At 65.7% G+C, this 60,948-nt stretch overlaps 1 protein-coding gene across 2 annotated transcripts; it reads left to right on the forward strand.

The window, feature by feature from the left end:
* Positions 1 to 36,542: 36,542 nt before the first annotated feature.
* BRSK2 (BR serine/threonine kinase 2) lies at positions 36,543 to 59,804 on the forward strand. Of its 2 annotated transcripts, none has more exons than XM_089914300.1 (19): positions 36,543 to 36,563; positions 37,541 to 37,626; positions 40,126 to 40,266; positions 40,768 to 40,884; positions 41,555 to 41,588; positions 41,804 to 41,872; positions 41,957 to 42,103; positions 42,865 to 42,896; positions 43,203 to 43,367; positions 43,475 to 43,572; positions 43,648 to 43,798; positions 47,623 to 47,683; positions 48,397 to 48,604; positions 49,342 to 49,390; positions 52,807 to 52,930; positions 54,331 to 54,511; positions 54,606 to 54,695; positions 56,973 to 57,020; positions 58,274 to 59,804. In XM_089914300.1, the coding sequence occupies exons 1-19, from the start codon at positions 36,558 to 36,560 to the stop codon at positions 58,447 to 58,449; spliced, it is 1,983 nt and encodes a 660-aa protein (XP_089770426.1). In that variant the 5' UTR covers positions 36,543 to 36,557; the 3' UTR covers positions 58,450 to 59,804. The 2 variants fall into 2 exon arrangements, with proteins under 2 accessions (XP_089770426.1, XP_089770427.1); XM_089914301.1 differs by having other exon boundaries at positions 58,703 to 59,804.
* Positions 59,805 to 60,948: the final 1,144 nt, after the last annotated feature.

The following is a 60,948-nucleotide window of genomic DNA, read 5'->3' on the forward strand; positions in this document are numbered from 1 at the left end:
TAGAGCAAAGGCTCAGTAGTTGTGGTGCGCAGGCTTAGTTGCTCCATGGCATGTGGGATCTTCCCAGACCAGGGCTCGAACCCGTATCCCCTGCATTGGCAGGCGGATTCTTAACCACTGCGCCACCAGGGAAGTCCGGAGGCAGCTTTGAGCCAGCGAGAGGCTGCAGTGTGTTGGCTCTGGGGATGGGGCAGGCAGGGGCTAGCCCAGGATCCGGCCTGGGGTGCCATGGAGGGCTGAGGCTCGGAGAAGTAGTGGGCCTCCCCATGTGGGTGGAGGCGCTGGACTTGTGGTGCACAGTGAAGGTGGACAGAGCAGAGTGAGTGGGGTGGCCTCCAGTGGTCGCGTGTGGACCACCTTTTGTGCCTCATGGTCCGAATGGTCGCAGGCCACATTGCCCTTTGCTGAGTCCGGAGCCCACCCCCCCCCGTGCCTCAGGCTGGCCTCAGTCCATCTAACCTGTTTTATAAGTGAGGGAACGGGCTCAGAACCCGAACTGGGTCCAGGGCAGTGGCTCCCGGGGGACGGTAGGAAAGCCCACAGATGCTCACTGCACGAGCCTGGTTAAACGTTATGACCATGTTCCCAAATAGTTGTGGGCAGACCTTGGGGGGCAGTGGGGATTCCCCACCTGTCTCCCTGCCCCACTGGAGTGGTTAGAAAGGCTCAGCAACCCATCAGTGACTTTGGGTGGGACAGGCTGCTCAGCCATCCTCCCGAGGCACAGACCCTCCCCCAGGAAAACCCCTTCCCCGAGCTGAGAGCTGACCCTGGGTAGGCTGTCCTTGTTGATGGAGGGCAGCTCTGCACCGGGCTTCCTGGGGTGATGGGGGTCTCGCCTCAAAGGATAGGCATTTTCCTGAAGGTAGGGATGGGAGGGTCCTGGGGTGGACAGAGCCCTAGGACCCTGCTTCCAGAGTGTCCCCTACCCACCGTGGTCCCCTGTGGCTCTGAGCACCTCTGAGTTTTCACGTGTCCCGCCTGCCTCATCACTGGCTGTGGCTCTGCAGGGATGGGGGGAGGGGTGTTTGTACCAGGAAGGGCGTGCGGGGCAGAGGGCACGGCCCGGGCGAGGGGGCAGAGGTGAGACATGCTCTTTGCAGAGCCGGCTGCTGCCCAGTGCAGCTCTGGCCATGGGTTCCTCCGTGCTGGGGGTTTTCCACAGGGGGCATCAAGGCCTGCAGTCCCCTGCCCGCAGGGCCCGCAGCATGATGCGGAAAGAGTGCGTCACCTGTGGCCACAGCCTCTGTCCACCACGTGCCGGCTGTTGTCCCCAGAGCCGTCTGTCCGGAGCGGGTTTGGGGGGCAAGGCCAGGCCTGGCTCTTTCTGGAAGAAGCCAGGCTGGTGCTGGCCACGGCCCCGAGGTCCAAGCAGAGCCTGTCTCCAGCAGCTCCTCATGCGGGACTCACGGGGGGACCCTGCTGGATATACAGCCATCTGTGCTGTGCTCGGGGCAGAGGAGCAGAGGGGTCTCAGACTCCGGGGGCTCCAGGTGCCCCCAACCCTGGTCTGCTGGAGGGTGGCCAGGGGTACCTGAGCCTTGCTGGTGACCGGCAGGCTTGGCCGTGCGTGCCGGGGGCGCGTGTGGACTGGGGCCTCTGGGGCTTGCTCCCCCTGCCTCCTGGCCCGTCCCAACCAGCCTTGAGGGCGGTGTGGGGCCGCCGAGGGCTCTGCCGCAGGACGCAGGGTCCCCTGCTGCCCACGGCAGCGGCCGACCGGCACTGCCCTGGGCCTGCGCCTGGATGGGGGCCCGAGCGAGCGTGCGCTTCCCCTGCCCACACGCGCCTTTTTCTGGCTACTTCCTCCCCTGGTGTTCATCGCTGGGGCTTATCTGTGGGACAACCACTGGGCCTGAAAACATCAGGGGAGGGAGAGGAGGCCGGCATCTGAGAGGCAGGTGGGCTTGGCAGCAGCACTGACTGCATCCTCTCTGCCTGCGCATGAGTCCTGCTCGGTGCCCGGCACCTTCCGTGTGCCCGGAGCAGACAGGTCCTGCCAGGTCAGAGGCCCGCGCTGAGGATGGCCCGCGTCAGCCGTGCTCCCGAGTCAGCGGTGCAGTGGGAGGGTGCGTGGCTGGTGCTACGAGGAGCGTTAGGGCGACTTCCTGGTCACCTAGTGCTCTGGTTTGGAGAGCACCTGTGCCTTTGAGGCCAGTGGACACAGAACCGGTGTCTGTAGGGGCCTGGCCGGGTGGCGGTGCCCACAGAGGAGGCTGTGTCCTCCGTCTGCCCGCGCCCACAGGCTATGCCTGGAGCTCCCCGGGCCCGGGGCCCTTCCTGCCTGTGTCCCCCCGCACAGTCTGGGCTCCTTGGAGTGGGGCACGCTGGTGCTCCCCAGGGCCTGCTGCCACGCAGAGAGGGAGCACGGTGGCGGCCGCACACGTGGCAGGGCGTTTGAGTTGGTTGAGAGGCCTCGCTGCCTGCCTGTGGCCCTGTGTGCTGCCCACGTGGCCTGGCTTCCCCAGCGATACAGCCAGGGCCCCCAGGCCCCCGAGGCCACCTTGGACTCTCATGGGGTGGTTCTGTGCCTCTGGTCCCGGAGGTACAGCCAGGGACAGCCCCCGAGGCTCTGGTGCTCGGTAGCTGAGGGGCTTTGAGCCTCAGGCCCCCCGACGGCAGGGGTGCTTCTGTGAGGCCATGATGGACGGGAGCAACGTCGGGGGCACGTCTGCTGTGCTTGGTGTCCAGCAGGAGGCCAGCATCTGTCAGGGCCCATCTAGGGTCTCAGGGGAGGGGAAGGACCCCCTTCCCTGTGGGTGGTACCTTGCGTTGCCCTGGATTCTGCAGGAAGTCCTCTCGGACATGGGGCAAGCTGGTGCCTTCGGACAACTGCTCCAACGGAGCTCTCCCCGGTGCCAGGCCCGGCCAGCCCCACTGTCTCCTGTGGGCTGGCTGACGTGTCCACCACACACCACTGGGTGGTGGGCCCCAGGTGGGCCTCTATGAACCTGCCCAGAGCCCTGGGTCCTGGCCAGGGATGGCTGAGCTGCCCGCCCGCCTGCCCGAGGTTTCACCCCAGACAGGGGTGCCGGCTGCCAAGCGGGGCTGCCCCGAGCTAGCTGCCTCAGACTCTGGATGGGATGGAGGCTGGGTTGGGGCAGAGGCTGCAGGGACAAAGCAGGGATTGTGCGGGCTGGGCCCTGAGAGGCGGCCCAGGCCTTGTTCTGCAGCCTCTGAGGGCCCAGTGTTCTGGAGCTGGGCAGCTGGGAGCACCGCCCCCCAACCCCAGGATGAGAAAACGGCCCTTCTCTTCTGGTGGTTTTCTTCCTGTTCGTTCTGCTTTCTTCAGACCTCAGGACCCAGGGAGGCTGCTGCTGGGCCTTGGTTTCTTCCCTGTGCCCTGGGGTGACAGCGCCTCCGGGTGGATTTCAGGGGTCACCGAGGTCGATGCCTGTTGAGCGCTGACGCGGCATCCCGGGAACACACACCCTGGCTGGGGGCACTGACCTGTGAGGACAGAGGCGCTTCCGCAGGTGCTGTCACATCCTCGTCCACACAGGGCCCCAGGGCTGGCCGCCCCCACTTGGGCCTCCCGCAGACCGTGCCCACAGGCCTGGCCGAGGGTGGATGGAAGATTCTGGGGCCTTGTGGTTCTGGGCTGGGGGGTGGGGGAGCACCGCGGGGCATTTCGCCATTGCTGCCCACTCTGGGCTCAGACTGGGTCCCAGGGCTGGCCTTCCTGGCCCCAGGGCGGAGGTGGGAGGGCAGCCTGAGTGGCTGCCTGCATGGCCCAAGTGGCGTAGCTGAGGCTGGGGACGTGGCGGGCCCCTGCTCCGTCTCAGGGCCGTGGGTGCTTTTCGGGGGCGGTAGGAGGCTGCCTGGCCAGGAATGTGGCATCTGTGGGGGGCCTTGGCCGTGGTGCCCTGGGCGACTCTAGAGTTGCTGGCAGCCGCTGGCCTGGGTGGAGGAGCAGGGTAAGTGGGGGGCCTACGTGTTGGGGGGTGGCCGCCTGGGAACCTGACGGGTCCCTGCCCGTGGCCGACTTCGGCCTAGATCACAGGCCACGAGGCCAGAGCAGCCCCAGGGAAGGGCAGGGCGGGGGTCCCGAGGCCGGGTGCTTCCTGCGCCTTGTTCTGAGTCGGGTCCAGCGGTGTATGAGGTGCGCGGGTCCAGCTTCCTCAGGTGTTGACGCTGGGCCCGAGCTGGAGTCCGGGGCTCGGGCCGGCAGGGCGGTGGGGAGCCCGGGGCTGCAGAGGCTCGCTCGTCTGGCAGGGGCCTGCAGTGGAGCCCAGGCAGCCTCGTGGGGCCGGCTTCTTCTCTGAAGGGTGAGGGGCAGGTGCTCGGCGGGCAGCTGCGGGGACGTGGGGATCCCTGATGCCTGTGGAGAGGGGTGCGCCTGGAGCGTGTGTGAGGGGCTCAGGGTCCTCCGAGACCATTCAGAGAAAGTCCCTTGGCTGGCCCCATGGAGCCAGGAAGGAGCTGGATGGGACGCTCCGTCCCGGGCTCACTCTGGCCGCCCCCAGGAGTCAGCCAGGAGGCACAGAGCATTTGGGGTCATCCAGGGTCTCTGGGGTCAACCTGCATGCAGAGCCCCCGGGGCAGGGCCTCCAGCCCAGACTGGGTGGGAAAGTCAGTGTCTGCAGGCCTCCGTGTCCCTGTTGTGACTCAGGTGTGAGGGTGAGTGACACCGCGAGGAAATGTGTTTGCTTGGGACCAGGCAGGGGGCTGGCAGCCTGTCACCCTTGGGCCGTGGGCCTGAGAGTGGGCTCAGCCTTCACGTCCGGCCCAGGCCCAGGGGGCCAAGGAGGAAACAGGACGAGGGTGGACAGGTGGGCATCGTGTTCGCTTATCCCCGCGGATGTGGTGTTTTCGTGCATCACTTGTCTGTGGGCCGGTGAGTGGGGAGAGTGGATGCGGACTGTGGCAGAGCTGGGCCGCCGGCTCTGCGGGGCTGAGGGAGCCGGGGGTGGGGGCACAGTCTGGGCTGGGGAGGGGCTTGCCTCGTCCCTTCCCTCTGCCGCATGGTGCCCTGCGACGCGGCCTGCCCTGCCTGTGGCCCCGCCCCGCTGACCTCTTGTGCCTGACCTGCTGTGTTCTAGCTGGAAGATGCCTCTCTTCTGGGGGCCCACCCGGGGTGGAGGCCCCACGTTCCTGGGCCGCCGTGGGAGCCGGCTTCTCGTTTCCCTCTGCAAACGGGCATTTCCAGATGCAGAGGTAGAGAAAAGAGCACCCTGGACCCCGCGAGCCCACCCCAGCCCAGCTACACAGACACGGGGTCAGTTTGCTTCACCCCCCCCACCCCCAGACTTCCCTGAAATGTAAAGATTTCGGGCTGGGTCTAAAAGACAGAGACTCTTTAAAAGAAGCACCATTAGTACCCTGAGAAGTTAACCCTGATTTCCCAGCCTGGCAGAAATACAGTCAAACGCTGCATTTTTAGCGGGTAAGGGCTGTTTCCTGGAACCTGAGTCCCCGTGGCCCCCCGCGTGCGGCGTTTGGAGGCCTTGGCGCCTCGGTGCCGGGGCTGCTCCCAGGGGTCCTCAACCTCAGGATCTGCGCGTTTCTGACTTCCTGGGGGTGCTGATGCTGGCGGGGCCCCACTTGGACAGGAAACCGTGTGTGCTTGTGGCCTGTCCCACCCTCACTCCCGCCCCGACCCTGACGTGATGGTCATTGGTACCAGCGTGCAGTGAGCAGCGAAATACAGGCCTGGCCTTGCCTGGGAGCGGTGGGTCCACCCAGCCCAGAAGCTTCACTGCCGTCACGCACACAGAGGTGCAGGCCCAGTGGGGGTCACGGCATGAGTGCCCCGTTTGGGTTCTGTCCTGCGGGGGTGGACCTAAGGCAGGTGAAGATGGCTGGCCGGTCACTGTCTGGTCCCTCAGTCCCGAGCCGATGCAGCCCTGGGCGGGGTGTGTAGGTGAGGGAACAGGTTCAGTGGGGGAGGCCCTCCTGGGGAACTTGGACCAGCTTCCGCCAGGCGCCTGGTCTCCTTACGTCCCGCTGGGCCCGTCTCCGTGTGCAGCCTCACCCTCTTGGCTGCAGTGGCCCTGTCACGGAGGGCCACTTTGAGCACCCACTGCCTAGGGTGGACAGTCAGCCTGCCCACGCCCGGCCCACGCCTCCAGCTCTTCCCCCAGGCCCTCTGCCACCACACCTGGCCTGTGGCTCCGACACGTGACCTCACATGGGAGACGCTGAGCTCGAACCCCTTGTGTTCTCTGGGGTTTGGGGTTTCCCGCTTGGTGTCAAGGCTTCTTGAGGCTGGGGCACACGCTCCTCCTGCAGCGGGGCTCACGCTGGGGGCACCGCGCTTTCCCCAAACGCGCCTGCTTCTCTGCGAAGCCGTGGGCCCTGGTGACCTGGGAGAATTGCTCTTCAAGGCCAGCGTGTTCGTACACGGCGTGGGCTGCCAGGAGACCCTGCGTCCGGGGGCCAGCTACCCGTGAGCAGTGTGCAGGCAGCCTAGGACCCCTGCACTGTGCAGGGGATGGCCCCTGCCCTCCCCTCCCTAAGTCTCCAACGAGAGCAGCGGCAAGCCCTCAGGTGGTGCCCCATCTCTGCTGTGCTCTGCCAGGGCGGCTTGTGGGGATGAGGCTGGGGCAGCTCACTGGCTGCACCCTGTTCCTGAGGGGGCACCGAGGGGCCTGAGTTGGCCCTGCAGCCTGGGGCCAGGCCCTCTCCCTGGGCCCGTCTGTGGGAGCTGTCCAGCGCGGCAGTGCTGAAGTCTGCAGCTTCCGCGGCCCAGGAGGGAGGCTGCGGTTAGCAGTTTGTCCTCAACCCTCCTTTGCAGCTGAGCAGACCTGTGGGAGGGTGTGTGGGTCTTTGGTGAGCTCCTGCACCTGTCTCCCCGGTGTGGGACTTCGACTCTGTGCTGAGGAGGTGGGCAGGGGGAAGCTGCCTGTGCTCCCAGGGGAGACCCCGGCCTCCACTCCCCTCCTCGGTCAGGAGGAGCTGGTGGCCAGTTCTCCTGGGGCTGCTGCTGACCTGCCAGGGCAGGGGGCGGGCCAGGGCCCCACAGAGTGTGAACATGAGTACTGCTTGCCCTCCAAGGCTGCCGGCACCTTCTCTGGCTCTGGGGTTGACTCAAGGTGACTCTCCGGGGCAGTCCCTGGCGTCCCTGATGTCCGCTTGGTGTCTCCGAGGTGGCAGGAGCTGCTGCAGTGAACCCTCCCATCCAGAAGCCCTTGGAGACCCCCGTCGCCCGGGTGTGGGTGCCGTTGGGGGCACAGAGCAGCCAGGGAGGCCTCGGCCACCTGGCCCCGTGCTCTGTAGGCTGTGGGTGCCCCGCATCGCCTGGGCTCCCCAGGGAGGGGCAGGCACACCGTGAGAGGCTCTGGTGCACACCAGCCAGTTGTATCTCCTGGCTCCCTCCTGGGTCCCCTTATTTCAAGGGTCTTGTGGCCCAAGGGTGGATGAAATGCAGGAGTTTCTGCAGCATGCTGGGACATCAGTGATGGCCTTGGGGCAGCCGAGAGGGGAGACCAGCTGGGGCCCGGGCTGTGCACCGACCCTCTGAGTCAGGGGTCTGCCCACCTGAGCCCCTACCCATGGGGACAGAGATGTGGTGGGTGTGAAGGCACGGGTGTTGCCCTCCCGCTGGTTCTGCCATGCGCTGATCTGTGGAGCTCCCTGTGCACACAAGGAGGGTCCTCTGACCTCAAAGTCCATGCCTGCAGCCCCCTCCCCAGGCCTGGGCACTGGGGGGAATTGAGCCTGGACTCAGGAAGGCAGGCCTCCAGCTCCAACCCCCACTAAACCCCCGCATCCAAACCAGCCTCCTGGGCTAGCTCGGCGGGGAGACTGGAGACAGGAGACGTTTGGGAAGGACTGAGGCCTTGGAGGTGGAGGAACTGTTCCCTGTGTGTGAGGGGGTGGGGCTGGACTGGGCAGATGGGAAGGGTTAGATGCTGGCTTAGCTCTAGGGGCAAGAGCTCGTCTCTGATTGGAGGTTTGCTGACTCTAAACCCCAAATCCCAAGGGATTTATAACTAATCATAAAGTGGCACAGATAGGACACCCTCCAGCAGATGCCGCGGGGCGACTGAGGGCATCTGTGGGCGGTCGTGGGCTGCGTCGGCCTGGGCATCAGGGCAGCCGTGTCGGGGGCTTGGTGGGGGCTACAGGGGCCCCTCTGGGTGATGCCCAGTGGCCCAGGGTCTACGGGCCGGGTTCCCAGATTCACTTCCAGCTTCGCTGCTGGCCCTGGCAGGGCACACGGTGTCCTCGGCATCCTCAGAGAGCTGGCTGCTGCCCTCAGTGCCACCCACGTCCGTACCTCCCCCTCCTGGGTCCCTCTGCCTGAGGGGTGCTCAGACCCTTGTCCCACAGCCCGTCTTTGGCGTCAGCTGGCCGTAGGGCCTCTGACCTCGGGGGCCCTGCTTCCCGCCGCCCTGTGTGCAATGCACACCCTCCTGTGGGCATCTGTGCGCGGCCCTGGTGTCTGCAGAAGGGGACGTGGGGACCGGCTCTCTGTCGATGATGCTGGTGATGCCCCCGTCAGGATCCAGGCTGGTGGGGCAGGAGAGTTGGATCTGAGGGGGCCAGCCTGGGCTGGTCAGTGCCGTGGGCCTCCAGAGGTGCTCAGGGCCTGGCAGGGGCTGGGGGGCCAGCCAGGGCCTCTGACCTCACAGGCTTACTCTGCCCCTTCTGTCCAGGGGGCTGTGGCATCCCGAGTCACCCTGGGTGGGTGGCCTCTGGGTGCCAGTCCCACCGTGCTAGGTGGTGTGCATGGGGTCCTGCACTGACTAAAGCCTGGTTGGCAGCCCTCTTGGTGCTGCTGGGGGAGGTGCTGGTCTCTGGCCGGTGGACACCTGGGGGCACCTCTGGGAAGCTGGCCGGGCTCTGTGCTGGGGACAGTCCTGTCCTGGGCAGAGCGACCCACTGGGCAGCCAGGGTTCGGGGCCGAACCTGGGCCTGTCTGCTGAACCCGGGCCGGCTCCTGGGCCTGTCCATACCAGTCCAGGCTGGGTCTGGGGCCCAGGCTGCCCCCCCCCACGGCCTGCTGCAGTGTGCCTTGGGGAGGAAAGATGGCCCCTGGGGAGCCTCTCTGGCCCTGCGCAGGACCTCGGGCATGGTGGCCATGGGCATGTGCCCCAGGCAGCGTCTTGGGGGCTCTGCGGTCCCTTGCTGGGCCTCGGGAGCTCACCACTTGGGTGAGTCCTGCTGAGCCTGGGGGGCTGCAGGCCAGCACCCATCCCCATGGGGGTGCCTCTTCTCTTGGACACCAAGTGGCCTGTACCCTGGGGGAGCGGCCCCCAGAAACAGCGTGGGCGTGCGGGGGGCCGTCAGCTCCAGGAGGCTCACAGTGGGTGTTGATGGAGTGGTTGGCGGGGGGCGCCCGTGCTCCTCCGCTTCCCATTGCTCAAGGGGCTGGGGCAGGTGGGGACAGGTCAGTCAGCGGGGTCAGCAGAGTGAGAGCCTGGGGATCCCGTGCTGGCAGGACCATGTGGGGTTCTGTGGTGTGTGCACCTCAGGACAGGCGGTCTCCTGGAGGTGTTGGGTTGGGGACTTCATAAACCAGGCCTGCGCTCCGTGGCCAGCGCCAAGGCCAACCTCAAGTTTGCAGGTGCAAAGATGTACACGTAATGGAGCGCCTTGCCTGCCCGTCCCTGGGGGGATGTGCCGGGGGGAGGCGTGCGGGACAGTCTGCTGCCTGGGTCGGGGGGTCAGGGCAGAGGCCCAGGGGGCCCTGAGCAGGGGCCTGTGGGTGGCGCACCAAGGCAGGGCTGCTCTGCACGCCCTCCGGGCTGGGCTCCTATCCTGAGACCTCGTGCCCATTTGCGCCTTTGAGTGTCAGGTCCCACTGCCCGGCCCTTCCGGCTGCTCCGCAAGTGCCAGCCCCGGAGGGGGAGGAGGTGGCAGAGGTGGGCGTCCTGCCCGGGCTCTGTGACCGTGGACAGCTCCGGGCAGGTGGGCCTCCTGGAAACAGTCAGGGACCGGGCTGATGTTTGGGAGGATGAGGGGGCAGCTGCGGGCAGGCGGGTCTCTGCCTCTCTCCTCCTCTCTGTCCTTCGGAGAAGCTGCCCGCTGACCGCCAAGCAGCTTCTATTATTACCCGCGCTGGAGGTTACATCTGCCGGCGCCCTTCTGGGGATGGGCAGACTCTCCTGGCACCTGATCCCCCTGGGCGGGGGCGGAGCTCGGGCCACAGGCGTGTTTCCCACTTCCTGCTGGTACCGCAGGCAGGGTGTGCATCTGTCTGTCCATCCTTCCGTCCGTCCCAGGGACCTGGGCAGGGAACTTGTCTGGCTCAGGTGGGAGCAGTCTGCACACGGCCTGCCTGGCCCAGCGCCTTGGTGTCCATCTGGTGCCCAGCACTGGCCGGGCCCCTGGGCAGCCAGCAGCTGCCTCAGTCCCCGGCTCCCCCAGGTCAGGCGCCCGCCACGAGCGGTCTTGAAGCTCCATGGTCGGGGCAGGTGCCGCGGTGCCAGCGCCTTCCCCTCCTGCCCGGGCGCCCTGACCCAGGGGCATCGGACGGCTGGCTTCTGAGACGAGTCTAGGGCGGGGCCTGCAGCTCCGCGACCCGTGGGCAGGGTGGCGGACACAGGCTTCTTGGCCCGGGGGAGGGTGGGACACCAGACCCACCTCGTGGCTGGGGAACCAACTAGCTCAGTAGATAGTTTGTAAAACGTGGATCGGGTGTTTTTTAATGATAAATGCAGATTTGACACTGCAGAGGGGCCCTCGGGCCCCCATCCCCTCCCAGGTGGGGACAAGGGATCTCAGCCACAGACCAGAGAGGGTTTGTCTGCCCCGCCGCCGGCCCCCGCCCCACCCTCCTGTTCCTTCTTCCCCTGCCCGCTGCACCGCGGGTGCCCATGTGGCTTCCGAGGCCAACCCTGGCAGCCCTCCCAGGTGTGCCAGGCCAGGGGGCTGCCGGGGGTGCCTGGTGGCCACAGGCGGGCGGGCTCTGCCTTCCTCCGCTCGACCACAGGCCGGCCCGCCGATGAGGGGCACCTTCCCTGCACAGGGCTTCGCTGTGTCCTGTGTCGGGGCCTGGAGGCACGGCCAGGGGGCCGGTGGGAGCTGGGAAGCGGGCAGGGGCGGAGCGCGGCCAGCCTCTGGCGTCTGGTCACCTGCAGCTCCTGCCCCTCGGGGTGGGGGCTGAGGGGAGGCCCAGGGGCTTCTGGGAGGTATTTCCACACCTGGCTTAGCTGTGAGCGGCTCTGGGCCTGGCTCCACCCCGGAGGGCCCCCCGCGCCTGGCAGGTGTGAGTGGGGTTGTGTGGCGTTGCATCTGCTACCAGAGAGGCTGTTGGTGTGTGTGCCTGGGCCTCCCGGGGCAGGCATCCCAGCCTCGTCACCAAGGCAACCCCATCACCATCCCTGGGGCCTGGAGGGGGTGGAGCAGGAAGGAGGGAAGGCCTGGGGCGGGGGTGGTCTGTGTCTGCTGCTGGGGCCCCCTGGGGCCTGGCCTGTAGGCAGCCTTCCTGTCCTGGCGACCCCTTCTCTTCCCCCCCACCAGGCGCTGGGTCACTGACCTTGAAGCACTCCTGCCGGTCACCATGGCTCTGTCCCTCCACTGCCCCCCACCATGTCCCTGGAGGGCTGGACAGCTGCTGGTGGCGCGTGCTCACGTCACAGCATGGCGTCCACGCTGCACGTGTGACCTTGGTCCCCTGGAGTCCAGCCCCCTCGTACAGCTGGCTCCTCGCGTGCGGGACCCGGCACCCTTGTCTTCACAGCAGCTGCGCCCCCTGCCACCTGCTCCCCACAAGCCTCCGACCCCTCCCCTTCCTGGGTCCCTTGGGCCAGTCACCCTCCTTCCTGCAGGCCCTTGGCAGGCGACCCCAGCATCAGCCCCCAGTCCTAAGGCTTCTGAAACTAGGGCACCAGCTTAAAGCAGCAACAACAACTTACCAGATTGAATTACTGAATAGTTACTGAATTCAATCAAAATGTTTCATCGGGCTAATTTTACAGCGTTGAACGATAAAGCAGTTAATAAAAAGCTCACGTGGTCACCTGCCACCATGGGAAGCGGAGATGCGGGGCCTGCTCGCTGGCCCCTGGGAAGCCCTGCTCCTCCCAGAGGCTCTCAAAGCGAGAGCAGGCGGAAGTGTGGGCAGGCAGGGCAGGAAGGGGGCCCGGCTGGCTGTTGGCTGGCGCTTCCCCCAGCGCACCCCAGAACTGATGGTTTCCCAGCACTCGTGCCGCCCAGACAAGGCCGCCGGGTCCCCCTGGCCATCCCGCCCCGAGGCTGCAGTCAGAGGGCCGAGGGGCCCAGGTGCTGGCCTCTCCCTCCACCTCTCCCCGCAGAGGGGCTCGGGGCGCACAGGCCAGGCCCCGGGTGTCTGGGGCTCTCAGGACGCATTGCTGAGTACACGGTAGGTGGGCGCCCCTTGGGGACGTTGGCTGCGTGGCTGGACTTTCCGTGGTGTGGCTGAGGGATGTCTTCGGGGGCCCTGCTGCATCTGGGGGAGACCCGGCCTGGAGGTAGGGGCGATGATTTCCATGCTCTGGGTGTCGGCCAGGGTACCTCGGCTGAAGGAGAAGCGTCCACCCTTGTGCCCCGGCTTCTGCGGGTGGGACTATGGGGGGGGTCCTGGCGGGGGTGGGGAGTTGGCACTGGGGTCGGAGGAAGGGGGAGAGGGGAGCCCTGTTGTCACCATGGCAACCACCGGGCTGCTGAGGTTGGGGCAGTGACTCTGGGGAGAGGGTGCCCTGCTGGCTGGGCCCTCGGTCCAGGAAGGAAGCCATGGCCCCCCTGCCCTCTCCCACCAGCCCGGGGGTGTGGGGACCTGGGGTGGCCCTCAGCGCACGGCCGGGGCCTCCCCGGTTCTGTCCCTGCAGCCCTGTGTGCGGCCCACACCCCGCCCTCCTTGACCGCGTTCCTTCCACAGCCCCGAGCGAGTCCCTGCTGTGGTGGGAAGGAGCCCTGTCCTGGCCACACCACGGTGGGAGGGTGCCAGGGCAGCTGCCCTTGGAAGGAGCCGGGGTGTACGTGGTATCACGGGGCAGGGGGGCTTCACACTGCAGCCTCGGGCTGTCCCCGCTTCCTCCCGCCCCCGCCTCCCAGGCCCACGGGGGCCGCTGGGCAGAAAGAGCAGGATGGACTGGGGAGGGCCGGGGCCCTCCTGCTCCTGTGGCCCCCGTGACTCTGCCTCGAGCCCGGCCTGGCTGCCCCGTTGCCGGGGCCTGTGCCTGAGCCTGGGGGGCTGTGACTGCACTGGGAGCGTCTCAGCCCGCCCTGCGCCTGTTCAAGGGTGCGTCCGGCTCAGGCCTGGCCAGCCTGGCTGAAGCCCCTGTTCTGTTGTGTTGGGCGTTCGTGTTTCTCTTGGGAATCGCCGGTCTCATCCTTGGCCCTTTGAAGCAGCCGCGTTGGCGGGCTTCTAAAGGAGCTCTTCACGTCCGAGGGCCGGGTTCACTGGGCCTTCCCCTCCGTCTGGGGGTGGGATGCTCGAGTCACTTCTGGCTGTGGCTCTACCAGTGGTTCCGTTGACACGAAATCCCAGGGAAGGCGGGCTGTGGACAGTGACCAGGTGCTGCGGAGGGCGGGGTGATGGGGCGCTGGGACGCCCTTTCGCAGGGCCCAGGGAGAAACACTCCGGCACTTTAAGTGTGCGCGTCGATGACACCTCCATGGAGCTGCTGAGAAGGGGAGACTGCTAGGGAAGCAGGTTTTAAGAAGCAAACCAGGGCTCAACAAACACAGGGAAAAGGAAAACCCTGAACTCCGCCTGGTCTCGGGCTGGGTGCTTCCGGGAAAGTCACTGAACCTCTCTGAGCCTGGGGCCCTTGTGAGAGGGGCAGTCATGGTGTCCGCCTGGCAGAGGTGTGGTGTGACGTGGCTGCAGCCGTGTGCCTTCTTGTCACCACGATGGCCGTGCACCGGCCGCAGAACGAGCGCGGTGCTTTCCTTCTCGGTGGTCTCCTTGGTCTACCTGGAGTTTATCTGAGCAGCATGTGTAGGCGGGGCTGCCTGCTGTATCTCCCTGGCTTGGTCATCTGCTGGGCACCGCCCGCTGGGCAGCCAGGACTCCCGGAGCCCACGCCTGTCTCATGATGGGGTAGGGGGAAGGCTGGCCTCCTGGGGATGTTCCTTGGGTTGAGCCTGCAGCAGGCCAGGGCCCCGCTGGTGGGGGCACAGCATGGGAGATGGGTCAGGGACCAGACAGGGCACCAGCCATTCCCTAGTGCGAGACAGGTCCTGCCCTGGGCAGGGCTGGCACCATGGCGGGGCAGGGGGCGGGGGTGGGGGTGGGGGGAGCTGGAGTGGGGGCCCTTCGCCTGGCCTTTTGTGCAGGAGGCGGCTGAGGCCATGCCCAGTAGCTAGGGGCAGGGGTCTCTGAGGCCGGTGAGGGCTGCAGCCAGTGGCTTGCTCTGAGTCCAGGGCCCAGCTGAAGGGAGCAGGAAGGAAGGGGGTGGGGGAGAGCTCTCGGTGCCCCTGCCTTTCCTGCTCCCGTTGTCATGGCAACAGATGGTGGTTTGGCAGGAGAGAGGAGGGGGAGGGCTTTGTATGAGGAGGGCTCAGGGTTTGGAGACCAGCTGGGATCCTTCAGGGACGGGGTGGGGCTCTGGCGACGCGGCTGAGCAAGCTCCTCCCCTGGGCCCCCAGCGCAGCCCCCGTTCACAGGGCAGGTTTTAGACAGAAACCCAAGTCTGAGCTTCCTTTCTCTGGAGTGCCAGCCCTGCCCCGGCTCACAGTGGCCGCCTGGCCCCCCTTGCTCGCCCCTCCCTCTCTCCCCTGGCTCCTGGACCAGGGCTGCAAATCAGAAAGAGACCAGTGCCCCCACCTGGACACCCCGCGAGCCTGGGGATGGGGAGAAGACCCGGCTGGAGCACAGGAGCCTCAACCCTGTACTGCCACCGGCTGCAGGGGCGACCGCCACGGGGCGCCATCCCAGGATGACCGAGTCCCAGCCAGCCCTGTGCTGCGACCCCTCCGCTTGGCCAGCCTCCCTCTGCCTGTGGAGAGGGGGGAGGGAAGGGGCCCAGGCTTTCCGGGGTGATCACCTGAGCAGGGCCCTTACCACCACCCCTGCCTCCCTCCCTCCCACTGCACCTGCCGGCTTCTCCCCAAGGCCAGGCAGGCGTTTCCTGCAGACAGCCTCCCGACCTGCAGGCCCAGTCCGGGCTCGGCCCTGATTGTTCCCCAGGAGCGTGAGCGTGAGGCCGTGTGTGAGCGTGAGAGGGGGGAAGGACCCTGTGCACGTCCATCAGGCCCAGCTGAGCCCCAGCTGTGGGTTCCCAGGGCAGAGTGCACACCTGAGCTGAGTCTTTGGCCTGGTGCCGCCCACCCCGTGGGTGAGGAAGCTGCCGGTCACCTGCTGAGGTTTGGAGACCCCTGCCTGGGCCACTGCAGGGCGGGCTCCCCAACCCAGTCTGGCATCGGAGGCCCTGCATCGCCCGGAGCCCCAACAAGGCACAGCTCGGGTGGAATGGGGGGCGGGGACAGGGCCCCTCCTCCTACCCCGCCCACAGGGCTCCGGCTGCTTTTGCAGGCTTGTGGCCCCGCCCAGGACCAGCCGCCGCACCCAGCCTCCTCGCGAAGATTGGCCGGAGGGCCTCTGGGGCCCCTTTCTCTGAGACCTCTCGTGGCTCCCAGGGCTCAGGCCTAGGCCAGGGTCTCCGGCCGAGCAGGTCGGCACGCCAGGTGTGCCCCAGCGCCCTGCGAGCACCCGTGGGGCCCCGACCCATCACCAGCATCCGGCCACGTCCCCCTGCAGTCTCAGCTCAGTGCCTCCACGGAGCTTGCCCTGGCTCTCTGCCCTGACCCCACCACCCACTCTCAACAGTCCGGGGGACCCCACCTCTGGAGCCCCAGGCCCCAGCGCTGATCCCCGGAGACCCTCCAGGGACCCTTTCTCAGGACTTGTCAAGGGCCTGGGTTGGCACTCGGGTGAGACTGACCACCCCCCCCACCCCCCACCCCGCCTTGGGAGGCCTGGGGCTCCTTCAGGGCCTGGACAGCAGGAGGCCTGGGGCCTGGGTCGAGGTCCCCTCACTGCAGAGGGTCCGGGGGGCCCAGGCTGCAGGCTGGCTCCTGACCTTTCTGGGGGAATGAGGTGTGTGGTGGTGGGTGGGGATGTCAAAGCCACACGTGTGTGTGTGTGTGTGTGTGTGTGTGTGTGTGTGTGTGTCTTTCCATGAAGGTGGGCTCTCGGGCAGCTCCCAACTCCTGCCTGGCACTAACCAGAAGGGGGAGGGGTGGAGGGTGGGTAGGGCAGGGGGGAGGGGCAGTGTAGCCCAGGCAGCTTCCAGGGCAGACACAGTGACCTGTCCCCAGGGTGGGGAGTGGCTCAGAGAGCCAGCTGGTGGGGACCCCTCTTCTCTCTGCCCTGTGCCCGCCCCCCACCCCCGCCCCGGGGAGACTGTGCTGGAGTCCCAGGGCGGCAAGGCCTGGGGTGAGAGTGGTCGTGCTGCCCCTCTGTGCGGGGTAAGCTTGGCCCCTGGCACTGCCTCCTGCAGGCCCCTGGGGGGGAGGGGGGAAAGGACCCCTGGGTCAGCCCAGGCCCCGTGTGGGCGCAGCTCAGCAGCCCTTTCCCCGGGGCTGTTTGCAGAGTCAGGGCAGCAACTGCAACGCCCCCACCCTTGGGGAAGTGACTGGAGACCAAGGGCAGCTGCCTGCCAGCAGGGAAGCCAGAGAATCTTGTGGCTGGTTTGGTAAAATGCCCGCCTTTCCCAGGGGGACTTAATTGGACTGTTTCCAGTTTAAGAAAACTGTTCCTGGAAGGTGGGGGAGGGGCAGGCCAGAGCCAGCCCAAGTTTGGGGTGAGGCCGCTGAATGACGTGACGTGGGGCAGCCAGGCTGGGCGGGGTGCCCAGGCAGGTGCCAGGGGACTGCGGTGCAGCTGCAGGAGGCGTGAGACACGGGGCCCTGTGGCCGTCCTGCCCCGCCAGCGGCACCCTCAGCCCCATCCCTCACCTCCAGGTGTGCTGCTGTCTGTCCCCAGCCCAGTGTGCGGGGCCCAGCCCCCAGCTCCCCGACAGAGCCCCCCATCGGGATGGGAGTGGGCGCAGGGCGTCTGGGGCCTGCAGTGCGGAATTGAGCCCTGTCTTGGGGGATCCCCACACTGTTCCCCTGTCCCCCACGAGTCCAGGTGGTGCCTTCCTGGGCGGAGCCGGTGGGAGCCAGGAGGAGGGGTCCTGACCTGAGCCCTGGCTCAGGGCTGCCTTACCCCTCTCTCCACCTCACACTGTCTTTGGGGTTCTCGAGGGGCAGGGCAGCTGTGACTCCCGTGCAGGTGCCCTGGCCACTGGTCCCAGCCTTGGCTGCAGGCAGAGAGAAGGAGGTGACCACCTGGGGTGGGCTTAGGGACACCAAGGCCAAGGGCAGCCCTAGCCAATGTCCAGCACTGCAGGGCAGGGGACTAGGGCCGCCCTCGGGGGCCAGAGGCACATCCGCGGGGCCTGGGATGTGAGTGGGGCTGCCCGTGCCCGTGGCACCTCCTGGTGACCTGTGGGGACACGTGGCAGCCTGCCCCAGCCCTGCCGGACCCCCGTGGAGAACGGCCCCTCCCTGGGGGCTTGGTTCCCCCTCGCATCCTGACATCCGGAGCAGGCCGTAGCTGAACGGTTCTTACGACAAAGTGTGTTTAGTGATAATCAGTGACAGTCAGTGATGACTGCTTTCTTGATTCGTTCTTTGGATCTAAAACTATTCTCATTAATTAATTTGATTCATTTAAAAAGAAGACTTTGCTTTCAGACTCAAAGATACTAAAGTATTCCGTGTATGAACCAAGGTTTGCACCTTCCAAAGACATCACACCCCGAGGTTCACCCTGTGTCATTGCTTTGAGCCGTGAGCGCAGGGGAGGCTCTGGGGCGGGTGGGAGCCTCCGAGTGGCAGCCAGAACTTTCCTCCTGCAGAAGGTGGCAGGTGTCGGGATTCGAGGACTCATCCTTCGTGTAGATGCAGCATCTGTCGCCGCCTCCACACACGGGACGGAGACCCACCTGTGAGCAGCGATTGTCTGGAACTGGGAGCGTGACGGACTGCGTTTGGGGGAAAAGGGTGTTTATTTTATCGCTGACGTTTGGCATCGGTGCGTGGTGGCAAAAAGTAGACCCGTGTCTTTCTTTTTAAAAAAGTTGAGATGAAATTCACGTGACATAAAAGGGACCATTTTAAAATGTACAGTTCTGCAGTGTTCAGCGTGTTCAGTGTGGCGCAGTCACCGCCTCTGCTTCCAGGACAGTCTCATCCCGCAAAGGAACCCGGTGCCCGTAAGGAGTGGCTCCTGATGCCCCTTCCCCAGCCCTGGCAGCCACTAATCCGCTTTCTGTTTCTGTGGGTTTATGTATTATTGTAGATGTTTCACAGAAATGGAATCATGCATATGTGGCCTTCTGTGTCTCCCTGCTTTCACGTAGCAGAAAATCCTCAAGGTTCATCCAGGTTGTAGCTGTGTCAACCTGTGTCCCTCTTTAAGGCTGAATAATATTCCTTTGTGCGGATGGACCACATTTTTTGGCCATGCCGCGCAGCTTGCGGGATCTTAGTTCCCTCACCAGGGATTGAACTCGGGCCCTGGCAGTGGAAGCGCCGAATCCTAACCACCGGACCACATTGTTTTATCCATTCATCTGTCGATGGGTACTTGGGTTGTTTGCACCTTTGGTTGCTGCGGGTGTGTTTTGAGTCCCTGCTTTTGGTTCTTTTGGGGACACACCTGGGAATGGTGACCCTTAGGTTTAATTGTTTGAAGAACGGCCACACTGCTTTCTGATAGACCCAATTTTAGTCAGTTTATTTTTGCCGTTAACGTCTCCATAGACAGGGCCCCCCCATTGCCTACCCCCATCCGTCGGGTGGCCCCCACTGCCCACCCTACCACTGTCCTCTCTTCCTTTACAGAATGTATTGGCTCAGAGGGAGGGTGTGACTCGCCTACATCTGTGTGATGCTCGCAGGTGGTCCTGGTCCTGGTTGGGGCTCCCTGGGCTGCTGCCTGCCTGTTGTCCTGGGCTCCATGGTGGCCACGGCTCCCCTCGGCCACTGTCGCTTGGGAAGGCAGCTGTGGGAGCCCTGAGCGCCCAGCCTTGGGCTCTCAGCGCTTCTGTTCTGTATCTCAGTTTTTACAGATTTGGACAAGTCGAGAGTTTGAAGTCTGTTGCCAGCTGGGACCCAGAACAACACGATGGACAGAGTTTACCACTGGTTCCCGTGGTAGCCCTGGGCTTCGTCCAGTGCATGGGGCACCTCCCAGCAGACAGGGCAGTGTGGCCTCCGAGGGGCTGGGGAGGGGGCGCGGCTGGGAAGCCAGGCTGCAGGGGAGGGAGAGAGGCCACACTGTCGAGGGCTGCGTTCCGGCTGGGGTGGGGCCCAGTGGTGCGTCGACGTGTCCGTGGGAGTGAAATGCAATTAAACAAAGTGAGGAAAAAACCCCAAACCTTGTGCAGCACAAGCCCGTGTAATTTACCATTTACTAGGTTCACCAGACGTAAGATTATTTGGTCCAGTTGCTGCGATGTTGTGGCGGGAACGAGAGTGCACCCTGGTCCACTGGCCGCTCGGAGGGGCCCGGGCGCAGATGGCTTGCTGAGCGCTGCCCCCAAGGCTACCTCTTTGAACCGTTTCCAGTTGCACTGCTTTGGGGGTGAACTCACACCTCAGGGTCTTGACGGGTCAAGTTAGGCAATCCCCAGTGACCGCTGCATCTCCCCCCAGTCCCCCGAGGTGGATACCTGTGGCTCTTCCCGGGGCATCCTTGGGTTTCTCTGTACTTGCAGATACCACAGTAAATGCCTATCTTGTCCATTAGCTGTAGCAGATGGGCGTACTGCTGTCCTCACCTCTCTTTCCCTCCCATCCTCCTTTCTAGCAGGTACTTTTACCTTTTTTTTTTTTTTTTTTTTAGAACAGTATCTCTGTCTTTCAGCCCCACCCATGCCTTGTGGGATTGACTGTTGGTTGACTCTCAAAAGGGAAAAATCATAAAGAGAGTTTTCCTAGATGTCACTCGGGAATTGTTGGTCAATGCTGGGCTAGGTAGTGTGCCGGGATCACCTGTCCTGGTCATGTGACCTGCTTGAAGGAAGCTGTGCCTGTGCACCAGCCTGGTCTTTAAGGAGTTGGGAAAATCAGGGGTTTGGAGTCCATCAGCGGAATCTCTTTTCTGAGACCCCATGAATGTTTATGTTCTTGACACATTCCATTTGCATCACCATGACTTTCTTGAAGAGTCCTTTGATTTTCCTGGAGTTCCCAGTTGCCTTTTTCATTGCACTTTTTTTTTTTTTTTGCGGTACGCGGGCCTCTCACTGTCTGTTGTGGCCTCTCCCGCCGCGGAGCACAGACTCCGGACGCGCAGGCTCAGCGGCCATGGCTCACGGGCCCAGCCGCTCCGTGGCACGTGGGATCTTCCCGGACCGGGGCACGCACCCGTGTCCCCTGCATCGGCAGGCGGACTCTCAACCACTGCGCCACCAGGGAAGCCGCTTCATTGCACTGTTATTATAAAACTCATTACATGTATTTATGGGCAGGCCATCCGATCTGTCAAGTTCCCTTTTTCTCGTGGTAACCTCTTTCCCGGAGCCTTCTGTCCTGCTCCAGTCTGCCATGTTTCTCTAAGAGGCCTCCTTTGGGGAGTTCCCAGGACTCCTCTCTGGATGGGATCTTAACTTCCTTCTGGTCTACCACCTCCTTTTGTCAGGTGACTTCCCAGGAAAGGTGACACGGGAGGCACCTTCTCTGCGGACTCATGCTCCTCCCATTAGCTCCCGACCTCAAGTGCTGATGGGAGATTAGATGCCAGTCTGACCTACCTGCCTTTTTCTTTGCCCCCATTTACATCAGAGCTCCTCGAAAGTGTTATTCCCGTTGAACCCACATCTTTTCCCTCTACCTCTTGACCCGGCCACCCTGCTGCATGCATGACCCTTACAGTGCCAAGTCAGTGGTCACTCAGCAGTCCCTGCCCCGTCAGCAGCATCAGGCCCAGTTGGACATCCTCCTTCACTTCACTTATGAAGCCCCACGTTTGCCCTTTTCTTCCCCCTCCTCCCCATTCCGCTTCTCTGGACCGTCCTCATCTTGCCAGCCTGTGAGCTGGAGAGCCCCCGGTCAGCTGGGCCTTCCTCTGCTGATGGTCACCCCGGGTGACCTTGTCCATTCCCACATGCTTAGAGTCTGCATGGCCCATTTTTATCATCCTGTTACTTTCAACCTGTGTGTGTCCTTACTGTTGAAGTGTCACTTGTAAACCACACGTACTTGGGTTTGAGTTTCCTTTTTCCCCTGAGTCTCTTTTAGTTGGAGTGTTTAGATCGATTACATTTTGTGTAATTACTGACATGCTTTGGTTTAAGTCTGCTATCTTTCTATTTGTTTTCTATTTGTCCCATCTGTTCTTTGTACATTTTCCTTCCTCTCCTGGCTTTTTTTGGTGTCAACCAGGTATTGTTTTAGTCATTCCACTTTCTTTCCTCTTTTAGTGTTTTCGCTGCACCTCTTTTATTATTTCTTTAGTGGTTACTGTAGAGTAGTTGTTCGCAAAGTCTTAGACCAGGGACCCCTTGGGGAGATCCTTGTGGGGGGTGGTCCATGAGGCCCAAACCGTTTTCATACATTATAGGATATCATTATACGATGGTATTCGCCTCAACACAGGGAAATTTCCGGAGGTTCCCCACGTGTCTTCTTTGAAGGCAGATGTTAAAGGAATCTGCCAAGATGTAGAACAGTGCCGCTCTTCCCACTAGCTCTTTATAGCTTTGAAAAAAATGGTTCTTTTTGATAAAAATTTTTTATGTTTGTGTATACTGGATTTATTATATATACATATTAAAAATATTTGTTTGCTTGTTTATGTATTTGCACCGGGTCTTAGTTGCGGCGGGCGGGCTCCTTAGTTGTGGCATGCGAACTCCCAGTTGCAGCATGCGTGTGGGATCTAGTTCCCTGCGCAGGGATCGAACCCAGGCCCCCTGCACTGGGAGCGTGGAGTCGTAGCCACTGCACCACCAGAGAAGTCCTGGGTTTGTTATATTTAACGAGTTAATAAATATTTGTACAATTTCTCAGTGTTCATTCCTAATCCAATAAATGTCAGTAGATATAACCACATACATAAAAGCTCTCTGGTGTCCTCGGTAACTTTTATGAGTATAAGGGGGTCATGAGGCCACAGAGGCTGAGACCTTCTGACTTAGGGCTGCAGCGTGCCTGCCTGCCACAGTCCCGCAGTCCTCATGGAGTTGGCACTGCCCCACGCCTCCTGATGCAGCCCCTCCTTTCTGGGCCCCTGTTGTGTCTGGCTTCTGCCTGGTGCTAACCCCACAGTACTTTGCTGCTGCATCTGCCGAGTCGATTCTTTAAAGAGAAGCTCTGTCCAGGGAGGGTGTTCCAGTTTCCTCATGTGTCCCCTTCTTGGGGCGCCCTTTCCTGCCTGTGGGTTGGGGATCCCTCAACCTGAAGAGTTTCCTTTAGTGCTGTTACAGCGCTCACAACACATCCTCTCAGCTTTTGCCTAACTACAAATGTCTTTATTTTGCCTTATTTTTGAAGGATATTTTTGCTGGTTATAGAACTTTAGGTTTTCTTTCAGCACCAAGGATGTGTTAAGCCATTGCCTCCTGATCGCACTGTTTCTGGTGAGAAGTCAGGCACCACTGGTGCTCCCCGTGATGTGATGTGCGTTTTTTGTCTTGGCTGCTTTTAAGATTTTCTCTTCTCAGTTTTATCAGTTTGGCAGTGATATGCCTTGGTGTGGTTTTCTGTGTCTCTGTCATACTTTTGGTTCAGTGGGCCTCATGGACCTGTGGGCTGAAATATCTAATAATTTGGGGAAATGCGTGGCTGTTATCTCTTAAAATATGTCCTCCACCCTGTCCCCCGACCCCCCCCTCTTTTTCTGGGACTCCAATTACAAGTATGTTGGACTGTTGGATGCTGTCCCCCAGGTCTCGTGCTGTTTGGTTTTCTGTTTGTTCTTTTCCTCCATACTTCAGCTTGGATGCTTTATGTTGGTCTTAGATTTCACTAGTCCTTTCTTCTGTCGTGTCCAGTCTGCTGTTAAGTCCATTCAATGAATTCTTTTTGTGCATCTTTTCGTCTAATTAAGAAATATATATAGATTAGATATAGATATATCATTGCAAAATCCTTTTCAGAAACTTCTGCTGTTTGGGTCAGCTGAAGCCTGCTTCTGCTGTGGCTACTTTTTCTCTTGAGGGTAGGTCACTTTTCCTGCTTCTTTGTGTATGTCGTCATCTTTATTGTGTGCCAGGCGTTATTTATTGAAAAGAGCAGCGCAGTGGGTAAGGCTTCCCCAGAAAGGGCTTGCCTTTCCCTCTGTCAGGCCTGTAGGGTGGTAGGACTTTCTCCGGGTCAGGACTAAGTGGATACTTCAGCGAGTTTCTGTTCCGCTCTAGCCAGGTGTCTTGAGGGTGTAAGCTCCACAGTGTGGAACCTCTTTTTGTTGCTGTTGTTTTGAATGCCTGTCCCTGGGGAAGCCCAGTGAATACTTGTCAAGCGAATGAAAGAATGAGGCAGGCTCCCGGGATCTCACCTTCGAGAGGCCGTGCCTGGGCGTGGGTCAGCTTGCAGCCAGGGCATGGGCAGACCAAGGGCCTTTTGCTCTGGCACGCCCATCTGCTCCAGGGCATTGTTTCTGTTCACTCTTAGCTACTCCCTTTGGACAAACATCGGGCATCCTGGACTGATCATCTCTTACTGTTTCACCTTTTCTTTTTGCTTTTTGCTCCGCCTCATTGGGCATTTTCTCATGTTTTTAGCCCTTATCTCAGCAGTTCCTTTCTCTAGCCGTTACTATTATATCTTAGAGCTCTTTCTTGCTTTCTCATCCTTTCTGTAGATTTCTGGTTTTATAGATGTAGCAGCGATTAAATCCTGGCAAGTCAACGCAATAAACAGGAACATAATTTTAAAATGTCTGTTTCTACCGAGTCAGCGCTGTTTCTCTCTCGGGCTCCCTCTAGTGGCATGGTTGGCTGTTTGCCTTCTGTGTGAGAAGCAGGAATATTTTCTTGCCTGGGTCTCTCTCCTCAGGGGGTCTCCTGCCTGGAGTTCAGAGCGTGGGGTGTCTGGTGGGGGCACGCTGATGGCAGGGGCTGAGCACTCAGCGTGTGACAACAGGGACGAGCAGGGCAGCCTCCTGGCCCCTGTGGTCCTGGGCTTTGTCCCTGGTCGTGTCTCAGTCTTGGCCTGGAGGGAGGGGATGCTGACCCGGGCTGTCCCCACATCTGTGCCCTTGATACGTGCCCATCTGTTTTTGCAGCCCCGTCCCAGGACTGCCCTCTGCTCCTGGCTGACGCTGGCACCTGGAGTCTCTCTAGGGCACCCTGGAGGCCGGCAGGCCCGGCCCCTGCCCTGTCCCCCATCACCAGCCCCCTGTCTTCCTTCTTCAAGAGGTTTCTGGAATGTTTTGAGATCTCTCCTTTCCACCACCAGGCTCCCTCTTTTTTAATCCAGAGGGTGGGGTCAGAAGGAGGCAACTGCAAGGGACCTGGGTCTGTCTGGCCAGCAGGGCCCTGGCAGCCTCTCCAGCCCAGACTCCTCCTAGGGTCTCCCCGCAAGCATCTGTCCTGGCCCCTCCTCCCCAGAACTCCACCCAACTCTGCCGTCTCCTCCATCACCTGGGCCAGCAGAGTCCTCTGGGCTCAGCCCTCCTCCCTCCAGCTCCGTCTTCTGACTCCCAGTCTGTTTCCAGTGGAGAAACACGCCTCTGAGCACACGCCTCTGTGTGGCCTGCTTAGGAAGTGCCTCCGGGCACCTCCGGGCCACAGGGCATGTTCCTGTTCCTAGCTGCTTCCAGAGCCCCTTTACTGGGCCTAGAGGCCTCTGTTTGGCATCTCCTTCACGACAAGCAGGTGCCCAGCATCTCGCTCCTTCTCAGCTTTGACCTTGGGAGCCTGGCCTGAGTGTCTCTTCGGGAAGGAGGGTCTGTGTCCCCAGGATCACTGCGGCACCCACCCCCAACCCTCCAACTGTGTCCTGGCAAATGAAGTTCTTCATCCCAGGGCTTCCGTTGGTGGTTCCCATCAGCAGTTTCCCACCGGGCGCAGAGCTGAGAGGGGGCTTGTTGGTGTTGTTTTTGCGGGGAGGGGGGTGTGGGCAGGCATGGGTGATCATCTTTTTTCAGCGGTTCTGGGCCTGAAAGCATTCCAAGGCGCTGAGGGCTGCGTTGGGCTGTGGGGCGAGGGTGGCTGGCCCCACCCTGGAGACCCCCTGGCTGTGCTGAGGGTTAGAACCCTCAGCTGTACGTTTTCGTGGGTGCAATCCCAGGTGCCTCTGGGAGGGGGAGGGAGGAAGTGTAGGATGCTTAGGACTGAGGTGTGTGTGTGTGAGAGAGGGGGATGGGGTGTTTTCTCGTTTAATCTTTACTGGCATCAGGAGAGGGTGTTAGTACACCCCTGTGGCTGGAGGGGCCACCCAAGCCCCCACCCCAGGCAGAGATGGGGAACCAGGCTTCAAAGCCTCGGCCCTGACCACGGTCATTGTGCCCACCGCTGGCCAAATATGGCCGGCTCAGCGGGGGAAGGGCCTTCAGGTACCAGAATAGCGCCCCGAGGCTTCGTCAGGGGCGCAGAATGGCCGTGCAGGTGGGAAGGGCTCTTGGGGATGGGTGGGGAGCGGCCCCCATGTCCCTTTCCTCTCGTGGGTCAAGGGCTGCCCTGGGGCTTCCGGCCTGTCCCACGGAGGGGGCAGCAGTCCCCTTGTGTTTGGGTGCTGTGGGCGGGGCAGGCAGGGAGCCCAGCGGAGGCGGCTGAGTGGCTTCAGTGCGTGTGAAATATGTCAGGGCTTAATTAATTTAATTTGAGAGGTTCCTTTTCGGAGCGTGAACAGTTGTCTCCCAAGAGACGCCGCCACCGCCTCCCCCTCCCTCCTGCCTGGCGCTGGTGGGCGAAGGAAACAGCGGAATCTATATTGAGAGCGCGCCCCCCCGTCCCCCCGGGAGCGCGGTGAGGGGTGTCGGGGTGTCACCGGGAGCCCGGAAGCGTGGGCGCACCGGGGGCGGATGCAGCGCAAAGCTGGGGCGCACGATCGGGGCATCCCCGCCAACCGGAAGGGGGAGGAGGAGGTTGGGGAGCTCCGACCCCAGGAGGAGAGGCCGAGAGAACCGGGGCGCCTTATCAGCCCACCGAGAGCTAGGGCTGAGTGCGCGCGGGCGGGCGGGGAAGGAGGGAGGCGCGGGATGAACCAGGCGGGACCACTAATGAGGGAACGCGCGCGCTTTGATGTCGGGGCGGCAACTTCAAAGAGGCCGCCCCCTCCCGCGCGGGTCTGAGTCCGCGGAGGTCCGCGGCGCGCAGGCGGCGCGTGTTTGAAGTGGACCCCCTGGGCGTGGGCGCCCCCTGGGCAGGGACCCGGGGGGCCGGGGCAGGTCGTGGTGCTGTGCTCCCTCCCCGCTTTGCGCCTGGAGGAGCAGACGTGAGGGAGGAAGAGGGGGCGGCTGCGGAGAGCGCCCCCAGACGTCCTCCAAGGCCCGCTCTCCCGTCCAGTAGGAGGGATTACTGGGGCGCGGCCGCGGCCGCAGGTGGAGCCCCGCCGCGCTGCTGGCCTCTCTGTGGCCATTCTTCGTTTATTCATCAGGCCCACTGTAGGCCGAGCCTGCAGTCCCCGAACTTCCCCAGCCCAGCCATGGGGCCCCTGGTGGTCGGGTGTGAACAGAAGTCAGGCAGGATGGAGAGGGCACTGGCAGCTGGGTGCCCGGGCCGCTGGGGGGGCGGGGGGGGCAGGTGTGGGAGGGCTTTGCCTCAGCGCGATCCCCCCACCTCCCACCCTCACCGGCCCAGAGCAACGTGAACCCTCTCCCAGCACCGTCTCCCCCTCGGGCCTTGGAGGTGGCGAAGGCAGTCCCCCCAGCCCCTGCTGTGGGGGGGGGCGCTTTGGACCTCCCTGAGCACCGGCTTCAGAGACTTGGAGGGGGCGAGGGTCCCTCCCCGGGTGGAGCTGCCTGGGCCCTGCCCCCCACTCTCCCAGGGCTCCACCTGGGCCCTGGGCCACCAAGCTCCATCCTCTGCCTGGCCCAACTCCGGGCCCTGCCTTGGTGCACTCCCTCCGAGGGGTGGGAGCTCCTGTAGCACCTCCCACCCCAGGGTTGGAGGGGGGTGTTCTCCTGGACTCCGAGGGCCCTTCTGTGGGCCCGAGCCGTGGGAGACCCTGTGGGGGGCCCGGGTGGGGCTGCATGTCCAGGCGCTGGAACCTGGGGGGGCCGGCGGCATCTCCTGAGGTTGGGGCTGATGCACGAGGGGCCGTGCAGAAGAAGGGTGTGCGTGCCCCTGGTGTCCTGAGTTTACAGGCCAGAACAGTGCCACGTCCCCAGGGTGTGGCGCAGGCAGGCCTCCTGCTCCGCACAGGGAAGAGCCAGGGCTGTGGCCGGTGGAGGTGCCCCAGGATCGCCAACTGTCTTCCAAGGGCACCCTGGCTCTGGCGTCCACCAGCTGCAGTGTGGTCCGGAGTAAGTCTACTGCTGTCCCTGGGCCGCGCCGGCTCCTGTCCGTGGTGCTGAAAGGGGCTTCACGTGCCACCGCCCACCACCTGCCCCTCCTGCAGCCCAGAGCAGCTGCAGGCATTCTTTGCCCAGCACACCTTCGACTCCCCCAGCCTGTAATGAGGGTGTGATGGGGATGGAACTTGTGTCTACACCAGCTGGGGAAGCCCCAGCTCTGGGGCTGTTTCACCCTGACTCCCTGGGCAGTGGCAGTGAATGGACCTTGGGGTCCTGCAGGCCTCACCCGGCCTTGTGTCCCCTTCGGAGAAAGGGAGGAGCCATTGCAAGGATCAGGGTTCAAGTGGAACATAGTCGGGAACCTTCGTCCTGACCAGACAGTGGCGTGGCTGGAGCAGGGGCCACATCCAAGCCTGACCACTGCCCAGAGCCCGCCCGCCCGAGGGTCTCAGCCATGGCTCCAGGCTGACCAGGTCTGCAGCCCCCAGGGCCTGTGCCCCAGATGTCGCCGGTGCAGGCAGGGCGAGGGGGGTGCCAGCCAGGCTTGCCGTGAGAGCTGCTCAGCACTCACAGAGGCAGCAGGACCCGACAGCCCACCCCCAGTCCCGTCCTTAACCTCTCCAGGGCCCCTGGGTGCTCCAGCGCTGTTGGCAGCTGCCCGTTGCGGCGGGCACAGAGGCCTTTGCCGCGTGTATGTGGGCCTGGGGAGGGGCTCCCGTTACACTGAGTGACGTGAAGGTATGTGCTTACATAGAGGCCTCTGGAGTGAACGGAAACCCTTCTGAAACGTACCGGGAGGTTTGGGGTGAGAGAAGACTCAGGTAAATACCGTGTTAGCTGAAGGGACCCTGCACAGTTCCCTGGGGCCCCACACGACTGCCACAACCCTGGTCCCTAGAACAACAGAATCTTATCCTCAACTCCAGGAGCCGGAAGTCTGCGGTGGTTCTCCTGAGGCTCTGAGGGAGGATGGTTCCAGGCCCCTCCCCCGGCTTCTGGTGGTTTGCTGGCTCTTCTAGAAGCATCCCCACGGCTTCTTCCTCCATCTTCACGTGTGCCTGTGTCTAATCTCCTTCTGTCTTTCTCTTATAAGAACTTTGTCATTGGATTTAGGGCCCACGCGCCCTCCATGCAGGGTGATCTCCTCTTGAGATCTATAACGTAAGTACCTCTGTAAAAGCCCTTTTCCCAGACAGGCTCACACTCATGGGTTCTGGGCATTAGGACGTGGACACATCTTCTTGGGGCCACCATTCAACCCCTGCACACTGGGTTTGGGGCCCCAAGCGGATCCCAGTTTTGCACTGTTGCTCCTTGCCCGTGGGCTCAAGAGCTGCTCGGCTGCGGCTGGGAGCCCGTGGCCGTCACCTGGCTGTTGCCTAGCTGTCCCTGGTCCTGCAGGATGAGGGAGGGGATGCTCTTCCTGGAAGCCTGGACCCGGGTGCCACCAGGGCTCCTCCCCCACAGCTGGGTACCCCGATTGGGGGGGTGATGGGAGGAGAGCCAGGTGGGGTTAACCGTCACCCTAGTGGGGTGGCCTCCTGCCCCCCGTCAGGGTCCCCCACCCACGCAGGCAGACAGTGGAGGGGGCTGAGACGGGGTCAGTGTAGGAGACAGAGGATGGGCCGAGGAGTCCCCTTTTCTCAGCGGCCTCCCGGTGGCAGGAGTTTCCCCAAGGTTTAAAAGACAAGGATACAGCCCCCTCCACCCAACCCCCCGGGAGTGGGGAGGGCCGTGCGTCATCCTCAACCCACCACCAGCATCCGTGCGCCTTGCTGTCCGTAGGGCTCCCAACCTGGCCGGGCCTGGGAGGGCTTAGTCCTGGGAGCTGGGCAGGCCCTTGCTCTCCCCCAGCGATGGCGGGAGCCGGCCAGCTGGCTGGGGGTCGAGACAGACCAGGGTTGAGGCTCTGGCCCTGGGACGCCCTCCGGGTAGGCTGCTTAGGGGGAGAGGCCGCCCCTCTTCCGGGCCCAGGATTTCACAGGCACCTCCTGCTGTCCTGTGGGGCTGGGCCGGGCCGGCCAGGGGCCTGTTGGGGGATTAGTTTTCCTGCTTCTTCAGGTGAGGAAGCTCAGGCCTGGGGCGGTTCGGGTTCTTACCTGAGAGCACTGGCTGGGACCACCAGGCTCGACTGCCGCTGAGGCCATGTGCCCTGTCTGTGAGGCTCACGCTGGACGCCGTCCTGGGCATTCCTCTGAGGCCTGGCGGTTGTAGGGCTGAGTGTATTTCTTTCATCTCTGTTGCTATGTAACAAGCTGCCCCCAAAACCTAGTGTCTTGAGACGGCAAACGTTCTCTCCCCACCCTGAGGGGCAGGCGTCCGGGGCAGCCGAGCTGGGTGCATGGGGCTCAGGGGTCTCACGAGGTTCCAGCTGTGGGCTGCACTGGAGGCTCCCCCCGCCCCTGCTGTCACCTGGAGGCCATGTGGCCTTCTCCAAGGGGCACTGCCTAGATACAAGGCAGCCGTCTCCACCCGAGCAAGACCCCAGGGACCCCAAAGGAAGCTGTGCTCTTGTTAGCATCTGACCTTGGAGACAGGAAGCCATCTGTTCTGCCACGTTCCATTGGCCACACAGACCAGCTCTGGTGCAGCGTGGGGGCGACCACACTGCCCAGGGGCCGGTTTCCAGGAGGCACGAGTCACCGGGGGTCCTCGGGCTGCAGTCCACCGAGGCGGGCGGAGCAGCCAGTTCCTAGGTGGCAGGAAGGACCTGCACCGGGAGGCCAGGCGCCACTGCACTGATGCCAGAAGACGTGTCCCCTCCCAGGCTGGGGACTCAGCCCCATTCCTTCTCTTGCCCCGTCTCAGTGAGGGCAGCCGAGCCCGTCTCGCCCCGACCGCTCTCTAAGGCTCCCCGGGTGCCAGCCGTGGGCAGCAGGGCCGGGCAGCAGGGTGACCAGCTTTGCTGACTCTTCCCAAGAGCCGGTGTGGAGCCGCCTCCCCCATCGTCCAACGAAAGCCTGGGCGGGAGGGTGACAGGGCTGCTCCATCCTGTCCACCCCAGGAAAACAGCAACCCCCGACGCCCCCACAGTAGGTGGAAAGTGGGTCGCCGTTAGCTGTGCTTGTGGCCCTGGCACCACATTAGCTGGCCACGTGGTCCAGAGGCACAGTGGGGAGTGACGCGCGAGGAGGGCCGGTCACCGCCCCGGGCGTTAGTGGTGCTCCGTGGTCCTGTGAGCATTAGCGGCTGGATGCTGCTGTCTCCCGGGGTGCTCAGAGGGCCTCTGCGGGGTCCAGGCAGGCTGCCCTGCCCTCCTCTGGGCTCAGCAGAAGCCTGACGGGGGACTGGAGCTGCCAGGTGACCCGAGCTGGGCTGTGGCGCATCCTGCCCTCCACCCCGTCTGGTCACCCGTGCCCGCGTCCCCAGCGCGAGGAGACCGGTGTGGGCACACGGACGGGGGCTTCGCAGGAGCGGGTGTGTCCCGTCCCTTCCCCCCAGGGTCTGTTTCCTGTCCCCCGAAGGCCTGGGCTCGTCGGAGGCTGCGGCCCGGCTCTGTCAGCACCACGGACAGCAGCTGGCGCTGCGCTGCAGCAGAGCGGGCTCTGGTGTCCAGGCCGCCTCCCGCTGGCTCCCGCGGAAGTAACAGAGAAACGTGCCGACTCCGGACTGGCGCCCCTCCCCCTCCGCCAGAGCCTGGGGGCCCGCTTCCGGGGAGACAGGCTGACCCCCACCCTTTATCTGAACCTTCGCCCTTTTCTGGGGGGTGCGAGGCAGAAGCCACAGGAGGGGGTCTCGGGGTTGGCCCCTGAGGCAGGGGACTCCCCCGTGGGGTTGGGCAGGCAGGAGAGACAGGGCAGGGTGCCAAGCAGGAGGGACCCCGGAACCCGTGAAGCTGCGGCTCGGTGCGTCTGGCAGTATGGAGACGGCGGGGCGGCGGGGAGAAGGGCCTTTTAGGCAAAAACTCCAGGGCCCTGCAGAGCTGACGCCACCGAGGAAGGGGCCCACGCAGGGGACAGCCCGGCCCAGGGGGTGGAGGGGCCTTCTCTCTTCCTTTAGCTGGCTCCATGCCCCAGGGATGGTGCTCACGGTGGCAGCATGATTTAGACCTGGTGATTTAAACGAGAAATGGCAAAACCAGTCTTTACTCTCTTTGCTTTCCCGTCTGTGTGGGAGCCGCATGCGCCCTGCATGTGTCACTTTGCAGGACTCTGCCAGCAGGGCCCGGGGCAGACCCAGCCGCTGTGCAGAGCCCGTGGGATTTGTGTCACTGAGGTCACACGGCCAGTCGGCGGTGTGGAGGCGCGGGTGGCGGCAACCACGCACGGGACCCACGTACGTGTGTGTGCGCTAGCTTGCGCGCACCCCTCTCGTGCCCTGGTTCCTGTGTGCAGAGGACTCCCAGGCTGGCACGTGGTGGGTGTGCAGAGGACACGGCCGGTGAGCGCTGGCTGGCAGCGTGGAGCTCAAGCCAGGGTAGGCTCGAGGTCACACTGCTGTGTTGTCACGCGGTGTGTGAAACACACGTCATCCGCGGGGGAGAAGGTCACGAAGCTCTCCTGCCACAGACAACGGCTGAGCGTGCCCCCAGGCCCCGAGAACCTCCCTCCGGGCCTGTTAAAGAGGGTGCTGGGAAGGCCCTGGGTGATGGGAACCCGCAGGCCATCTTCAGGGGCCATAGGTGTAGGAAAGGCACCCCAATCCTGGGAGGGAGGCTCCCACCCATGAGACGCTGCCCCTCCGGAAGGGTGATCATAGTGCCGTGTGGTGGGGGGCTGACAGACTGAGCCACGGTGCCCCCATCGCCATCGGGGGTTCAGATGAGGTGGGCAGCACCTGTGGGCTGGGTGGGTGGGTGGGGGGATGGTAATCAGAGATGGAACCTGACAGAGGAATGTTACTGACAGAAGTGGGACCTCCCTCTGGTCCTGATCCCCCTGCAGCTGCCACTTGGGGGTGGCCAGGAAAGCCATGGGTGCAGGATGCTCACTGGGCCCCCAAGGGGTGGGGTGGGGCCAGCTGGGGTCTCAGGACCTGATGACCACAGGCAGAGGAGCGAGGGGCCCCGGGGCGGGGAGAAGGGCCCTCCAAGGGGTGCTCCAAGCATGCCCTGAGGGAGGCCGTGCAGTGGCCTGGCACCTGGAGAGGAGACGGACAGGGACAGCCGAGGGCCTGGGGCGGCTCTGAGCTCAGGATGAAGGGCGGAGGGGCAGGCCCCTGGGAGCCGCACTGTCTGCCCACAGGGACTGCAGGGCTGGGGCAGCAGGGCTGGGGCAGTGGAGCTGGGGGCTGTTGGGCTGGGGCTGCAGGGCTGGGGGCTGCAGGGCTGGGGCCTGCGGGGCTGGGGCAGCGGGGCTGGGGCCTGCGGGGCTGGGGCAGTGGGGCTGGGGGCTGTCGGGCTGGTGCTGCAGGGCTGGGGGCTGCAGGGCTGGTGCTGCAGGGCTGGGGGCTGCAGGGTTGGGGCTGCTGGGCTGGGGGCTGCAGGGCTGGGGCTGCTGGGATGGGGGCTGCAGGGATGGGGCAGCAGGCCTTGGCCGGACCACCCTGAGAGGTCGAGAGGGGAGCCTGATGCCGCCCGCACCAAACCAGGGCCTTCCCCTCCCAGGTGGGCCTGGGCACCCACAGAGGCTCATTACTTGGGGGTGGAAACAGTGCTGGAGGCTGGCGTGCAGTTAGAGGGAGTGACCCCCCTGTGTCTGTAAGGAGGGGAGTCCTCAGGCGGCCCCGCTGACACCCCCAGTGTTGACTGCCCTGTTGGGCTACAGGGCTAAGCCTGGGGTGCAGAGGGTCCTCTTCCCCGCCACCCCACCCCCCACAGCTGCAGCAGTGTCACCTGGCCTGGACCCCTGTCCAGCCCCAACGGCAGTCTCTGGGCAGTGGAGTCTGGGCCCCCCTCTGGGGGCTCCCCACTGGGCGGTGGTCCCTCGTGCTCTGTTCACTCCTACGAGCTGGCAGCCCCCTGGGTGCAGGGCTCTCCAGCAGGGTTTTTCCCTGAAGGTACCTGACCAAGAAGAAAAGGGAGGCCAAGGATGACCAGAGAGCCGTAGGGTGAGGCGTCTGCTCAGGACCACCCCTGCCTGACCTCTGACCCCACAGGCTCGTCCAGCCACCTCCCATGCTGGACCCCTGCAGGTCTGAGAACCCCGCGGGCTGCACCTTCTGCTCCTCACCACTCCCGGGCCGCCCGGGGCCCTGGCCTCCTTCCTCCGACCAGACTGGTGCCCTGGGTTTGACGGCTAACCAGGGGCCAGCGGGGGCTGCAGAGGGCGCTGAGCCAGGCCTGGAGAGCTCCCTGCCCCCAGCACTGTGGCCGCCTCTTGGCCCTCGAGCCATAGTAGATGAGTGGAGGGGCCGGGGTGCTCGAGAGGGCCGTCCTGCTGCCCCGTGCCCTTGGCCCAGGTGCGGGGAGGTCCCGCACACTTGGGCGTCCTGGGGCGGGGTCTGCTCTCAGTTGGCGGTTCCTGGATCCCCTTGACTCTCCCAGCCGTGCTCAGGAGCCCCGGGAGGTGGGGGCCCGTGTTCGTGCACATGCGTCCTTGTGCCTGAGCCTGGGGTGTGGTGGGGAGCTCGTGGGTGGGCCTGGGGTCCTCAGGACGCCCTTGAGGAGCCCCTTCCTGCAGACAGCGCAGCACCCTCAAGCACCCGCCGGGCGGGATTGCCTCTGTTCCTCCCGCAATTATCTGTGACGCTCTGTACTTGCCTTCACTTGACATGTGCCGTATTTGCTGCAAAGGCAATAATTAGAGGTGAAATCACAATTGGAAAATGAGCCAGAGCTGTTGGAGGGTGGGGTAATTAGGGCAGTCTTGGGCTTCCCTAGCAGGCCCTCCCGAGGGTGCACTCTGCTCCCCGCCTCCAGGGAAGTGGCAGGACTCCTTGGAACCCAAACATCCCACCCCAGAGGACCCCGGGGCTGCAGGAGACCAGCACAGCCAGGGCGGCCTGGAAGCTTCACCCAGGAGGGGCACCTCCATGCTGGGCTTTGAGGGGTGTGTAGGAGTCTGTGGGCAGAGGACTTTCAGGGAAAGAGGCAGCAAGCGGAGGAAGGTGAAGGCAGGGAGATAGCCACCAGAGTTCTAGGACGCGGCCCAGGGCAGCCCCCTGCACCCCAGCCACGTGTCCTGGCCGGGGGCCCAGCCCACAGGCCCGCTAGCAGCTGTGAGGGTTTGGCAGGCTCACGCCCTGATGGCATGGGGCTCGTCCAGGGCACCTTGTCCACTGGGTCCTTTGTCCTCCTGGCCTTTCTGTGCACCAGCTGGTGATGGAGTTTCTCATCTGTGAAGTGAGGTCTCCGATGTCACATGGCCCCAACACTCTGTCAGCAGACTGGCTGCTGTGGTGGTCAGTGATGGGGGTAGTGGTAGAGGCCACTTAGTTTTCCACTTCCGGAGGGTCGCCTGCATCCCTGTCCAGGTCCCTTTTGAGTTGAAGCTCACTTCCCTTTATTCCCCACGTGCCCCTGACCCCGGCCTCCTGAGGACACGCGTGTAGGGGTGTGTGTGCACGGGTGTGAGGCTCATCTGTGGGGCGTTTCTGGGCCATCTGTCCTGGGCATTAGGGACTTGTGCCCCCGGGAAGTGGCCTGGCCGCCGTTGCTGCGGCTCCTCGAGGCCTGTGCACCTTGTCTGGGGGCCTCGCCAGGCAGAAGCCTGCTTCTCACTCAGGCTGGCTCCCCTTCTGTTTCTGCCTGGAGTCGGGGTGGAGGGGTCAGTGCCAGGCCCGGTTCCCATCCTGGAGGCTGTGGAGAGCCGTTCTGGGCCACGGCTCTGAATTACAGATGCCGGTGGCGCTCTTCCTGCTGCCCGGGGCCTGTTCTCTGTGCTCGGCTCCTGACCTGCAATCACAGGGCTCGAGCTCTGGATCAAAGGCAGCTGGGGAGAGCCCCCAGGAGCCCGCAGCCCTTCCCGGGTGGGAGCCGGGGCTCAGCGGGCCCGCCTGCGGGAGCTCTGTCCTTCCCTGAGCCAAGGAGCTTCGGGCCCCCAGGCTCAGGGCTCAGGGGTTCCACCGGGCCTGGTCCCCCGCCCCTCGTCCAGCCCCGCCTGCTGCTGCTCCCGTGTCTGGGGGGCACAGGTCATCTCCCGGCCGCCAGCGGGCTCACTGCCCACGGGGAGCAGGAAGGAGGAGGAGGCGACACTGCTGGGAGGGTGTGACTGCTCGTGGCCCCGAAGGCCTGATAAAGAGATGTGCCCCTTAGGGGAACGTGTTTTCGATGCACATGGCAAAGAATTCATTTCGCGTACAAAGCAAAGGGCTTTGCAAATTGGTAAGAGCCACCCTTCAGCAGCGTAAAAAGGGGCAAGTGCAAACCCGAGTGGTCGGAACCGTGAGACTGTGTCAAGGTCGTAACTAAAGCAGCAGCAGCAGAGTCGGCAAAGTGTGAATGAAACCGAGGGGCGTCCAGCGCTCCACATCCCTCAGAACCCAGGCTGCAGTGCCGTGGAGAGCAGGCCGTCCTACGCCACATCCAGGCGCCCGAATGCCAGGGGTGGCCCGAACTATGGCGGTCACCTCCGTGCCCATCGGGGAACACAGGCCGCCTCTGGGGAACGTCCAGGTCGGGCCCAGGCTTGGGAGGGGAGAGTGCAGGGCATCTCGGTCTGAGGCCACAGAAGGTCCAGCGGAGGCCAGGAGGCCAGGGGGCAGTGACCAGGACCGCGGCTCCCTGCAGCGTGGTGACGACAGCAGAGGTGAATCGGCGGAGTGTCCTGTCCCGCGGGAGATGCAAGGAGGCGGGCTGTGGGGCCGCAGCTGCCGGGGGAGGGGCCTTGGGCCTGTGCTGGTGTCCTGGGGAGAGCAGGGAGCTGGACACAGGTGTCGGGGGCACCTTGTCCAGGGGTCCGAAGGCCAAGAAGAGGGTGACGGGTGGGGGAGGGGCCTGTGGGACCTGAGGGCACCCTGGCTCCCCTGCCGAGGGGCTGAGCTCCGGCTAAGGTCTGGGGGAGGGACTCCAGGTGTCGCTGGCCGGGGAGTGAGGCCCAAGCTGGAGGGGCAGAGGGCCAGTATGTGGCGTGGGTCAGAGTGACCACACCGGGGACAGCCTCTGGCCAGCGACCAGGGGGCGTGGGAGGGCAGACGTTGGCCTGGGGTTGGCCCAAGACAGGCTGGGGGGCAGGGGCACAGGATCCCGGCGCTGAGTGAGGGGCCGGGCTTGGGTGCGGGAGGGGCCCTGCTGGTCAGGCCTGGGCGGTGGCCGGATGGGGTCTGAGGGCTCCCCTCGCCCCCAGGCCTCGTGAAGCTGGGGATTCACTGTGTCACGTGCCAGAAGGTGGCTGTCAAGATCGTCAACCGCGAGAAGCTCAGCGAGTCTGTACTGATGAAGGTGAGCTTGGGGGCGGCTGGGGGAGGTGGGGAGGCCCAGTGGGCGGGGTGGAGCCAGGCTGCAGGTGAGCTGCCTGGGAAGGGGGTTCCTGCTGGGTCCTGCTGCCCCATCTGTTGAGAGGGCTGGCTGGCCTCAGTTTCCCCCGTTAGAATCAGGAGGAGACCCCTGTCTCTGAGGGAGAAGAGGAAGTGCGGGGTCCCAGGAGGCCTCGCAGCCCCTCTTCCTCCCCGCTCCCCCCACCTCAGCATCCCCCCAGCCCTGGTGGAGTCCGGTTCCCTTAGGGACTGAAGCAGACCCCACGCGACTGGAGGACTCCTGGGTGGGACCAGACACTCAGCGGGGAGGGGCTGCCCAGGCTCTGTTCCCCGTCTGTCTGCTCATCTCTCCGAACGGCTGTCCTCTCAGCGGGCAGGGGTGAGGGGCAGAGGGGGGGAGGAAAGCAGGTGGGCCGTGGTGGGCGCCGGCCGGTGACACAGTGAGGACCCCTCTGGCCAGTGGGGGCAGGGGGGGACCGGGTGGGCCCAGCTGGGGAACCCTGGGGGATGCGCCATGGGCTGGTTTTAAGGGGAGGTGGCGGTTGTTTGGATGGGGTGTGGGTGGTGCTGGTGGCGGCTTGGCAGATTCCCATCCTGCCTTGGCCAGCGCCCGGCTTGGGGGCGGGGTCTTACGTGTCAGTTTGGGGCGCTAAGGTCAAGATGCCACAAGATATCTGAGTGGGGAGACAGGAGCTATCTCAGTGGAAGTGGACCCGGGGGTGTAACCGGGCCCCCCCCCCGGAGGCCTGGCAGGGACCGAGCGCAGCTGGGGGAGGGCAAGGAGGCGGCCCACGGGGTAGAGATGCCAGTGCGAGGCTGGGCCTGCCCCAGGAGCCCAGCATCCCGGGGGCTCTGTGACCCCACAGCCTGGACAGGCGGGTGGGCGGCGCACGGGTGGGGGGATGAGCCCGGCCTGCCGTGACGGCGCCCCCTTCCCCGCAGGTGGAGCGGGAGATCGCCATCCTGAAGCTGATCGAGCACCCCCATGTCCTCAAGCTGCACGACGTCTATGAAAACAAAAAATATTTGTAGGTATTGCTGGGTCCGGAGAGCTGGGGGGCAGAGGGCGGCCGTCCCGGGAGGGGGTCTGCAGGACAGGCCATGGCGGTCACTGCTCCTTGACCAGGTCCAGGGCTGGCCAGCGGGGACTTGCAGAGCCACTGGCTTGAGGATGGGGCCTTGTGGGGAGCAGACTCGGGGGAAGGGGGTGTCGAGGGGCAGGAGCACCTCAGGCCCTTTCTCCTGGCCCCAGCGAGCCTCAGGACCCTGCCGCTCTGCTGGGGGCTCCCACGGACCCCGTGCCAAGCCCCTTGGAGCCCCCGTGTGCTCCCTCACGTGGGTGGGGACCCCAGGCCGGCCGACCGCACTGTCGCCACCCAGGCCCCTCACCCAGCCTGCTGTCGGGATGCTGAGCGTGGCTGACCTCCTGTCACCACCGAGGCCACTGAGGCTGGCAGACGTTTCCCCGCGTGGCCAGCCCCCCACGTCCCCCGCTGTGTGGCCTCCGCGAGCTTCCCTGGGGATGTGGGTGGCTGCTCACAGGGTCCCCTCGGGGGAGTCAGCTTTGCCGCTGCCCCGTGTGTGGCCGTAGGAAAGGCCTGGCTGCTGGGCCGCGTCCCTCAGGGAGGGGTTCTGCCAGAGCGTTCCTCGGGACGGGCAGCTGGGCGAGGGGGTGTGGGCAGGGGGCTGGCCTGGCACGGTCCCCGCAGGCCCACTGCCCCAGGGGCCCTCAAGGCCTCGAGCCCAGCCCTGACTGGGCCCCTGATGCAGGCTGGCCTTAGCCCCTGCAGCGCTGTCTCGGGCAGGGGAGGTGGGGGCAGGAAGTGGCCCTGGGGGAGCAGGGGGCCCGGGTTCAGCCCCAGCCCCTCCGACAAGCAGCGCCTGCTCTCGGGCCTCCCTCTCTTCCTGTGCCAGCCGGGGACCCAGCGCTGCATGGATGCCCAACTCTGAGTGTTTAACTGCAGATGGGATGACAAGAGCCGCCCCCCATGGGGGCCCTGGGAAGAGCAGGGCCCCGGTTACCACGGGATTGGGGGTGGGAAGCAGGTGGTGGTCCTGGGCCCCCGACATTGGTGAGCTGAAGCCGCCATCGGGACCGCCGTGAGGGCCACAGGCCCACGTGGGGACCCACCTGGCAGTGTCTTGATGACATCCATGAGTTTGGGGTATGGGTGGGTGCTGGGCAGGCCTTGCCCACCTCTGCACACAGGAGACCGGTCACACTGCCTCCTTCTGTTCAGATACTTGTGGGGGTGCCAGGCAGGGGGAGAGGCCCCCAGGAGGGGCAGGAAGCAGGGAGGGGCCCGGACAGCAGGCCAGGCGGGGGCGCAGCCGAGCAGAGGCGGGGTGACAGGATGCCGGGAGCATGGTGGACAGTGGCCGGCCTTGGTGCTGGTGGGCCCAGCGCCCTCCCGGGGGTCCCAAGGCAGCCCAGGGAGCCTGGAGGCAGGGGAGCGGGCAGGGGACCTCTGCCACCGAGGTTGGGGCACCGCTGGGCCTGTGCTGTGGCTTCCCGCTCAGGAGCAGGGCAGGTCCCCTGGGACTGGCCCCGCCTCTGCTCGAACCCCACCCAGTGTCCCCACCCTGTGTCTCCAGCCGTTTCCTCCCCCCAACCCCTCCTCTCTGCAGACAGGCTGCCCCCCCGCCCGCTCCAGCCCCTCCATTCCTGCAAGACCAGCTCCTGATACAGCCCCCCGAGGCCCACACCCTCATCCTCACCAGCCCTGGTCCCGCACGTCCCCTGTCACCCACCTCCCCTCCCCAAGCCACCGCAGCCCACCAGAACCACCCCTCCCTGGCTCCCACCAGGGGCTCCTCGGGGCCTGTGCTCAGCCCTCCAGGCCCAGCTCCCCTGAGGCCCGCAGGCATCCGTGTCCACGTGTCTTGGACCACCCCCCCGCCCACCCCTAGAAACCAGCCCCTCAGATTCCACTCCAGGGAGGCTCAGCTTGGACACAGCCCACTGCTCACCGCAGAGGGGCGTGGGGTCCCCATGGAACCCGGGGCGCCGTGGGAAGCCCACGCCTCCAGCAGCTCACCCCTACCCTCCGGCATCACCCCAGCCGTGTTGAGCCAAGCTGGGGGCGTTCACCACCTGCCTCCTGGCCACACCCACCCAGTCCCTCACCCGCCCCCCTATCTTCCGAGACCAGCTGTGCCCTGTCCCCCACCCATGCCTTTTTGTGGTCTGCCCTGCTGGCCAGGGCTCCCTGAGGGCCTGAGTGTCTGATGTGTGCCCCCGCTCCTGTGGGAGCCCAGCCCGGGGTGGCCAGGGAGGGCCTGGAAGGGCCAAGCCTCAGGCTCGCAAGAAGGTCAGCAACTGCAGTGCCCCTCTCGTCTTGGGGCCCAGTGTGGCCCTGCTCCTCTGGACCTGCTTCCCTGGAGGCGGGCGGGGACCCCACCCGCTGAGGGTGCCCAGTGCCGGGATGTGGTGGAGGATGGCGCCGGGATGGGATGGTGGCCCACCGCCTCTGGGCAGCGGTGCCCTGGCTGGGTGCGCCCACCCGACGCCCACCCGTCCCCCGCAGATACCTGGTGCTAGAACACGTGTCTGGTGGGGAGCTCTTCGACTACCTTGTCAAGAAGGGGAGGCTGACCCCCAAAGAGGCTAGAAAGTTCTTCCGGCAGATCATCTCTGCGCTAGACTTCTGCCACAGTCACTCCATATGGTGCGTCCCCCGCCCCTCCAGGTGCCCTGTCCCCCACCAGCTAGCCCCCGTCCCTGCAGGTGTGCCTCCCCCCACTCTTGCACTCCCCCCGTTCCCCCTGGATCAGGCAGTGTATCCTCTACTGGCCCCCCAGCCCAGGGGCATCAGAAAGCTTTCTGCCAGGTGCCCACCCAAGTCTCCTTGGTTTTTTCAGGGGTCCTGGGGTCAGGGCACCCTCGGTCTGGGGGCTCCAGTTTGGCCTCGGCCCAGAGTAGGTGTGGTGGTGGGAGCAGCGAAGGGGAACGCGACCTCAGGGAGCAAAGCAGAACTTGCCCCTTGCTGGCAGAGTCCCTGTCCTTCTATCCTGCCACCTTGAAGCCGTCTGCCCCGTAGGAGACTTCCGATTGGCTGCTGGTGACATCACCAGGCAGCGCTGCCATTGGCCTCATGTTGTGAGGGCGGGGTTTCGGGAGGGGCGGCAGCTCCCACCCCTGTCAGCCTCAATCCCGCCTTCCTTCCCAGCCACAGGGATCTGAAACCAGAAAACCTTCTGCTGGACGAGAAGAATAACATCCGGATCGCGGACTTCGGGATGGCGTCGCTGCAGGTTGGCGACAGCCTGCTGGAGACGAGCTGCGGGTGAGCTGAGCCCCGGACCGGCTGCCGCTTCTCCATAGGCCAGGGGCTGCTGCCCCGCCCACAGCCTGGCCCTGCGGCTGCCCAGCCAGGTGGCCCCGCAGCCCCAGGGCCCCCCAGCACCCCACAGCCTGGGCTGGAGGCAGGGCCCCGGCTCTGCTCCTGGCACCGTCTCCCCGGTGCAGTGAGGGGCTGCAGGCGACCCGCCTGGCCCATTACATCCCTCGGCTCTGTGGCCAGGCTCGGAAAGGCCGGTCTTGCCCTGGGAGCTCCCTGCCGTACTTGGGAGTGAGGCTGGCGTGCCAGCTTCCTGGCTGCAAGCACTCTCATGGGGGTGCCTCACGGTCCAGCCTCTGGTGACCATCTCCTTGGGCAGGGCAGGTGGGCCCCTGGGTCCCAGGCCTGGGCCTCCCCCAGGAGCAGTCAGGGGGATTAGGTTGTGAGGGAATCGGCACCAAAGCCCTGGGGCCTCCTGGTGGGCCTGAGGATCCCACAGTGGGGCATCCGTCCCAGGCAGAGTTTGCGGTGGGGGGGGAGCAGGGGGGGAGCGGGGAGGGCCCCTCCGTCTCCACCTGCTGCGGTCCTGGGGCCGGTCCAGAAGCGCAGGAGGCGGGACGGCTGGGTGCGCGGTGGGTACTGAGTCTCCTGCCCTGACTGCTGCCTTTGCCTCCAGGTCCCCCCACTATGCCTGCCCGGAGGTGATCCGGGTAAGTAGCCAACCCACCACGCGCCCCCACCCTGGTCCCTGTCCCGCCTAGGGGGCCTCCCTGCCCCGGAGATCGTGGACCCCCAGGCCGGGGCCTGGCCTCCTGTCCTTGGCGCCGCCCACGGGGCCAGCTCCTCCCAGACGCTCCCCTTGGGCCCCTCGATCCCCGGAAAGACCCCGGCCCTGCGCCCGCACCAACCCCAGTGCTGTCCGCAGGGAGAGAAGTACGATGGCCGCAAGGCAGACGTGTGGAGCTGCGGCGTGATCCTGTTCGCCCTGCTTGTGGTGAGGCTCCCCCCGCCCTCGCCCCCGCCCCCATCCCGCCCCCGCCGTCGGTCCGCCCCCGCGGTGACCCGGTCCCGCCGGCAGGGGGCGCTGCCCTTCGACGACGACAACCTGCGGCAGCTGCTGGAGAAGGTGAAGCGGGGCGTGTTCCACATGCCGCACTTCATCCCGCCCGACTGCCAGAGCCTGCTGCGCGGCATGATCGAGGTGGACGCCACGCGGCGCCTCACGGTGCGTCCCTCCTCCCCCAGAGCTCGCACCTGGGCGCACGGGCGCGGGGTGGACCGCCAGCGCGGTCCAGGAGCGCAGAGCCACTCCGGCTGTCCGGGGCCTGCCCTGTACGCGTGAATAGTTCCTCATGACCGACTCCAGTGGCCTGGGGGTGGCCGGGGTCTGAGGGAAGCCCCAGCCAGCCGTCTCTGGCCTCCTCCGGGCTCGGCTCGTGCCAGGATGTCAGGTTCCCCCGGGGAAGGGGCAGCAGGACTGCCCAAGAGGCCGCCCTCCCCAAGCAAGCCCCCCTAGTCAGGGTGGAGGGCGGGGCTAGCCCCAGCCTCCTGCTGACACCTGCGCCCAGCGCCTCCCGCACGGGTGGGCTGAGCCCTGGCTGCTAACCCCTGCTGTCCTCCCTCAGGCCTCCTGCCCTGAGCCCCGGGGGCTCCTGCTTCCCACCCCCCACCCACTCCCTCTGCCGTGCCTGCCGCCCCCACTCTGCCCAGCTCTCTGCTGTCTCTAGGGTGGCGTTTTCTCTTCCACTTGAGACAGGCAGGGTCAGGGGTGCTAGCCTGGAGCCCCGCTCTCCACTCTCCGTGGTCCCCCAACCCTCCCCCACCTCCAGGCTCTCCCTACCCCCGGGTCCTCCTCCCTCCCTCCTCCCCTCCCCCATTCTCCTGCTCTCTCCACACTCAGGCCCCCACCTCCTTGCTCCTTCATGGCCTCCTAACGTGGTCTCTGCTCCTTCCTCGTACTAACTCCCTGTTTCTCTTTCCTTGTAGCTAGAGCACATTCAGAAACACATTTGGTATATGTAAGTAGCTTTTCCTCCCCTCATCGCCTGCTTTGCCTGCACTGTGGCCTGGAGGGCCTGCTAGGGAAGGCGGGGGGCGGGGGAGGGGGCAGCGCAGGCTTGCCTGCAGCCTCGGGCCACCCGGCCGGCTCTTGGGGCCTCTGGGCCGGCCTGCGCTGGGCACGTGCAGGATGCAGGAGTGTACAGGGGCTGAGCACAGGGAAGGCAGCAGGATTCGGGGCCCCAGGGCCCAGGAGGGGGCGCGGAGGGGCCTCGGGCTGGGCCAGAGGTGAGTGACTGGTGGTGGCGGTGCCCTGTCACCCACAGAGGAGGCAAGAACGAGCCCGAGCCGGAGCAGCCCATCCCCCGCAAGGTGCAGATCCGCTCGCTGCCCAGCCTGGAGGACATCGACCCCGACGTGCTGGACAGCATGCACTCGCTGGGCTGCTTCCGGGACCGCAACAAGCTGCTGCAGGACCTGCTGTCCGAGGAGTGCGTCCGGGAGCCGCGCCGGGCGGGCCGTGGCGGAGTCTGTGGGTGGGGACGCCGCCCTCCGGGAACCCCCATCCACCCCTCCTGGCGCCTCTCGCCCGCTGCAGGGAGAACCAGGAGAAGATGATTTATTTCCTCCTCCTGGACCGGAAAGAAAGGTATCCGAGCCACGAGGACGAGGACCTGCCGCCCAGGAACGAGATAGGTATAAGGTGCCTGGGTGGCCCGGCCCACGCTGCCCCCTCCAGGCTGCCCGGCCCTGACCCCCATCTGCACACAGACCCTCCCCGGAAGCGCGTGGACTCCCCAATGCTGAACCGGCACGGCAAGCGGCGGCCTGAGCGCAAGTCCATGGAGGTGCTGAGCGTGACGGACGGCGGCTCCCCGGTGCCTGCGCGGCGGGCCATCGAGATGGCCCAGCACGGCCAGAGGTGCGTGCCTTCTGGGAGGGCCCAGCGCTCTGCCTCCTGGTGTCCCGGCCCAGTCAGCGACGGGGCCCCTCGCGGGCTGTGCTGGGCCCGGCCTGGCTCTTCTCTGCACCCCCAGCCCTGGGGCTGGGCTGAGGCCACGGGGCAGGGCTGGACTGCATGGGCTGCACTGGCTGCACTGAGCGGAGCTGGGCTAGACTGCCCTGGGCAGGGCAGATCTGGGCTGGGCTGGACTGAGCTGAAGTAGGTTGATCTGGGCTGAACTCTGGGCTGGGCTGGGCTGGACTGAGCTGGGCTGGACTGGCTGAGCTGAGCTGGACTGGAGTACACTGGGCTGGGCTGGGCTGAGCTGGGCAGGGCTTTGCTTTGTTGGCCTGGGTTAAACTGGGCTGGGTCAGGCCATCCTGGACAGGACTGGGCTGGGCTGGGCTGGGCTGGAGTGGATTAAACTGAGCAGGTCTAAGCTGAGCTTAGCTGAGCTGGACTTAAGTGAGCTGAGCCAGGCTGCTCAGAGATGATGCTGTGTTCAGAGCTGCAGCCCATCAGGCTTATCCCCGATGGATGCTGAGCCGTCTGGGTCACCTGTGGCAGTGCAGGGCTCAGGGACGTGGAATTCGGGGGCAGGGCGGTGGGTGAGGAGCAGGTCTGGGCTGTCCAAACAGAGTGCCCCCTGGAGGAAGGAAGGGCACCCAGGTCCTGCAGAGCCTCTGCCAACTCGGGGCTGGCTGGGCGAGACCAAGCTTTCCTGCCCAGGCAGGGGCTTCAGCCATCTGGGGACAGCCCCTTGGGCCAGGCCTCCGAGGACCCGCAGGGCTACTGGGCCCCACCATCAGGATTCAACTGGCTGCCCAGCTCACAGGCCACAGCCCCGTGGTGGTGCCAGGCCCTCCCCGGGGAAGCAGGCTGGCTCAGCCTCTGACCTGGGCTCCTGGCCTCCGGGGCCTTCCAGGCCTCCAGGCCGCGTGGCCCACCCGCCGCGGGCTCGTGCACTGGGTGGGGGGACGAGCAGCGGGAAGGTCTCTGCTGGCCGTGGTCCTGCCCTGATTGTGCCTTGTGTCCTGCTCGCTGGGGGTGCACCTCTCCCTCCAGCGGCCCGGGCGAGAGGCCACCTCTCCCCAGCCCACCTTTCCCGAGCCTTGTCCTGGCTTCCAGTCCAACACCTGCAGGGCAGCTTGAAGGCTCGCCAGCCCTCCCGGCACCAGCCACCCACACCCCGCACACCGCAGCCGCCTGGGCAGGTGCAGGCACAGGGGCAGGGGCTGGGCGTGGGAGGCCCCCTGTCGCGGCTTCTGCTTTGCCTTCCCGGCCTGGGCGCCTCGGGGGCCGGGGGTGCCCGGGGGTGGTGGGGTGGGCTCAGGTGTGAGCCGTCCTTTCCCTGGCACTTCCCCACCCGCTGCTGCTTCTCAGGCTCTGCCTCCTCTCTGGCTTGGCCACTTGTTACCACAACAGGCCACACCCGCTGGGGCTGGAGGGGTCCCGGGGCTGGCGGCAGTGCTAGGCATCCTCCAAGGCCCGGCCAGGCCACCCTGCCAAGCACGTCACCGGGGCTGGGTGTGCTGTGGCCCTGGTGCTCTCCTGCCTGACCCCGCCCCTCACGTCTGTGCGCCCTGGCCTGGGGCCAGGTGGGTGGTGCCCAGCTCGGAGCCCTGTGGAGGTCTGGCCTCCTGGAACCCCCCCCCCATCACCGCGTCTGTGCGCCCTGGCCTGGGGCCAGCTGGGTGGCGCCCAGCTCGGAGCCCTGTGGAGGTCTGGCCTCCTGGACCGCCTGCTGGGGCTGCGTCAGTAACTCTCTTTTCTCGCTTTGTTCCCGCTGTAGTAAAGCAATGTTCAGTAAAAGCCTGGATATCGCTGAAGCCCACCCCCAATTCAGCAAAGAAGACAGGTATACACCCTGCCCACCCATCCCCCGCCCCCCAGTCCCAAAGACAGCGGCGGGCCTGGTGGCAGGGCTGGGCCTGAGGTGCATCTGGCCCTCTCCTCTTTGGCAAGGGAACCTTCCAGCGAGCCGGGGAAGGGCCCGGGTCAGGCTAGGCTGAGGCCCAGAATGAGGAGCGGGGCTGCTGGGACGAGGCCCGTGGCCGGCCCCGAGAGGGGCCGGGAGACCCAGAGACTCTGCCTGCCCTGGGCCCCTGGGCTGCAGGCTGTGAGGTCCCTTCCGGCCGGCCCTCGCCCTGTGGTCAGTGGGCCTCCGTGGCCCTTGTTAAGCTCCCCTCCCCCAGCCCACGCTGGCCCATATCCCGCAAGGGCCAGAGTAGACGTGGCAGCCCCAGGCGGCTGCAGGCTCCTTAGGAAGGGGCAGGAGGTGTGCCGGTCCCAGGGGTCTCTGCACGGGGTCTGGCCTTCCAGAGCCCCAGCCCCGCCCCTGCAGGGCCTCCTGCCCGGCGGTGACAGTGGCGGGACCTCGCTCGCCCCCGGGCCCCCTCTGCCTCCCCCCGCACCTGCCTGCGCCTCGCCCGCTCTGCTCCGCGCCCTGGCTGCTCTCGTGCTGGCGCCGTCCTTCCTCAGCTCAGTTTCCAGGGACCGCCTGGTTAGACAGGAGGGCGTGCACGCGGCTCCCCTCTCTCTCCTGCTGCTGCTGCTCCGCTCTCCTTGTGCCGAGCAGCAAGCTCACGGCTGGCTTGTGGCCGCTGGGGTGGGTGCCAGCTGGCACCGACCAGCCCCCCAGCCCCGTTCTCAGCATCTGGAAGCTTCGGGCCCGGCTCTGAGTGCAGTCCTGGACTCGGGCAGGCTGGGTCAGGGGTGCTGAGAGGGTCAGCGCTGCCCCCCGGCTCCGGGCTGTGTCAGCTCGCGGGGTGGAAGTCGGAGGGTCATCGCCATGGGGCCCCGGCCCACAGGTGCTGGGGGACCGGCCAGCGTGGGCTCAGCTCCGGCCCGAGGCCCAGGGGCCAGCTGCGGTGTGGGCAGTGTGGCCGGGCTGGCGGGTGGGCGGTGTGGACGCCCTTCACTCTTTTCTGTCCTCTTCTCTCCTGTGGCTGCCTCGACCCCTCCGGTTTCCTTGCTCTAAGGATGGCAGGTGCCGGCGCCCAGGGGTGAGCGGGCGTTTCCTTTCCCCCGAGGCCACGCGGGGTGGTGGAGCGAGGCCCCGCAGGCCTGGCCCTGCCCCGAGAGGTGTCCAGTTCCTGCCCTGAGGGGGCGGCGGCTACATGCGTGTCTCCGCTGGGCACGCTGGGCCGGTGGCCTCTCTCTGGCCAGGCCCAGGCCAGGTCTGCAGGCCAGATGGGGCCGGGGTGGACCGAGTCCTCGTCCCTGCTGACGCCCGTCCCAGGTGTTTGTGGTGTGAGCAAGGGGAGGGCCGTGGGCCTGGAGGGGCTGGGCTGGTGCCAGCTGGTGGCCCAAACGGCAGGGTGTGAGGCGCCGGGCGGAGTGCAGGACTCGGGGCCTGTGACAGCTCAGCCTCGGGGTTCAGCTGGGCTGCCTCAGGGCACCGGGGCTGGCATCGGCTCACGGGAAGCCCTGTGTCCTCTCACCCCGGGCCCCGAGAGATCCTTGCCGAGGGCTCCTCCGTGCCATCCTGGACCTGGGGCCTCGGGCCTTGGACACAGGGCACCTTCTGCGTGGGGGAAGAGGAGTCCCACGGTCTCCAGCTGCACCACTGGGGCTCTGATGGGGCCCCCCAAGGGGCGGTGGGCTCTCCTGGGCCTGGTGAGAGGCGGGGTGGGGACAGCAGGACAGCCCCAGGCATGGCCAGGTGTGCCGCAGACTGGGACAGCCTCGGGGCTCTCAACCAGGGCTCCAGGCCTCCTGGAGGGTCCACCTGAGGGGAGAGAGAAGCCGAGAGCCGGAGGCCCCTTCCTGGTCTGAGCCGCCCTCTGCACCTGTGTCCCCAGGTCTAGGTCCATCAGCGGCGCTTCCTCAGGCCTCTCCACCAGCCCACTCAGCAGCCCCCGGGTAAGTGAACCCGCCCCAGCTCCGTCGGCAGCGCGCCCCCGGGTGGGGGCGGCTCGGTGGCCCCACCCCGCCTGCTGCTGGGGCCGCCCGCGTCGTGGTAGCTGCTGCTCTGTGGGCTCCGGCTGCCTCCGCTAACTGCACGTTTTTTGTTTTGTTTTGTTTGTTTTCTCGTGTGTTCTTTCGTGGCGAACGCTCCCACCCCCACGCCTGCCTGCCCCCGCTGGTCCTGCCTTGGGGTCCCCGGGTGCTGTGTGTGCATGCGGGGCGGGCGGGGCACGCGCTGGGGCCGCTTGGCTCTCGGGGGCCCGTGCGCTCTCCCTCCTGCCCTCGGCGCTGCCCTGTAGCCTGTTAGAAAGTTTGTCTTGCCTCCCCCGCCCCCTGAGCTCCCCTTTGTGGCCTGCCCCCCGGCCACCTCCGTGGAGCTCGAAGCTGGCCGGAGCGCCTCGCGGCCCGGACACGTCCTCCCTCCACAGGCCGCCCCGCGGCCCAACCCCAAGACCCAGACCTTGCCGAGCAAGGCCAAGCTGACCGACAAGCCGCTGCAGGGCACCAAGTCCAACCCGCTTCCGGCGGGCACCCAGGCCCGGCCCCTTGTTGCGGGAGGCCTCAGCCCCCAGCTGGCCCTGACCCCGGGCTCACCCACCCTGCCGGCCCCTGCCCGGCTCCCACCCACCGGGACTGAAGCCAACACCAAATCTGTCCCCACCATACAGGTGACCCCTCACCCCTCTCCGAGGGGCAGTCCCCTCCCTACCCCCAAGGGGACGCCTGTGCACACGCCCAAGGAGAGCCCGGCCGGCACGCCCAACCCCACGCCACCGTCCAGCCCCAGCGTGGGAGGGGTGCCCTGGAGGACACGGCTCAACTCCATCAAGAACAGCTTCCTGGGGTCACCCCGCTTCCACCGCCGGAAACTGCAAGGTGAGCGTGGCGGGATACGCGGGGTGGGCGGGGCTCGGGGGGGCTGGTGGCGGGGGGCCAGAGGACCACTGCCCATCCTGGCGAGCGGGGCAGGCAGGGGCCGGCTTCAGAGGGTCTTCCCCTCCCCCTTGGTGGTTTATCCTCCTGAAAGCGCTGGCGAGAGGTACCCCCAGTGTCCACGTGTCCCCAAGCCTGCCCACTGTGTGTCAAGGACCCCACAGTGCAGGGATGCCTGCCCGGCGGGTGTGGCCTTGGGACTCCTCCTGCCTCCATTGTTACCCCTTGGCCCAGTGGCCTGTTCAGGCCGGGCTGCCTGAGCCCCACAGAGGAGAGCGGGCCAGTGGGCGGGCATGGGTGGGTGTGGTGAGGAAGCCCACGGGGCTGGGGCAGTGGTAGGCAGCCTGCCCCTGTGTGCTGGGTTTCGAGGGTCAACTGGTACCTCCAGGCCACCAGGCCCCCACCAGCCACCCAGCGCGGTCGATGGGCGGTGCCATCTATCCCGGGACAGCAGGGCTGGTTGGAGGCCAGAGACGGTGAGGCCCGGTTTCAGCACCAGAAGGCAGGACAGCTCCCTGTGGCCCGAGGCTCCTGCGGCCGCGGCGGAGCCGGGAGCTGACCTGTGCCTGTGGGCGCTGGAGACAGTGCCGTGGCTCCGGAGACCCCACCCGCGGCGCAGGCGCCCTGGTGGGGGAAGGGTGGAGTGGTCACCACACTGTCCCCGTCCTTCCCGTGTGCAGTTCCGACGCCCGAGGAGATGTCCAACCTGACCCCGGAGTCGTCCCCAGAGTAAGTGGCCCTGCCCGAGGTCAAGTGTGACCTGTCGCCGCCTTCTTAGTGCATGGGGGTCTGTGACGGACCCTCCCATGTGTCAGGCCGGGGGATCCACTGAGGGCTTTGGGGCACCTCAGCGCTGGGGTCTCTGTGTCTCCACCTCGAATGCCAGGCCAGGGGGGCAGGGCCTGGGCGGTGAGGGAGCTGCTCTTCCCAGATGTGCTCAGAAGCCACAGCCTGGGGGTGCCTGGGACTGGGGGTGGCAGGGGAGAGCACTGTCCACACCTGCTGAGAGCCCCGGCCTCCACATGGGGGAGCGTGTCGGCCCCCAGCCCTTGGTGACCAGGGGTGCAGTGCCTGCAGGGGGGCCTCCACCAGGGAGGGGCGCTGGGCAGTGCTGACTGGGGTTTCCCAGGGTGAGCCCAGCCTGGAGTGTGGCCAGACACCTGGTGGCTCGTAGGGATGGAGGGTCTCAGGGAGGAGGTGAGGAGGGGCGGCCGGCAGGAACCGTGTCCAGGGCAGGGTGGCCTTGGCCAAGGTCAGGACACATCGAGCCCCCGGCTCACCGTCCTGCAAGGGCAGGAAGCAGGGCCTTGAGGCGACAGCGGGGCAGTGCTGCAGCCCAGCCAGATGTCTGGACGGGAGTCCCGTGTGTTGGGGGTGAAGACCCCAGAGAGGCGCCAGCCTTCGCTCCCCACCGCCTCGTGTGAACGTGAAGTGCGGAGTGGACACAGGGCAGGGCCCTGTCGTGACCTCACCGGCAGCCTTCGGCCCGGCAGGAGAAGCTGCCGTTACCCTGTCGTCGTGACCCCGCATGGGGCCTGTGGACACAGCAGGAGCGGGCAGGGGTGGAGCTGAAGGGCAGCCAGCCTGAAGTGTGGGGTTTCGGGATCTCCGTGATCCCCCCGTTTGTCTCCCTTCAGTCACCGTTTCCTGTTGTCATCAGACGCTCTCGCAACCACGTTTGTAACAGAATTGTTAGGTTTATCAGAAAACTCAAAAAAAAAAGCCACCCAGAGCAGCTGACGCCACCGTGCAGGTGGCCTGCAGCCTCCCCTGCCCATTCTCGAGTCCTGGAGGCCTCGTCCCCCTCCTGAGGGCCCCGGCCAGCGTCGCCACCCGCTGCATGTGGCTGATGGGAAGGAGCAGACGGGTGGCCCTGGGGGGCCGCTGCACCCCCAGCACCCACTCCTCCCAAGGACGTGTTCGCCCGCCCTGAGACGTCCCCTCCACCAGCGGCCAGCAGCCTCGTGTCAGTGGAGCGTGTGCGTCCGCGTGTTCCAGAACCGACCCGTGGGATCGTGGGGCTGGCGAGTCTGGGGACTGTAGGCTTCGCAGGCGGGAATCAGGGCGGCTTCTCCATCTCAGTGCTGAGAATCCCTTCCCCTCCAGGAGCCTCAGCCTTTGCTCTCAGGACCTTCCAAGGCCCGCCACGTCCAGAGTCTGCTCGTCACCACGTCTCAAAGTTGCTCTCAAGAAGCACACCCAACCTTTACCAAACGGGCCCAGTTGACGCCCAGACTTAATTAACTGTCACAGGCCTTCCCGGCTCATCCAGGCTGCTTGCAAACCAGACACCAAAGTACAACACGGAGCTTTTCTGTTGCTCTGTCTCTTCATCGAGGGAGGAGGGGCAGAAGCGCTCGCCGCGGGCTTCAGAGCCGCCTCCCGGCCCACGTCCTGGGCTCAGGCCGCAGTGCGGTGCTGGGGTGAGCAGCGCGGGTGGCCTGCACCCCAGAGCTCTGAGCACGCCAGCAGCCACAGAGACGGCAGGATGTGGGGAAGGAGGCGAAGGTGGCCAAGTACGGCGTGGCGTCGGGAAGGACGTGTGTCCCCGCGGCTCTGCCTCCGTCAGGTCTCTGGGGCCGGCTCAAGCCGCAAGAGCGGACAGCCTCTGTCGGCAAGCTGCCACATCGCCACGGGCTGGAGAGCCGGCTCTGGAAACGGGCAGGAAAAGGGAAGGTGCACGGCAGGAAACAGCAGCCGCGCCTCAGACCCTGCGGCTCACGCTGCCAGCGCCGCCGGAGCAAGACACCGGGCCCGAGCGGGCCGGCCCTGGCCCCGGCCCAGCCTGAGTTGGACGCGTCTGCCAGCAGGGCCCTCGCCGTCTCCGCACTACAGCTGCCTGGGTGACAGCGACAGTCAGCAGTCGCTCCCAACGGCACGTGGCTGGGGGTCAGGCCCTGTGCACGGCCCGGCTGGGCCCTGCTTCAGGGTGTTGGCCAGCGGTGCTCATCTCAAGGCCCAGCTGGGGCAGGATCCTCCGCCGAGCTCGTGGGGTCACGGGCAGGATTCAGGTTCCTGGCCACATGGGCCTCGCTGTCACATCCGTCCGTCCCCGCCGCGTCCATCGGCTTCGTCAAAAAGAGGTGGAGACCCGCTCGCCAGACGGAAGTCCAGCCTTTTAGAGACTGAGCTCGCAGGGGCCCCCCGTCACCTTCCCCCACTCCCCGTTCTCCTGGTCAGGAGCAAGTCCCGGGCCTCGTCCACACGAGGGAGGGGCCCGCTCAGGCTGAACCCCGGAGGCAGGATGGTGGGGCCGGCCAGGGGTCTCCCCCACACTGGTGTGCGCCATAGGGCAGGGCCCCGCCGCAGAGAAGGGAGGCCCCAGAAGCAGGGCAGAGTGACGAGACCGGAGGATGATGGCGTAGAGGGCAGGGAGGCGTACACGTGACGCCCGTGAGATGAGGGGTCTCGTGCGGGAGGGCACTGCCGGCCTCGGGACCCCTGGGGTGGCCCCTGCCCTGCCCCGTACAGCGGCTGGGCCCCCAGGGGTCGAAGCGACCACTGTGTTCCAGAGTGACCTGGGCTGGGGCAGCGGGGCTGCAGATGGCCAGGTGGCTACCAGTCCCCAAGGACAGAGGGTGGTCCGCCACGGGGAGGGGCAGGTAGCACCCGGGGCCCCCAGCCCCGGCCCTCTGCACCATGTCAACCCTGTCTCTCCTGTACATACCTGTGCAGGGGTCCCTGGCCTGCCCCCCGCCCCCAACTCCTGCCCCCCACATAGCCCCAGGCGGGGCACTTTTCTCCAGGAAGCTGCAGGATTGGGGCTTAGCGAGTTACCCCGAAACATGGTGGCTTCAACAGAGAGGAGCAAGGGTGGGGGTCAGGGTGGGCTCAAGGACAGGGCACCCTACCCCCACCCTCCTTTCTTTCCTGGTGGGGTTCCGGTGGGCGCAGCCCAGGCCCGAGCAGGCAGGGGTGGTTGGGGTGAGGTGCAAGGCCGAGGGCTCTGCGTTTAGCATCAGGGCTGTCGGGTGAGGGTCAGGGCAGGGCGGAGGGTGGTCAGGGTCAGGATGGCGGGTCAGGGCGGGGAGTCGGGGCCAGGGCAGGGTCTGGCTGGGACAGCAAGCTGGCCAGCAGCCCAGAGGGCGGGGCTCGGGGCTCGGCCAGCGTACCCTGACCTGCCCAGCCCTCCGCCCCGCCCCCAGGCTCGCCAAAAGGTCCTGGTTTGGGAACTTCATCAGCCTGGAGAAGGAGGAACAGGTCTTCGCGGTCATCAAGGACAAGCCGCTGAGCTCCATCAAAGCCGACATCGTCCACGCCTTCCTGTCGGTGAGCCTTGCGCCGAGCGGCTGCTGCCCCTGGGGCCCCGCCTGGGCAGTGCCAGGGCAGCAGGCACACTGTGGCCGGGAGACGGGCTGTGCACAGGCCCGGGATGGGGCGGGCCTCGGGGGGGCACGTCGCTGAGACGGGGGTGAAGCATGGGCGGCTGCGAGGCAGCTCTGAGGAGGGAACTTGAGGCCTCGACACAGAGGCGGGCGGGGGGGGGGCTCTGCTGGGTCTGGTGGATGCGCCTACGGCCTCAAGAACGGTCCTGGAGAGCTGGCTCCGTGTCCTGTGTGTCCCTGCCCACTCCCACATGCTGCCGGCCTCCTGCAGTCCCTCGCCTCCCACTGGTGGCTTTTGAGGTGGGCTGTGCTTGGGCCTTGGGTGGGTTTCCATCTGTCTTTGCTGGGATCTTTGGGCGCGTGGGGCAGAAAGCCCTGAAGAGTGTCTTCCAGAGTCACTCGTGTCAGGAGGCCTCACCCGCCCTGCCCTGCGTGGGGCCTGCCTTGTGCCGGGCCCCCCGGGATCACAGGTTAGGGGTCCCTCGGCATCCCCACAGCCTAAGCCCGGGACCCCGTCTTGGTATGGGCGGGACCTGCCGGGGTGGCAGCCTCAGCCCCTCCCACACACTTGGCCACCCTGCCTCCCTGGGCGCAGCGAAGTTTCCCTTAGGGCTTGGGGGCCAGCTTGGCACTCCTCCCAGAGGTCTCCAGGAACGGGAGAGCTCAGCACCAGGTGGGGACTTCGGCCTCGTGCCGGGTGTGGGCACCCTGGCCCCGCTGAGTCCCCCCAACCCTGCCACTGCAGCCTCTTCTCCTCCGGGCCCCGGGTCTGGGCCTTCCCTGGAGCCCCCCAGGCCTCTCCTGGGACACCAAGATTTCCCCCGTGATGTGAACTCAGCCCCTTCTAACCGGCGAGCCAGCACTGTGCTCTCCCAAGCAACAGAGCCCTGTCCTGGGGGCGACCCCTCTGAGGCAAGACCGCCTCCTGGGTTTGTTTTGCCGGACATTTCCCTGGCCGCTGCGCAGCCCAATCACGCAGAGGCCCCTCGCCTGCGCCCGGGGCCACAGACCCCGGAGCCAGCAGAGCGGCGGGCGCTGTTGTCAGCGGTGCCGGGGGCCTTAACCCCGGGGGCTCTGTCTCAATACGGGGCACGGGCTCTAACCCCAGGCTTCGCTGCCGCCTGCGGGGCCTCCAGCTGCCCACTGGCCTCCCCGCCCGCCCCTTAGAGCCCTGCTCTGCTGCCGTGTCGCGACCCATCTGCGACCCGTGCGGAGCTCCGTCTGGCTGAGGCTCTTGGGGAGCCAGTGCTGCTGGGGCCTCGGGCGGCGGCCGGCTCCCTCTCCTCTGGGGTTTCCTCTGGCGACTCCAGACGAGGCCGCGCTCACGCCACCCACTGCCCGCAGATCCCCAGCCTCAGCCACAGCGTCATCTCCCAGACGAGCTTCCGGGCCGAGCACAAGGCAACGGGGGGCCCGGCGGTGTTCCAGAAGCCGGTCAAGTTCCAGGTGGACATCACCTACACCGAGGGCGGGGCGGCGCAGAAGGAGAACGGCGTCTACTCCGTCACGTTCACGCTCCTGTCAGGTGAGCTGCTGGCAGAGGCCGAGGGCGGGGGCTCCCGGGGGCGGGGCTCCGGGCCAGCCCTGCCCCTGCCTCACCCACCCCCCACCTCCCCCAGGCCCGAGCCGCCGCTTCAAGAGGGTCGTGGAGACCATTCAGACCCAGCTGCTGGGCACACATGAGCAGCCTTCTGCCCAGCACTTGTCAGGTGAGGGAGGGGCTCAGCTCGGGCCGCCCTGAGGGCTGGCGATGGGGTGTGGCCCCTCCGCGTGCACCCCCGGGAGCAGGGCCCTCCCGGCACAGTGGCCGGCCGTCTCTGCACACCAGGGGGGTAGGCCCAGCACGCCACACTGAAAGGCGCCTCTTGTCCACTGTAGACCCCCCCCCGCCAGCTCCGGGACTAAGCTGGGGTGCTGGGCTTAAGGGCCAGAAGGTGGCCACCAGCTACGAGAGTAGCCTCTGACGCTGGCAGGTAAGGTGTCCAGCCCCGCCGCTGGGGCAGGGAGGGGCTGCGGGCAGGTCCTCTGCGAGAGCCAGACTGGCCCCGAGGAGGCACCCTGTGCCCACCCATGTGTCCAGCGGCCACCTCCCGGCCCTGGACAGGCCCCGCAGGCCCAGCACCCAGCCGAACGGCTGGACACAGGGGCAGCCTGGCCCCAGGCCAGCGAGAGCAGGCTCCGGCAGAGCAGTGACCAAGGTGCTGCTGGGAGCCCTGCCGCCCTCAAGGGTCCCCCACGTAGCACTCTCCAGGGCTGTGGGCCTGGTGCCCACACTGGCTGGCATGTGAGGGGCTGTCCGCCACCCACCCTCCCCGTGGCGGGCAGGACACAGGGGCCCTGAGGTCCAGTCAAAGCAGGGGCTCCCCAGCTGGGCCTAGAGGGGGCCACACAGGAATGGGGCTGCCCAGGCCTGCAGGCGCCAGGGGCCCGGGAGCCTGAGGGTCTGTGCCGCTCGGCACCTGGCGGGGAGCGGCTGCAGCCCTGTGGGTGCGGGTGAGCCCCGGGGGCACGTGCATGAGCTGTTAGGGAGGGCGAGCAGCGCGCGTGCGCTCAGCGGGAGCTGGCAGCTCACCACGAGGCCTGTGTCGGGGTGTGGGGTCTGGGGAGCACAGGGTCCAGCCCAGCCCCACCTCTCAGAGCCCCCCGTGGCCAGCCGTCTGTGCTTCTGTGTAGGGTCCTAGAGGCCAGACCTGCCCCACCGTCCACCCGCCCCTGCCATCCTCATTCCATCGTCTGTGTTTCACCTGCCCCCCTTTTCTCCCCCAGCGTGTGCCTCACTGCCCTATTGGTGGGTTGGGGCTGGAGGGGCCCCGACACCCTGGCCCTGGGAGCCAGGCTGGCCCGGGGGCCGGTGCCTTTAAGGCCTCCACGTCGGAGCAGAGCAGTGCTCAGAGGGGGAAACCGAGGCTGGGGAAGGACAGAGCTTGTCCAGGGAGGCAAGCAAGGGGCCTGGTGTGCCGCCCAGGGGACAGCACCCACCCCGCCCAGCGCCACGGTCCCTCTTTGCTCCTGGCCAGGCAGAGTCCCACCCTAAGGGATACCATTCTGTCTGTCGGCGAACGTGCCCTGCTCTAGGTCCCAGGCCCAGCAGTAAGCAGGGCGGGCACGGCCCTTCTGCAGGGCCCCATCCCCGTTTTAGCCCTGGGCCCAAACCCACGTCCCTGGAGACTGTTGGGTGCCTGCCCTGGGCCAAGCCCATCTCCCCTGCCTTCCTTCAGGGAGCCCTGGGCCTGGGGAGCCCACTCCGGGACCCCAGCCCATCCCTTGGCCCCGTCCCCAGGCCTCCCCGAGGGGTCAGCCTTTCCCAACACCCTCCCCCCCATACTGGACACTTGTCCAGCAAGCTCAGTCCTAGAGCCACTGGAGGAGGGGGCAGAAGCGGGGGCCCCTCGGGCACCAGGCTAAGAGATCTGGTGGCCACTCCAAACCCAGCCCAGGGAGGGGAGGCCCCAGTGAGGGCCGTGAGGCAGCCGCTCTCCACCCCAGGCTCTGCTGCGTTCCCTACCCCCAGCCCTGACACTGCCAAGCCCAGCAGAGAGGGGAGAGGGTGTGCCACGGTGAGTTGAGGGGCGAGTGGGAGCCTTGCGGCCACGGGAGCCACAGAGAGCCAGGGTGAGGACACGGAGGTGGCAGTGTAGACCGCAGCCGGGGACCTGGCCCTCTCGGCTCCAAGGCGTGTGTCCTGGGCCCAGAGGACAGAAGGGAGGGCGGGCCAGGCAGGACGCTCCACTGCCCAGGAGAGGGGCCCCACTCCAGGCTGGCCCTCTGCTGAGCCCCTCCTCTCTGAGCCGCCCACTGCAGGCTCTACCCACCTGAGCCCCACCCCTTGGCCCCAGCCCCTCAACCCCACTCCAGGCTCCGCCCCCTCCCCCAGGGCCTGGCCCGAGGCTGCAGGCAGCAGGCAGCAGGCAGCATCCAGCTTGAGGTCTGAGCTGGAAGCCTTTTTCACACGTCTCCCTCCCCCCTCTCTCCGTTCTGTGCTCCAGACACCACTAACTGTATGGAAATGATGACGGGGAGGCTTTCCAAATGTGGTAAGAACCCCTCACGCTCACCTGGGCCCCCCCAGCCTGTCACCCCCACCGCTCACTCCCTGCAGCCTGCTCCTGGCTGGGTGCTGCCCCGCCACCCCCCGGGGCTGTCCTGGGATCCCTGTGTACACGAGGGGCCTGGACATGCACACGTGGCCTCGCTGGCCCCCACGGCACCCAGCCGTGCCCAGCCCCCCAGCCCCTGCCACAGGCAGCCTCAGTCACCCTCCAGGGCGGGCACAGGCCTGGCCCTAGGATCAGGGCAGGCCACGGAGGGACCCCAAGGCTCAGCAGGAAAGGGGGCCCAAGCCCCAAGGCCAGCAAGGGTCCCACGTCTGGGCCCTGGCCGGGGGTCAGGGTGGCCCCTAGTCCTTGGGCCGGAGGCTGGCGTCATGCCCTCTCTGCCCACTGGAGGGGGGCGGGGAGCGGCTCCTGCCCAGGCCCTGAGCTGCCTGGCCGCAGGTGCGCCGGCCGCTCGCCCTGCCGCAGCTGGCGGGGAGAGGGCCCTGCCCGTTCCTGCTCAGGTGGGGGCCAGGTTTAGGAGGTAGGAGGTAGAACTGAGGTGACCCCAGTCGCGCACCTGGACCGTGAGCACAGGCCCCCGGGTGGGGCGGGGCCCCGCTTCTGCCCCGTCCTTCTTGCCCTCCAGACATGCCCTCTGGGACCAGGGCCCCCACTGTGGCTGCCTGCCCAGGCCCCCTACACCCCAGCTCCATGCCTGTCCACCCACCCATCCGTCCGTCTGTCCACTGCTGACCTCTGTGTCCACGCTGTGCCACCCGGGCTGGCTGGGGGCCGGGCTCCAGGCCTCCTGGGAGGAGTGTGGCAGGCCCGCTGGCCCCAGCCTCCCCGGCCGCCAGCCCCAGGGTCCTGCTCGGCCCCGGCCTTTACGCGTCCGTCTCCAGAGCTGGGCCGGCCCGCTGGCCAGGCTGCGGGGCTGACTGGGAGGCCGAGGCTGAGGTGGAGGGAGGGCCGGTCCTTCGGGAGGCCTGGCGAGGGAGGAAGGTGCCCACTGGCCCCAGCTTCCGCCCCGCAGCCCAGAGGCCTCGAGCCCCCACCGGCCGCCTGCCCTGCTTGCTGCCGCGGCCCCGCTCACCCGCTCGGACCCCCTCACGGGCCTTTCGTTCATTCGTCTGTTGTTCTCTCTCTTCCCTCCCTCCCCCCTTTTCTCTCCTTTTTTTCTTTTGTCTTCTGTTCTGTGCACCCAGGCAGCCCATTGAGTAACTTCTTTGACGTAATTAAACAACTTTTTTCAGACGAGAAGAACGGGCAGGCGGCCCAGGCCCCCAGCACGCCCGCCAAGCGGAGTGCCCACGGCCCACTCGGGGACTCCGCGGCCGCTGGCCCCGGCCCTGGAGGGGACGCCGAGTACCCAGCGGGCAAGGACACGGCCAGGACGGGGCTGCCCGCCGCCCGCCGAGAGCAGCCTTAGACACATAGCCCCCTCCCCCTGCACGGCCCCGACAGTGGCCCCCAGGCCGCCTCGCCGCCCGCTCGCCCGCCCGGTGTGGACCCGGGGCCGCGTCCGTCTGTCCGTCTAGACTGTTGTGAAGCCGGGGAGGAAAGGAAAGGGGGCACCGGGGGCCACAGCCGCGTCTGGGCCACCCGCGCCCGCTCTCTCTTTCTCTCGCTGTCTCTCTCCCTGCCTGTCTCTGACAACGCCACTGTTTCCGCTCTGATACCAGGAATTATCCCGAAAAGTTAACATGTCATCTCCACGAGGCCGTCCTCCGTGCTCTGCACCGGACACCGGCTGACCGAAGGCAGCTGCCGTGGACCTGCCCTCTCTCCTCTCCTGCTGCTGCCGCCCACTGGGCAGTGAGGCCCTGCCCGCCCGCCAGCTCTGCCCAGTTTCAGCTCCGCATGGCCACGGCGAGGAGGACCCGGCCCCGACGGGAGGCCGCCTCGGGCCCACCCGACTGGACGCGCAGTGACCAGTGCCCCCGGCGGGTCCGGCCGGCCTCCGGGGCAGGCCCAAGGGGGTGAAGCAGCCGTCTGGCCCGGCCGGCACGGCCTCTCCTCGGCACGTCCCCTCCCTGCTGCTCCCTCCTCGTCCACGTCCATGCACCTCAGCGCCGCCCACCTGCCTCGCCGCATCCCACCCCCCAGCTCCCCGGGGGCTGCAGGTGGAAAGAAACCCCGGGGGCCCCGCAGCACCTGCCCACCCGCCCACCCGCCCGCCCCAGGGCAGGCCGAGATCAGTATTATTTACTTGCTGTTTTAACTTATTGAGTTTCTTTACTTCTCCGTTCAGGGAAGGGGCAGCAGCAGCGCCGTCCTGCCGTCTGTCTGTGTGTGTGTCTTGGGCAGGGTGGGGTCTGGGCCAAGGTGCCCCGTGGACAGAGCGGTCGGGGTGCTGGGGCCGCGGGGGCAGCCGGCCGATGCAGCGCCGGCAAGCTACTGTAAACTTTAAAGAATTCCTGCAAGATATTTTTATAAACTTTTTTTCTTGGTTGTTTTTGGAGAAGGGTGTTGGCGGGGGGTGGGGGGGGACCGCGGGGCAGGGCTAGGCTTTGAGTCCGGTTCTTACTATACACACGCATATAAATATATTTAGAGAACGGCACGGTTCGCTCCGTCCCCGGTTCTGTGCCGTTACCGTGGAGAAGCGACTCCAGTCCTATGGGGGCCGGGCACGGCCAGGGCCCCTCCGCCAGGCCCGGGCTGGGGGCCATCTTGGTTTTGTGTCCGAGTGCGGGGTGGGAGGAAGGCCCGAGCCGGCCGCCTATACACCACATGCAAGATGGCAGGGCCACTGCAGGGTTTTTTTTTTTTTTTTTACTAAAATGACAAAAAAAGTTAAAAACAAAACAAAACAAAAAGCAACAAAGGACAGAGAGAACGGTAGCGGCGTCCTCGGCAGCGTGCTCTCTGTTCCCGGAGGGGCCGTGAGGCACGTGTGGCTGCGCCCTCGCTGGGACAAGTCCACTTCGCATCTGGCGTCTCTCCTGCCCGCCCTGCTGCCTCTCCCGTCGTGCATAGATTTTAATGCTTCTGTTCCATTGACCCCCTACCACAGGCTGGGATTTCAATACATAACAAAAAATGAAACACCTCTAACAGCAAAAGCCGCGGTACAAGCGGAGGACCAGAAAGCAATACCTCTCGTTAGCCTTCCTCTTTTGTACTCGGGACACACACAGGCGTCACGGAAACGGACAAGCCCCACCCCGTGTATCCCCTGTCAAGTAACTGTGAGCAACGTTAGTTCCGAACAATAAATTCCTTCAGCAAAGACACCCACGCCGGTCTCCATGCGGGCGGGCGGGTGGGCAGGCGGGCGGGTAGCGATCTGGGACCACCCTGCCAGGTGTGCGTGGTGCTACTTCCGCCCCAGCCAGAGGACAGGCCCTGTGCCGCGGGTCTGCGCGGGCATCACACGGGCTGGGCCAGGTGGGAAGCAGAGAGCACAGGGAAGCACCACCAGAGGCTGACACGGAGCTCTGCTGGGGATGGGGTGCCTGGCGAGTACGGCCCCCTGCCCGGCCACTGCAGCTCTGCTGCCACCCCGAGACCTCAGCCCGAGGCCAGCACCTGGGCTTCTTCCTGGAGGATGAGCCTTCTTTCCACTCCTTCCATGGGAAGAGGCACATGGGGAGCGTGGCCCAGCCCCGCAAGTGATGAGCCAAGGCTGGCGGGCAGGCCCTGGAGACGGCGGCTGGCAGGGCAGTGCGGTCCCAGCCGTGCCCACCACGCCCGCCAGCCAGGGACGGAGGCACCATGACCACGCACCAGGGAGCCATCCCCTCTGCCGCTGCAGCGTGAAGGACAGGTCCAGCCTCCCGAGTGCCACGGACCACCCAGCCGCACGTCTTGAGGGCGGTCACCACGCGGCCCTGAGGAGGGACGAGCAGCAGCCCGACGGGGGGTCCCAGCAGAGACCACAGCGCTCTCGGAGGCCTCCCCCAGCCTCTCACGCGTGCACCTCCTC

Source organism: Delphinapterus leucas, chromosome 7 (assembly GCF_059928025.1).
Source record: "Delphinapterus leucas isolate spDelLeu-1000000601 "Yukka" chromosome 7, BTC_Dleu_Yukka2, whole genome shotgun sequence".
Lineage (NCBI taxonomy): Eukaryota > Metazoa > Chordata > Mammalia > Artiodactyla > Monodontidae > Delphinapterus > Delphinapterus leucas.

Excerpts from the sequence above, each read along its gene's own strand:
- BRSK2 (XM_089914300.1), top strand. Across the intron at positions 42,897-43,202 it reads CAGAAACACATTTGGTATAT|AGGAGGCAAGAACGAGCCCG; the intron begins GTAAGTAGCTTT and ends TGTCACCCACAG. Across the intron at positions 54,512-54,605 it reads CACGTTCACGCTCCTGTCAG|GCCCGAGCCGCCGCTTCAAG; the intron begins GTGAGCTGCTGG and ends CACCTCCCCCAG.